General features: G+C 38.2%; 5 protein-coding genes across 6 annotated transcripts; 4 read left to right on the top strand and 1 right to left on the bottom strand.

The window, feature by feature from the left end:
• The first annotated feature begins 6,250 nt into the window (after window positions 1-6,250).
• Window positions 6,251-9,409, top strand: fgf3 (fibroblast growth factor 3). Its single transcript, XM_060865342.1, has 3 exons — window positions 6,251-6,744; window positions 8,127-8,230; window positions 8,975-9,409. The coding sequence occupies exons 1-3, from the start codon at window positions 6,480-6,482 to the stop codon at window positions 9,401-9,403; spliced, it is 798 nt and encodes a 265-aa protein (XP_060721325.1). The 5' UTR covers window positions 6,251-6,479; the 3' UTR covers window positions 9,404-9,409.
• A 7,347-nt stretch (window positions 9,410-16,756) lies between these two features.
• fgf4 (fibroblast growth factor 4) lies at window positions 16,757-23,066 on the top strand. 2 transcript variants are annotated; one of them, XR_009649445.1, is made up of 4 exons: window positions 16,757-17,408; window positions 18,673-18,776; window positions 19,712-21,895; window positions 22,520-23,066. XR_009649445.1 is itself a non-coding variant. In XM_060886279.1 (3 exons), exons 1-3 carry the CDS (start codon window positions 17,132-17,134, stop codon window positions 19,886-19,888), a joined length of 558 nt encoding a protein of 185 aa, XP_060742262.1. In that variant the 5' UTR covers window positions 16,757-17,131; the 3' UTR covers window positions 19,889-23,066. The 2 variants fall into 2 exon arrangements, 1 of the variants encoding a protein (XP_060742262.1); XM_060886279.1 differs by having other exon boundaries at window positions 19,712-23,066.
• A 9,047-nt stretch (window positions 23,067-32,113) lies between these two features.
• fgf19 (fibroblast growth factor 19) lies at window positions 32,114-34,369 on the top strand. Its single transcript, XM_060865332.1, has 3 exons — window positions 32,114-32,495; window positions 32,783-32,886; window positions 33,626-34,369. Exons 1-3 carry the CDS (start codon window positions 32,309-32,311, stop codon window positions 33,926-33,928), a joined length of 594 nt encoding a protein of 197 aa, XP_060721315.1. The 5' UTR covers window positions 32,114-32,308; the 3' UTR covers window positions 33,929-34,369.
• A 3,915-nt stretch (window positions 34,370-38,284) lies between these two features.
• On the top strand, window positions 38,285-40,899 carry lto1 (LTO1 maturation factor of ABCE1). The gene is made up of 5 exons (XM_060865319.1): window positions 38,285-38,462; window positions 39,367-39,472; window positions 39,543-39,613; window positions 39,736-39,853; window positions 40,354-40,899. Exons 1-5 carry the CDS (start codon window positions 38,398-38,400, stop codon window positions 40,423-40,425), a joined length of 432 nt encoding a protein of 143 aa, XP_060721302.1. The 5' UTR covers window positions 38,285-38,397; the 3' UTR covers window positions 40,426-40,899.
• Window positions 40,900-48,538: 7,639 nt separating this feature from the next.
• ccnd1 (cyclin D1) lies at window positions 48,539-56,173 on the bottom strand. The gene is made up of 5 exons (XM_060886270.1): window positions 55,624-56,173; window positions 54,030-54,245; window positions 53,485-53,644; window positions 51,965-52,113; window positions 48,539-51,866 (listed from the first exon to the last, which is right to left on the bottom strand). Exons 1-5 carry the CDS (start codon window positions 55,819-55,821, stop codon window positions 51,711-51,713), a joined length of 879 nt encoding a protein of 292 aa, XP_060742253.1. The 5' UTR covers window positions 55,822-56,173; the 3' UTR covers window positions 48,539-51,710.
• Between the last annotated feature and the right edge of the window lie 15,916 nt (window positions 56,174-72,089).

Here is a 72,089-nt window from a genome sequence, read left to right as displayed (position 1 = left end):
ATAAATTTCTCACCTCATATGAAACAGGCATGCTTAAGTGTGTGTGGTATGAAATCATGTGAAACCACCTGCCACATACTGTAACACAACATTGAGTTCAACATGCTCCACTCATCAGCTGCAGATCAAAAGGGAAGCTTTAACATAGCTGGGCCATGTTGGCTTTAAAACCCATGAAAGACATCAGTAAATGGCACCACAGTGATAAGTGCCTTCAGAACAGGCTTCCGTCAGCAGCACAATTTACCCTCCACGATTTAACTGTTTTTGTCCCACTCTCTTGCAAACCTCCATCTTCCAACCAGGCTGGCCACACAGGAGGCTTTAGGCCACTAAAGACTCCTCTATAAGGATGAAGTTTAGAAGATAACCAATTTTTAACAACTGTGTGTTTTGACCCATGAAGTTTATAATGTTGTTAGTTGATCTTGGCTATTGTAGGCTCTGTCATCACACCTGCTGGAAGGCTTACTAATGTCAACACTGCAAGTGGGCCATATTTGTATATACATATATACAGACATTTGACAAGTACAATTAAGTACAAAATATTCACTGGTGCATTTTCATTGTGTGTTAAATCTACAAATATATTTGAATGTTATGCAATATATTTCCATTTATTCCAAGCCCTGTAATATTCTTTAGTAGCAACTCTGACAGTAATTCTGACAGTAATTTAATCATAGTCATATATCATATGGACGCACTACATCATTTAAATCTGAAAATAAAACAGTTATGTATTTGTTGATAATTCAGTCAGTAAAAAAGTTTAAATTTACTTACCTTTTATGGAAGGAGACCCGAGTGTCAGAATTTAAGAGTCAGTTGGTTTTCTGTTGTGGGAGAAACGTCAGAATGTACGATTCCTCATTAATATGACAGCCTACATGTTTTCTTTTTTCTTTTTTTTTTTTGCATGTTCTTGTCATTGATCATTTTCCCATAAGAGCACACTTCATTGTGGTTGATCCTTTCATAACAAACCGTATCAATGCAAATTTCTTTGTAAATATTATATGTATTATAAGCACAAACGACCTCTGATAAAAATATATTTTTTAGCAAACTTCAGTCATGTCAATGAATGATAAATATATATATATATATATATATATATATATATATATATATATATATATATATATATAAGCTGTTGAAAACTTGGAGGTCATGAAGTCATGAAAATCTTAACTCCCAATAATAATACATATTTAATATATAACATTGCAATCCAATAAAAAATTATAATTGAAAATACAATACGCAATATAAATGAAAAGAAATCAATAAAACCATAGAAAATTTAACATTACTGTACTGTGAGTTTTTCCAAACTCTTACCCCCCACACCTTTGAAAAAACTAATCCCCCACCCCCTTAGTGTTGCATCAGCCGGCTGTGTTACACCTGTATGGGAAACTACAGCATCACTTTATTGTCCAGTCCAGTGCATTGAGCAATTCAGCTACTGCTAGTATGGAGGGTGTGTGCATGTGTGAGCATGTTCAGAGAGGCGCAGGGAAGACAAAGGGGATCTCACAGTAAAAGACCAGAGAGGGTCCGTATAAATGTCCATGCAATGTTTTCAAAAGGAGTCAGGGGAACAATTCAGCTTGCAGCAAACAGTCCTCAGTCATCCATCTTTTACACTATCAACATGTACCTTTCAAATGCAGCGGCTCCTGCTGGGGTCTCCATCCCCTGCGTCAATGCCCTTATATTAAAGGGAAATTAGGTGACATTGAGTTTCAAATGAGACACTGACAGCTGCTCCATCACTGTCAGGAGAGCAGTGACAGTGTGGCCCTCCTCCAGCACCCATCACCCAGAACTCTGCTGATAGGGGGTGATGAGGTGGAACCAAATGAAAAATTCACTGTATGATCACTGTACAAAGCTAATAAATACCACTGTATACCACTCTCTTTTCTAAACGAGATATTACAAAATATTTTTTAATTGGATTTTATTCACTCAACACCTTCATTTAACCTTCACACTATTCACCGTTTGCAATTATTTTGTTTTGAACCAATGCACTCAGTCCATCTGTTAGAACATTTGCTGGTATTGACTGCTCTTGCTGTCCTATAGCCACTTTTCATTCCTTAGCACAACTCCCCTGTGCACCCTGAGCATTCAGTGTGTCAGCCATTGATGGCTTATACAGTTACAGGCCACCACAATCATTTTACTGTTGGAAGGTGCAGAGCACTCCACTGTCCTCCCAAAAGGTATTTGAGACCTGCAGGAAAGAATCAAAGGGTTGCACAGGTATAAGAAAACCCTATCTGGTTTCAAGAAGTGTGGGAGAGAGAGAGAGAGAGAGAGAGAGAGAGAGAGAGAGAGAGAGAGAGAAAGAGAAAGAGAGAGAGAGAGGTGAGTTTAACTTGTTGAAATGCTGCTGGCCGACCCAGACGGATCACACACTGATCTGTCATTAAGATTTATGAAACGTGTGTGTCATGAGTGAGATGATCTGTCTCAGGGGCTCTAAAATCTGTTAAGGGTGTTGTATCTGAATTGGTTCAAAGCAAATAAAAAGTGTCCTTTGGCATGTTCGACCACAGAGAAATTGGGCGTGACCTTACCACAAATGGAAAATGAATCCAGCACGTTTGACATCACAGGCTACAAAGTGGAAAAGGGGCAATGAGGCAGTGAGGCCAACGTTTAGGATTCTCTTTAACATCATTAACACCTTTCTGCTAAAATGGTCATGTTAATGGGGCTGATATGGTGATGAGTGTACTTTGGCAATGCAAAAATGGGAAAATATTTAAAAATGTTACAATATACAAAATATGTAGCTTATATGCTCATTTGCACAAAATTTGATAGATAGATAGATAGATAGATAGATAGATAGATAGATAGATAGATAGATAGATAGATAGATAGATAGATAGATCACATTAAGAGTTTGCATACATGGTTTGGCCAAAAGGGGTTAACATCTCTCCTAGTTCAACCTGGACTAATGAGGCCAGTCTGCAGGAATAGAGTGCTTGGCCAATTTGTTTGCAGTGCGTTCCAACTGTACTCCGTTTTTCCCCTCTCGCGCGCTGACAGGCAGGTGAGATCAAAGCACCCACCGAACAAAAGAGCCTCAGCGGCGATTTGTCGCACGGACAAGAGTCAGGGGAGTCTGGGAAAGTGGGAGCAGCTCAAGCCCTCTCCCTCACATCACCAAAAGCAAGAAATCATACCATAGAAAAAGGTACAACAGAAAGGTTTTGTAGGTCAGTTTAATTTTTGTTTGGATGATTAGATTATTGGTGCCTCCTATTCTGCTGGAACAAGAACTAGTGACTGTTGACCTTTCATATGAGGTCAATAGGAGTGCCTTTGTGTTCAAGATTTTGGAGAATTTGAAGGGCAATTAGGAATGGTTCTGAAGAGCTAACTTTTATGAGGACTTGTATGACTGTTGCAAGCAAAAATGTTTTTCCAAATTATTCAATAGTAAATTACTTTATACTTCATTAACAATATTCTCTCTCTCTCTCTCTCTCTCTCTCTCTCTCTCTCTCTCTCTCTCTCTCTCTCTCTCTCTCTCTCTTTGACAGTATTGTTTTTGGAACTGGAGCATTTAAAAAAATACAAATATTAAATACCAAAAATATGACCATTTGATGAACAAAACAGAATCAATAGACTTTATTAAATAATGTTCACATCATTAATGTTTGCTACAAAAAAGACAACAGTAAATTGTGTGAATGACTATTTGACTAAAAACAAATTTGTGTGCTCTATCTTTTGTAAAGTATGCTAATGTGCAGACAGACATAGATAGATAGATAGATAGATAGATAGATAGATAGATAGATAGATAGATAGATAGATAGATAGATAGATAGATGACATGAAAAAAAATTTCTGAGATCATATAGGCATACACACTGCTTTACTGAGAAAAAAGTCGGTTTAGCTTGGCTGAGTTTATTCAACAAATACTATTTTATAAATTGAATTACTCCACAGGGAATAAAAGATTGTAAAATAGATCCAGTAAAGCAAAAAAAAAAAAAAGAAGAAGAAGCAAATCTGCAATTAGTCATCGTTTAAGTGGGCCACAGAGATAAACTGAATTTTGAGTCAGTGAAGACCATCTAATTGGGAGGAAATGCGCACTTAACCTTATCGCATCTCTTGTCCTCTTCAGTGACAATTCAGGGACTGAATACGCATTCAGGCACCAGTGTAGACCCATAGCAGTTGGTTCTGTTCTACATATTGACTTAAAGTGTGAAAGAGAAACCCTGACAATATGATTTGCTCATAGAATCGTTATTAATGCTATAAAAAAAATCCGCGACGTCTTAAAGTTCTCTCTGCAATGCCTGCGCAAAATCAGACAGCTCCTACTGATTATTACTGCGAGACTTGGTGGGCGGCTGTGGGCTCGTAATTAAAATGCTTCTAGAAAGAAACAGGCCGACCACATCTGAAGTCCCGCCTTCTGTCAGGATTAAACCACATCACAGCAGCGTCTCTCTTTCACACACACACACACACACACACACACACACACACACACACACACACACACACACACACACACACACACACACACGCACGGCCATGTACCCTGGTGGGTCGATACCCGGCTGTGTGTGTCTAGCTGTGCGTTATAAGCACTCACAACCAACTAGTGTTTTTTATTTAAAAATAATCGTGTGTCCAAACAGTGATGTATGGACAAGGAAAGACCAATTAAGAGCACACTCCCTGGAGGTTTTAAAGCATTCGTGTTCTCTATAGCAAACGCCGGTGTTACGCCAAAGGGCAAGCACATTTGTAGATGATGGTGCTAATTACGAGAATGGCAACCATAATGTGACCAAGATGGAAGCAATTTAGGCAGGAGCCATTTGTGCGTCGCGCTTCCACCCACTTTTGCAGCTTCAACCTTCAGTGCTAACAGCTGAAGTTTCATGGTCGTATTCATGCAATATTGCATTCGAATATGATGGTAGTGTAGCCAGAAAACAAAATAGGGAGGAATTTCTATAAACAGCAGAATAAAGAGGTGCGTTCGTGGGGATTGGTGTTTCATCAGTTGGTGGTATTATAGACAGCAAGTCTGGACTAAACTGCCGGATGTTCTTTCCTCACATGGCAAGGATACCCGCCTGCTCTTTGCTCTGATCCTCTCTGGACTGTCATGAAGGACAAAAAAGGTCTCGATCGGTCGATTCTCTCCAGTAAAAGCATCCTATACCCCCCTTCCCTCCTGGGCCTTTTATGTGTAAGAATATCCGACACGATGCTCAACGAAGGAATGCATTTTTTTTTTTTTTTTTTGCTTTAGTGTGTCATTGCAAAAGGAGGTGAACTCGGAAATCGTGACCAAAACATGCTACTAGACCTGATTGAACGATTACGAGCCGTTATTTCTGTGTGGGAGTGAAACAAAGTTGCTCTTGTACACAGTTATATTATTTTAAAAAGAATATGATTAGTGTCCACCTGAAATGCATTTTACAACATGCAAATATAACAAAAACAAGATTAAATTATATTAAGCCATCATAAACTTTTACTTGTATAGAACTAAAATATTTCAAACTAATTTCTCACGCATCTGTTTCAAATATGGAGCCCTGGAAGCCACATGTATACGTGTGTGCATGGGCACGTGACTGTTCATTGGAGCTAAGAGTGGTGAAATTGATTTCTGATAGTGGTTGCCGCCTGAGGATGATACGTATGCCTGTTATGACCACAACGCCTTATTTAAGGATGCAGCTGTAATTCTTGGCTCTTTCTAAAAGACAAAAATTGGCTCAATTCGTGTGATGTGTGTTTCTTTTTTCTTTCTTTTTTTTGCCCTGTGTGTAATGCTGTGTAACTTTATCCTTTACGCTGCAAACCCTCTCGGTTCACACAAGACTGATACCTTTGCCTCCCCTTTTTCTTTGTATCAATTGGTCGGGCCTCGGGCTATTGTTGCGGTGAGTTCCCTTTATTTCTGTGCGCGCGCGCACACACACACACACACACACACACACACACACACCGTCGATCAGTGGAAATCTCACGATAGGCCTCCCTATGAAATCCACTGCCTCTTTTTTCCTCCTCCTCCTCCTCCTCCTCGTCTACCAGATTAGCTCCAACAGCCTGCCTGAAGAGAGATAGAGTGAGAGATAGAGAGAGAGAGAGAGAGAGAGAGAGAGCGGGAGAGGGAGAGGATAGGAAGGACCTATGACCACCGCGGAGAGGAGCCCACGCTGCTGTCACCACGCCGGCTCTAATAAATGGCCACGGCCATTCCAAGGCCAGATTACGGCAGATTAAAGAGGATACGGTGGCACGCGTAAACTTTTCGCGTGTTTCCGCGGAGCGGCTAGCTGCGCTTTGGCCGTCGCGGCGCGGACAAATCATGATGCTTCATCTTTGATGGGACCCCGAGTGAAGGCTCTCTGCTATCCTGCGAGGTTTTGCCCTTGTCCTACAATGCCACAATGCTTATAATTCAACTCGTGGTGTTGCTCAGCGTGTTGTTGTTGGGCGGCGCGCGGGGCTCGACGGGTTCGAGGGCGCAGCCGTGTGCCGGGAGGCAACCGTGTGACCCGCGACACCGGCGCGACGCCGGAGGACGCGGTGGCGTTTACGAGCACCTCGGAGGCGCACCGCGGCACAGGAAACTCTACTGCGCTACTAAATATCACCTACAGATACATCCGAACGGGAGAGTAGACGGATCTCTGGAAGAGGACAATCCTCTGAGTACGTACATAACCTTTAATATATTTTAGCGAAATCAAGAACGGGTGTAATTGTAAAACACGTGTTGTCATGTGTTATGCGAAATGTACAGTGACAGTATTGAAATCTTCGATCAGTTCAAAAACCTACAGTAATTAAAGATTTCCAGGAGTAAAGTAGAAAACAAATTCTCTTAATTCTAGGAGTAAAGTAGAAAACAAATTCATTATCAACAAACATGAAGTATTAATGTAAAAGCAGAAATATTTCTGTACGAATACTGAGCAATATTGGCGATTTAAATAAATTCATAATGATAATCAGTCAAGAGCAGAGACATTTAATTTGATGGGTATACTCAATTATGCATATCTATCTATCTATCTATCTATCTATCTATCTATCTATCTATCTATCTATCTATCTATCTATCTATCTATCTATCCATCTATTTGTTCGTTTATTCTCCACATGTATAATTTACACATTTTATCTAGTGTTCAGGGATAATTCAGTCACATGTTGAGTCTTGCGGCTGTTTTAATTCTTCATTTATTTGTTCTCCAACTATGTGTTCGGTGTTTTGTTTTGGTTATCCCCAACTCAGCGGTCATTTGTCAGACGCGGGTCTCTCAATTAGCCGAACGCAAACACGGAATGGACGCACATTTCCATATGAAAATGGGATTTAGCAGACAGTTTCACATAATGACAGAGAGCGGATGTGTTTATCCAGTAAATGGGATGATTATTCAGTGGGCCTGGAATGAAGAGGAGCCATTAATCACTGAATAAACATGCACTTAAATCGGCTCTCCGTGTCTGGCTATCTAATCTGTCAGCGTGTTTGTCACTGGATTGGTTTTGTCCGGAGTTGCTCTGTGGGTTGTAACTCAATCAGCGCGGCTAGTATGCACAAAAAATAAACAGATGCGTCTGTGATCATGGCTAAACACGCAAAGCTTTTAATTGAGAAAGAAAAAAAATTAAAAAAGATTGGCTTAGGTCGGGGAAAAGGTGCTCATAGTTTAGGGACTGTTGAGGGGAAATGTAGATCAAAATCACATTTTTGTTTCTTTTTTTTCCTGTTAATAAATTGAGCCATTTTCAGGCTTTAAAAAAAGACATTATGTAAAGTGCTCATAATATAATGAGTCATTTGAAGTTCTATAGTCCCTTAAACAAGAGAGGCAGGGAGGGAGGGACAAAGAGAAGGAGGGTCACCAACAGGAAAATACTATATCATATTTCAGTAATTTTTCATCAATATATGCACTGACTGTAAATTGCTATTATGCCTTTAATTCGACACGTTTCATGGTATTAGGCAAATTAAATGAACATTTCTGACCAATTTAAATAGTGATTGAATGTAAAAACATATTTCTGTTATATGTTTTCAGGTATATTAGAGATCACAGCAGTGGATGTTGGAGTGGTAGCCATCAAGGGCCTTTTCTCTGGAAGATATTTAGCCATGAATGAGAAAGGTCGCCTATATGCTTCGGTAAGGGTTACACCACACACACACATATACAAAAAAAAAAAAAAAGAAAAGAAAAAACAAAGATACAGATCTGGAGATGCAAAGCTACTCATAGGCTCAGATGACACGTAAGCAATTTGATTCCATCGCCACATGGTGGTGTTTTCATGGATAACCAGCATGCCCACATGTTATCCTATTAAGATGAATATAACACATTTTACAACTTCAAAATGGAAAGGAATTAGGTGAATGAAGCTGCCATAGTCAGTGTTAGCAGGTTATTCAGAATGTGAGAAGCAATTCTGATTACAGAATGTAAGAAGAATTCTGATTTGTGATCTTTAACATTATCTATTGTAAAGAATATAGGACAAGCTTTGTAGTTTAGTGAAAATATTAGGCAGGTCCCCAACATCTCGTCACTTGTACAATGGTGTAACTCATTAAAAGCCACTTTATAACCACTTAATAAAATGAAATGAAAATTTGCTTAGTTTAGATACATTATATATGGCTGACATTCATTCCATGAAATTAATGAAAAGAAGGTCCATATACTGAAAAAAATTTAAATCCCATAAAAGTGGTTATTGTATATGTCATTCTGTTACACTGTGGAGCTTCAGTAACTAAAACAAATTCCTCGCATTTGAAAACATGCCTGGCAATAAAGCTTTCTGATTCTGATTCTTTCTGATCATCAGACCTTAATTTTATGCCCTTTCTAAAAGTCTAACAAATATTTATTACATGGCCTTTCAGGAAGTCTTTAACAAGGAGTGTGAATTTCTGGAGCGCATTCACGAGTTAGGCTACAATACTTACGCTTCACGGCACCACTCCACCACTCAGCACCCAGGATCCACTGGACGGGGCAACAAGCATAGGGCTTTTGTCAAAAAGCAGTGGTATGTGTCTATTAATGGAAAAGGTCGGCCCAGGAGGGGCTTTAAGACGAAGAGCACGGACAAAGCTTCCCTCTTCCTGCCCCGTGTTTTGGGCAACAAGGACCATGAGATGGTCTCACGTCTACTGGAGAGCAGACAAGATGAGACAAGCCATCAAAGATCCCGCATGGGTCGTGCTGAACGAAGGAGTCGAAGGCACAAGGAGCCCAAACGCCATGGCAGAAGGGGCAACAGGCGCAAATCTGGCCACAAAAAAGAGACTTCAGATGGACAGTTGGAATAGACAATTTCTAGCAGGACCTTTCATGGCAATATGCTATCATTTTAAATCTAAAGATTTTTTTCCTTATATTAAGAGAAGCATTTTCTCCTTTATATTTTATTTCTTAAAAAAACTTGCATTTGATATTTAAGGACAGTCCAAATGTGTAAATATATGACCAAAACTGAAATACTGCTGGATGATTTCAGAGATGTGCATTGTGACATATGTATTGTAGAAAGATGTATAGTCACTTTCAACATTTTTTTCCATTCTTAAACAATTTTTTAAAAGATAAAATTAGGGAATCTGGATAAAAGTGCCGAAGATGTGTTATATTGTTGGACTTAAAGACTGTATAGATAAGGTGTCCAGAAAAGCACTTTTCATCACATTAACCTGTATAGTAGGTGACAAAGGTACATACAAAACAGAGGGGTTTTTACAAAATGTACATGTGATAGTCTACTGTCCTTAAACTGCAATGAGAAGTACTATGTATATTACTAATGTTATGCATATTTATTTTGTCCATGTGTTAAGTTATTGATGACATAGTTTCTACAGCTCAATAATAGCCTAATCATTGTCATAACCATTAGAAGAAAATCATGTTGTTTTGTGCTCAGATGAGCAAAAGAGTGAACGTGGATTCTCTGTGTTGATATCCAAAAATACTTTTCATTTTTCTACAACTGAGAAGTTAATATATCATTGGTCACTTGTAAAGTCGTGACTGATTTTTCTAATGAATCAAACACTGTAATATGTGGCAGTGTATAGTAAAGATATGCTGTTCAACACTGAAAGCTAGACATGTGGGAGGAAAGTCACCAATAAATTATATGGAAATATAGATACATAAACATGATGCATTTAAGGTTTTTAATTAAAAAAAAAAAAAAATCTATCCATTGCAAAGAAAATGCAATTTGTGCAGCTAGAACTAATCAGAAACATTACATTTTTGGCAAACAATGGTTTCAAATAGTGACATAAGTTCTTAAAATCTGTTCATTCATCTTAAACTGAATGTTTACAGCCTACTAATGTATTCCTGAACGAGCCAATAGATTTTGATTCTATAAAACAATTAAACTTTCATACAACATATAATTGATTCTCAACAATACTTATCCTAATGAATAACACATTTATTTTTTGGGGAAGCAGTTTATTCTTGCTCAGTTCACCTGTAAAAGTGATCACATGGGTACAGATACATTAAACGAGCCCTCTAAAAGGGATTCTCTCTTGGGATGGCCTCCTTTCTACTCATTCTGCAGTAAGAAACCTCATGTGAAAGGTTGTTTTTTATTAAAAAGATCAAATTTTCTGTACAACTTTATAACCTGCAAATCAAATTGTACTATTTGATCGATTAAAGGCAGACGTGGGTTGAAGAGGCTCAAGAGAATTGCAGCTTTTGAAATCTGTACGAGAAAAGTGAAATGTTATCCTATACTTTTGAAAGCTTTCTGCTGGTTCACAATAGCCTATCTCAGGGGGAACCTGGGAAGCTGCACTGTCTGAGACATTCTTTAGACGTTTTTCAAAACAGCTAAAGCCGGCAACGTGGAAAACAAGACAGATCTCTAGAGAATGTGAAAATTGTTCCATAGAAATGGTTACACTTTGTTATAGTTTGGTGAGAATGCTAAATTCTAATATTACCTAAAAGGCATGCAGGAAAATGTCTGGATTAAAACTCTCTATAATGTGCAAGCTGCACCTTTGCAAACACACACACACACACACACACACACACACACATATATCTATATCTATCTCTATCTCTCTCTCTCTCTCTCTCTCTCTCTCTCTCTCTCTCTCTCTCTCTCTCTCTCTCTCTCTATATATATATAAATATATATATATATATATATATATTTTTAAATATATATATATATAGTTTTATTTTCACTTATTTGTATTGTATCTGTTATTTGTATTTGACATCAACATTTTTTCTCTTATTTAACCATATAATATTAATAATTTTAATACACGAAGATATTTAAATTATGCAGCAATGCATTGGTTCAGATTTTGCTATTTATATGTTTCATTTTCTAGATCATTTTAAACAAACGAAGATTGTTTATGGCAAACAATATAATTAATAATTATTATTATTATATAAAGAATCAATGTGTTATTTATGATGCATGGTTGCAAAATAAATAATATTAAAAACATTTCAAATAAATGGCAAATTTTAAATTTCTAAAATTGTTTAAAATTCTAAAAATATTAACAAACAAACACACACACACACGCACAAAAATGTTCTCGGGTGCTCACTGGTGCTTACTCTTCGTATCTATTCAGGCACACTTTGCTATTGAGTGTTATTAGTTCAGTGGCAGACAGGGCTAAGCTGAGGTCCAGAGGTGACGCCTTCAGCTGACCTGAGCTCAGTAATAACGGCTCTGCCGCCATGTTAAACTGCGAGCGAGACGCTCATTAACGCGGCTGCGGGGATAGAAACAAAATCCAACTCGCGCCACTTCCACCCGAGCTCGAGTGTGCATCCTTCGACCAGAAATACATAAACAAATAAGAAAATAAACAAGAAAAAATAATAATTGAGGAAATGTGTTGAGCCCAGTAGTACTGAATTTTGCACATGCACCCAGAAGCAGGTTGATATGCAAAGTTGCAGAATTGTGTTATTTCGAGTTCTGTACGTATGACATTTGTTAAGGCAACTTGTACCGGAAGAATGAATGAATTCTTCAATGAAGTGAAAAAACCTTTATCTGTCGATTAAAATCTTTTCGTACTTAGGGTTTTGCTTTTTTCCCGCATTTCTTTTATCGTCTATATTACATTTCAGGTATACATATTTTTACACTTAATGGGTGGCTCTTAGATAATAGAGATGTAGAGCAGTGTATCTGTAATAAATAATAAATTCAATTTTCAATGTCAGAACCAAACAGAGACTTAAGAGGATTTAAGCGTTTTTAGGGACTGAATATCTTAAAATGTTGACTGAATTGACCAGAAAATTCATGTTTATATCCTGTCGAGATGATGCACTATTATTTTTTCTCTGAACAGCCCATAGCTCTCTATCCAACCACATGCACAAAACACAAAATTGGCAGACGCTAATGGTCAAGTCTAAACATTATGTTTAACATTTGTTCACACTTAAGTCGATCACTCAACCCAATGTTTTCACAAATTACCAGAAGCGCAAGGTTCAGGGTAGTGGAAACTGGTTCAATTAAAATCAGGGCTATTCAGGCCCCTTCCCCCGTGGCCCGAGGGTTTCAGAGCGCCGGTCCTCGTGCCTGGCTAATTGGTGTGTTCGGGAATTCTTTGCTATTGACCCACTAGGCTCTGGAGGGGGAGAATTGGTTGGTGCAGACAGGCCTCCTACCGGCCATGTGTGTGGAGCTCGGAGTTCAAATGACCTCTGCTTAACAGGGAGCATTCCACCTTCTCTATGGGGTACCGATTGCTTCCCTGTCAATCTCTAAACTCTTAGTACGGGACATTAGTAAGAGTAATGCGGAGACAAACTGTGCCAAAATCCCTCATGAAGAAATAACACCAACTCTGGGGACTTTTCTGTGATGAGATAAATGACTTGCATCAGGGCAAAAGTCAATTCCATTTGTTTGATTTTTCATATGGCAAACCGACTATTCCGACTTTATATATATTTTTGAAAGAGCAAAATAAGCAAAGCCTCTCGATTACAAATCTTAAAATCCTTCAGGTTTTGTTGTTTTCACTTTGGATTTTGTTCCGGTGAAAAAGGAAACGAAAGAAAAGTTCAAGTAACAGGTGTCTTGTGCTTGCGATAAAAAAATTGCTCCTCTTTTGTCGTTAATTATTAAACACGATAAGCAAAAAATATTTGCGACATCATTAGTTATGCGAATAATTTGATAATAAAAATATTGGAAGCAGTTCCAGTTCAATTCTATTTATTTGGAAAGCATTTTTCGATGTAGTTTGTTATATCGTTGTCAATCGCACTTTGGGTCTTAGCAGTGTCTGATTTATTATTATCTATAGGCATAGTGCTATTTTTATTTATGTAAAGATATTTGTGAACATTTTAATGTATATTCTTGTTTTATAATATGTTTAGAAGCGTTTACTAAGCGCAAGCGTTTAGTACAACTTATTATAATAAATAAAATGGAATATGGGTGTCAGTTATTACGGCTACAGGAAGAAGCAGCACTGTAATTTCTGTAAATGTCCTATAGAGGGCAGCACTGCTTATCAGCTCTATGTAGAAGTGTGCCGCTCAACTACGTTAAAAACGTGGACTGCCATTTCTCTACAGCCAAACAGCAGGATCACAGGGGCAATAAGCTCCAGCTGTCTTTGCAAAAGATCAAGAGGCAACGGGATGGGATACAACGTCTATGTTTTCTCTTTTTTAGGGATCAATGGTGCAGTCATAAGAAGGGCAATATAACAGAGACTTGTTGATTGCCATGGGCTATAATCATGCTCTAGAAAGGGTGAGGAAGACAGAGACAGGGAGTCCTAGTCCACTTTCTCAACAAGTTCAAACGTAAAATCAAAAAATAATAATATAATAATCTGTTAATTCATTTGACTTCGGATAAATATTGATCACTGGATCCGTTGATTGAATGGTTTAGTGATTATTAGAGGCAACGCCTATTACTATTTCGCTTTAATACCTCAACCATTCTTATGGAAGCATGCTACAAGAATTTAAAAAGAGATATAAAATCGAATACATTCATTTTTTTAGGTTAATAACAAAGTTGATTCAGTTGCTATAGACGTCGAAAAATAATTGATTTCTTGTATGGATTCCAATATTTTTTAATTATAACATTTCAATGTGATCTCTGGATTTTAAATTTTAATGACAGCGACAAGGAATAACAAATTTCCTATGATATCAATGAAGAAATTTCCTCCAACGTGGAATTTATTTTCCGAATGCACTCGGGCTGCAGCACCATGGAGAGCGGCCGCGCGCAGTCGTTATTATTATGATTATTAAACGTGAGCTAGGGACACAGACAAAAATAACCTAAAGAAAAAAGTCCTATCAATTCTATTTAAGAGTATAAATTTAATCTTCACATGTACAATGACACAGCAAAATCCAGTCATCATAATACAGATACTGATAGATCGCAAAAATATTAATAGAAACATAACCATTCAAAAGGTCACATACAACACAAAGCCAATTTTTTTTTATAAATGTAATATATAAGAGATAATATTCTCACATCAAAACGAATCAACGGGCATAGCAACGACACGCCTATTCAATTGGCATTATATTAAAATCTGCCCCCCAACAATGGAGCGTTTTTTGATCAATGTCTGAGTGCACAACGTCATACAAGAGTCCCAAACTAGGCACACACGCACAAAGATCAAACGACGGTTTTCTGTGTGCAAGAGACCTCCATCAGCGGGTAGCATTAGTGAACCACCCAACCTTGGACTGGAGGTTGAACAAACTCGGGCAACAGTTTGAAATCTAGAAGCATTTGGGACATTTCAGTTTGATGTCTTGGAATAAAGAAAATGGGTCCTTTCAATAGACAATGAGGTGTAGCCAGACGTGAACGTGAGAAAACGTGCCATCAAGAACAACGGCAGGAAAAAAATGTGAATGCTGAATTAACCTGCTTCTAAACCTCACAAAAAACAAAGGTTCAAAACTTGTACGCTCCCTTGTCCCTTGTCGTTCTTCTGGTACCATTATTCCGGCATGTTGTGTATAATTTCAATTTGGAAATATATAATATTTAACAATATACCTTTAGAATATGGCTTTAAGGACGAATGAAAAGACAAATTAATGCACCACACGCATTTTACTTGCAAACTTCCACTCTGTACTCAAGTACAGCGACTGGTTTGTACCATCAAGATTAACGACTAATGTGCTAACAGCTTGGCACATTTATTCATTAATTACATTTTTAAACTGAAATAGTCAAGGGAATATGATTATGGCAGACAGACAAAAGTAATATCTTGATGTCAAATATTCTTGAGTAAATAATTTATTTTTTTAATAGAATGCATCTTTCACCTGGATATAGCCTAAAATTAAGATTTAAGGCATATAACGACCTTTGGAACTTTTATTTTAAAAGTTAATTAAAGGTACACCACATGCATATTTCTAGTTTAAATATGTACATCTAAAGATATAACCTTTAAATGGTACAAAAGTAGCGTACAGTTTGGTTATGAGCATGAAGAGTGAGTACGCAAAGCGACACGACAAGGCTTTTAATGACTCCTGTGGTTTTTGGGTTTACGTTGCTGCATCAGTAGGGAGCTTGCATTAGAGGTCCACACCGGCCTGGGGCCACACACAACAGAAAGCTTGACTCATAGTGTTGATGTTTAAGCGGCTTCCATTTTTGTGTCCCCCACGCTGCTGCAATGACGCACAACGTTTTACAACATGACCACTTGACTTGACAAACGGTCAATCTGAGTGATCTCCGTGCTCTGAGCATGTCAGTGGGAACAACCCCTTTTTATGCCTGCAATCAACATCAGACAATAGACCACACAACACTGCGCTGTTTCTTTGCGGAGAAGTTAACCACAGCTAAAACATGTACACTTGTTCTCTCAGAGCAAAATGTTACTAATCTGGACCCTATGGACACCCATGTCATACCTTTTATATAAATCATTCGCCTGGAAATATAGATACAGTGTACTTTAAACATTGATTTAATGTGAATAATTATATAGTGAAGGTTTAACGACACAGTTCGTGCAAGTAACATATACGTACTTGATGGTACCACAACAGTAACGAGGAAAGGTACGCTTTGCTTTTTTTCTAAGAGTGCATTGTTCTCAGAGAGAACATGAGTCAGTTTCCTTTTAGAAACCAGTCTTTAATTAGCATTTGCAATGAAGTAAACCTGACTTTTGTTTTTTCCTATTATTGTTCATTTATGAAACTGCCTCTTGGCTGAAACAGTGATTTATTATCTTGGCGAATTCCGATTTCTACATCCTCTGAAACATCAATAAATTATGTAATCTTACTTGGAGAGCTGAAACCGATGTAACTATAACTACATGCTTCTAAGTAGCGCGACAACTGGATTATTTCCACTCACTTTATAACGCGCCATAAAACTTTCATTACCTTTAAAGCACTGTTATGACGGTTTTGGTGAATGAGAGTATGCACTGAAGCTCGCACAAGCACAAGCACACACACACCCACACACAAACACACACACACACACACACACACACACACACACACACACACGGTTGAGCTTGACCAATCGCACGCACGCGCGCTGCCTCCTCGCTAAACCCCACTGCTCATATGTGAGCGTTATAAGGACTCGGTCCGCTGTCAGTGGTTCATGTCTCCCCTGTGATGCGGCGCTTGACGCGTGATGTAATTTCTCTGTACGCATAAATATAGTCGTTGGGGCTAAAAAAGCACGGCATGGCCGAGTTTTGTCTCTGAGCGGTGGTAAAGTCACTCAGGACCTGCACGCTTGGACTCCAGTGTGATTTTAGGGCACTTGCGGTATCACATCGAGCGCGACTTCATGTCGCTCAACAGCTCGAGCCGCGGCTTCGCCTGTGAGTAAGCGCTTTTGCTCTGTGGAATCTTTATTTGGGGGGCGGCGAGGGGGGACCGTGAACACAAAAATAGACAAAGAGCTTATTTTTAGCGTATTTGAACTGCTACAGACAGTGACGCGTGCCTCCGTGTTGGTCAGGAGGATGAGTGTTCATTCGGCCCTTTTACCGTTATTGGTGTTGGGACTTGTGGCGAGCTCGGTGCGTTGCGCTCCCCTGCCCGTGGAGCGACGCTGGGAGACTCTTTACTCGCGCTCTTTGGCCCGGATTCCCGGGGAGAAGCGAGAAGTTAACAGGGACAGTGAATATCTCACGGGCATTAAGAGACTGCGGCGCCTCTACTGCAACGTGGGCATTGGATTTCATCTCCAAGTATTACCCGATGGTAGGATTACTGGGGTGCACAACGAAAACCGTTACAGTAAGTTTCATCATGTAGGCCTATTTTGAGCTGAGTGCTTAGGACATATTAGGATACTTTAATTCTTTCAGTACTAGATGATCGAAATAAAATCTGTGCCGTATGATGTCAATATTAGTATTACTAACAAAAAGAAAAAATATATGTATTTTGAAATATATTGGCTGATGTGCCCACTGTAAAATGCTTTCGGCTGCTTTATTTTGTCTTATTGTAAATCAAAACACATGTGGAGGTCAGTCAGCATCTGGGTCCATGAATGATTTCCGCACCCTGATAATACAACACAGCTCTTAACATGAGAGGTGTCTGAACCGGGCCAACATGTAAAGTTGCTCCAAAGATGGGTCTGTCAAAAAAAAACAAACAATCTGTCAAGGAAGATTAATCACAAGTTCTTCTGTATGAGTCTAATTAATGGCCAACGCAGATTCAGGTGTTTAACGACAACAGACGGAGGGTATAATAAGCATATGTCTGTTATTACTACACATGTTATAGCAGTTGTTCAGCAGTCAAAGAGCAGGTCGCCAGGCATTTGTGTATCCAGTATCGATATTGGGATTTGTTTTGTGTCCATATGGACTATTTTAAGGCATGACATAAAACTGAACGGGGATACATTACATATACATTTTCATTACATACGCAGGAGCCTCACAGCACCTCTATAAAGGGTAGCAGGCAACAGATAAGTAGGACGCACACATTTAGCCTATATTAAAAAGAAATGAAGTAAAGCTTGTTTGCCAAATGTTAAGAAAGGTCTCGAACACAACACATCACATCTGTCTTAACTTAAAATATATACTTTATTTACTTCGTAGTCCCTTGAGAAAGTCTAATAAGCCACAAAACTCTAATAAGCCAGCTAATAAAAGTGCGTAACCATGGATGAAGAATAAATATCTCTCTATATTGAAACAAATGTGATGGAGATATGTGTATAGAGTTCGAGGTCGTTTATAGTTTTTAGATGTTTAATATAGTCTTCATAAAACAGCATGAAGCTAAAAGTCAGGGATCACAAAAGTGTAAAAGGCTGAGGAATCGAAAAGATCGCAAGTATAGAGGAAGGTTAATTATCTAAACACAGTATGATAATAGGTGCAGTTCCACAGGCGGAAAGTGCCATTTCCTTCAAGAAGGATGCTGTAGAGTCCTAAAATGTAAACAATCTTAACACTTTACAAATGCAACGGCCCGATATGGCTACAGATATGAGTCACCCAAGGTCATGTATGTATTTTGTTGTTATTCGCAGGTCTTCTTGAGATATCTCCGGTCGAGCGCGGAGTCGTGACACTGTACGGCGTCCGGAGCGAGCTATTCGTGGCCATGAACAGCAAGGGGAAGCTCTACGGATCTGTGAGTGTATGAAATGATTTACGGCTGGTTTCCGACTGTAGATTTGCTTATCGGTGCTCGATGGCACGTCACCCTTTTCAAGAGTTATAACCCCCACCCCAACCTCCTCTCTTGTCTACCCTGAGATTTCTCACAGTCGTGTTTTGGTTGTGGGCCCGGATAAACCTGGGAGCGCAGTACATCACTTAGACGTGTGCATTCCATTCTTAGCATTGCGGCCAGGAGCGCACACTTACTGTCCTGCTCCAGAGTAAAGTTGAACAGGCCAAAGAGACAGGACCACCCAGACTGGGTGTGTAACCAACACACACACACACCCCAACCGACCAATCCCAAATCCACCCAAAATACTGACTAGCAGTCTCAGATTCACTTGACCTACACACAAAATATGTAGTCTGTAGTAAAATCCTTTATAGCCGCAAAATGATTCAACAATTATTTGGACTAATATTTGAATTAGTTATCTCTTTTGGATGAAGGCTATGCTTAGGCTACTGACCTTGAATATCAGAGGTTGGTCAAGACGCTCATTATGTGCAGTATGCAAAACAAGTGGGATCCAAGGAATTTATATTGTGTAGGCATTCTCAATAAAAAAAACAACAACCAACCAACCCAACCAAACAAATAAATAAATAAATAAACACTACTAATGAGTATCTTTCCTAGTCGCACTAACTTTAGTATCTAGTACATAGAAAGCACTTAGCATTTGGAAATGTGCATGTACCTTTAAACTTTAAATGTAGTTTTATTTTATGAAAGTTTTACTTTTTTAAAAAGAAGCGCTATTTTTGCGTCATTTAAACGTTTGTTATACATATTATTTTACTTCTCTCTCTTACAGATTACAGAATGATGTTTTGGTTATGTTATACACGGAATAAGATTTATATGATTTCAACTTTCCCCATCCCTTTATTCTGTCTCAGGCGCAGTACACCGACGAGTGCAAATTTAGAGAGACGCTCCTGGCAAACAACTACAACGCGTACGAGTCTATGGCATACCCGGGCATGTACATCGGACTGAGCAGAACAGGCAAAACAAAAAAAGGAAACCGAGTGTCAACAGCAATGACGGTGACACATTTCTTGCCGAGAATCTAAACGAACACGGGAAAAAAGCACAACACATGCAGCCAATGCGGGGGGAAGCCCGTATGATGCACTTTCTACAAATATTACACACGAGGTCAAGTGTATCGCATTATTACTATCATCATCATCATCATCATCATCATCATCATCATCATATATATTAGCCTATTTATAATCGTTCGTTTTATATTTCTTTTTAAACAGCCTCTTTCTATGGGTGGAAAAACACTTAATTTATTTGTTTATTTATCCTTTCTGCTGCTATTAAGTGTTTAATAACTGAAATTCCTACAATTAACTACAATATGGATTTTTTGCACTGTTTTTTTTTTGTCAGTTTGTTTATCTCTTTTTAAAACTTTTAAGGAGATGAGTGGTGGATGTTTTGTTCCTCAAAACAAATGCTTAAATTTGCCACCATGCCACACCTGCGCATGCGTGAAAATTGACGCACTCAAGCTACTATTTTGACCTACAGTTTAGTATGCGTTTTGGGCATAGCCTCATGGTGAAGTGCATGGCCTGTCGAAAATGAGAAGAGTTACAATTTATGACCACGGAGGAAGTCGTCAGTATGACTTATTTTTAAAATTACAATTGGCTATGAATTGTGATGTTGCGGCTAGGTGTAGTCTTATTAATGATTTTTTCAGTGAAGACTTGGGGAGATGCAAAGACAAAGCAAATCATTGTGGTGAAACCTTACAGCAGCCACTGTTTCAGAAATAAATGTACCAAACTATACTTATCCTTGTCGCATTTGTACCTTTAGTATGTATCTTTTACCTGGGAAGGTGCACAAGGTTTACCTTTAATTATTCTTCAAAGGAAAGATACATCACTCCGTAAAGTCCAAGTATGTACCTTAAAACATGCTTAAAGGCATAGCAATACATATTGGTACCACTCCAGTGACAAGCAAAAGATCAGTTTGGTCTCATTGTTTCTGAGATTATATTTTATATTTCGGTCAGCTCGTAGATAATTTCATATAAGTTACTTGAACATGCTCCAAGTCATATTCCTGACTTCCAAAGTGGCATATGTGAATTGCAGGATTAGCATGAACACAGGATTAGTTCAAGTTTCTTGACTTGTGATATTGTACCAACCCCAGTGGTATTACGCACTGAAGCCATTGTCCAATGTCCGGGCTTTGGGGGTCTAACTGAAACAGTATCAGCTTACTCTCGGCCACTGAAAGTGGGCTGTTGAAGTCCTACACCCCTCAAATCTGTTTTTAGCTCTGCTCCAGTGGGGTGGGGTGTAGGCGTCTTGTAGGATGGGGGTTATCTGAACTCTGAACTTATCTGCTGTCAATCTTTGTCAGATCTATAGAGGAAGATATCTTCAAGTAAAATCCAGACCACTTCATTCAAATGAAATTTACTTCAGTTTTCCCTGTGGTACAAATGGGCCATGGTGGTGTTCAGGGATGCATTATAAATGAAAAAAACTGCAACTCAGTGTTCATATATACTGATAAAAGAACATGAAATGCATAGAAAATTGGCCATTGATTTGAACACTTAATCTTTAAAACGCAATCTTCATAGACCCCTAGACAGACAGGTTGCTTGGTCCGACCACTCAGCTCACTTGTACCACTTATTCAGAGTTCTTGATTTCTTGGTAGAGGTGTGTTCAGGTCTGGGATAAAGCACAAATACAGGAATAGTCAGGTTGAGAAACACTATTCATATTCATCTTTTTTCATTTGTTTGTTTTTGTGGTTTATTGATTTATTTATTATTTTATATGTTTAAAGGAGACATATGTCCCTTTCAGTCATCCTCTACCTCATAACGTTGTTGACTGACAGACTCCTCTTCCCAGTTTTGCTGACAGCAAATGTTCTTCCTGTTGCTGCATCTCCCCTCGGCTGAAGTCCTGGAAGGCCACTAGCTGCGCCTTGTCACGTTTGAGCTATCTTTAACCTGTGATTTACTTTTAGAAATGATAATCATGGTGGAAATATCTGAAGACAGCTGTGAGACTGCACTATATGCTTGACCGGTAACCCTATATTTTACTGTATATACATTTTTTGTTAAATAGAAAATTGCTTAATTGGTGAAATGCCGAGTGGCTGCTTTTTAAGTTGGGTGTTTCAGGAGAAGTACGCTTACTGCTATAAACAGAAAAAGGGTTAATCAAATCCATTTAGGACTGACAGAAATGATCTCAAGTGAAGCATTCCTTTTTAATATTTTTGTTTGTTATAGGTACAAAATTAAATTAGCATGAAAATGATTTGAGATTGTTCTTTAATTAATCAAAGTCACATGTTTTGTGTTATATAGTGAATATGGATAGGGATATGTAGATGAGTGGATTGATAGGGGTGGATGTGATTGATAAATAGGTTCAAATGTCAGTGAAAATCTCTTGCTAGACTGCCTCAAGAACAAAAGTCTGTATCAGATATCACAGCCATATTGAGAAATCTTGATGAAGAAGCAGCGAAATCTGTATTACAGTATTTGTTAAAATCCACTGCATTGTATAATTAATTCCTCTGCATTACTAATGGTCATGTTTATATTCTTCCTAACTCTGTAGAATTATTCATTTTATATGATTTACCTGACATGTTGCGTCAGAGGAGCCATTTCCCTCTCCTTACTTCTTCTTTCCTAGAGCCGTGTCAAACCTCTTTCCAAATGGAGCTGTTTTGCATCATTGTGGATATTGTTTACAATTGGCTGGATGCTCAGTGAAGGCAAATAGCTTCTCTGACCCTCATCATGATCTGGAACAGATACAAATCAACCGGACTAAATTTGCTTAACCAAAAGCGTGCAGTATCAACAAGCACAGTCGTGAACTCCGACAATGCATGAACAGAAATGCATCATTGCCTAATTTAATCAGCCACTCCACAACCACCTCTAGTAGCCTAATGTCCATTTTTATGATTTGTACTAAAAAAAAATATGAACAGTACAAACATAAACTATTCATTTATTTTTGACAATTCCTTTATGGCCATTTCTCCGCATCTCTGGTGAAGCTGTTAGACAGTCTGTCTGAGTCCCGTGGTGGTGTGCTCTGAACTCTGTTGTAACATTTACCAAATATTGTCTGTAGTTTTATACAGTTCCTGTTCAACATTGTGATGTATGTGCTGTGCACATGACAATACCCTAACTTAAGTGGAAGTTAATAAAGCTCAAAACAAAAAAGAGCTGTGTGCTTTTAATGCCTCCCTTTTAAAGAAAAAGCAGGGCTGAACAGAAGCAGGGTTTGACCCGTGTCCACAAACCACATCCACAGCTGGCATGCTGTAGCATCATCTTAACCAGGCATCAATAGACCATAGTCACATAAAACACTAGTAAGAATAGGTCACTTTGGAGTTTAAGTATAGAAAAAAAGGTTTGCTGGTGAGCCTAAAAATATGCTTACAGACACTGCTAGACTATGCGTGGGCAGCATTTCTGCAGGGACAGCAATGCCAAGTCACTGTCTTGCCTTTGTTTACTTCGTCCAGGGCCTGGTTTGCAGATTGGGTGGCTTTTAAAGGCCGAACGGTTACTCCCAAGAGTGTAATCCTCCCCCTTTAGTTCAGTAAGCTTCATGCAGTAGACGCCTGGGAGGGTGCAGGAGGGAAAGAGACTCTGCCCTTCCAGGCATGCACTTCCCTGAAAGCAGAGCTGGAGAAGGCCCTTCCTTATTCCTTATTCTGAGTGTTGACTAATGAAGGTTTTTTCTAGTCTTTTACAGCAAATTTACTTAAAACGCTCAGTTTATCACAAAACACCACCCGCTAAGTCCAAGACAGTTTACTAAGCACAATGCAGATGACATTTACAAATCAATTCTCTCCCTGATTAAAGTCATTTTGGCACGGGAGCGTATAATCTGGCAGGCTAGTCTCTATTTACAAAGATCAGCATATAGAAATCCCTGCAAAGCTCCAAAGTCTTGCTGTCATTTTAATGTTAGCACTTGCTACTAAATGGACAACAGAAATAGATGTTTGTTCAACAGAACTCTGATATTGGACTTGAATGTCTACAGAAGCTTGAAAACCATTTGACTGTTTAAATCTGAAATAATTGAGGTCATAGTGGAAGTGTAGTTAATAAGGCACATGTTAATATAAAAGTAGATCATGGCTGCTGATTTCTAAGAAAAAAGCACATCGCTGATTCATTAACATTTTCATCATCCATGTCTAGCAACAGAAATGACTTTTAAAAGTTTCTTTTGATAGTGTCGGCGAATCCACAGCATCCGCAAACTTCTATTCAAATAAACATCATGCCACAACAAAAGAGCAGGCAAACAGAGACAGGTGTGGTCACTTAATACACAACACAAGTATTCCTGGCCATGAGCTGGAGCTAAATGGAGCTCTGTCATTGCCTGAAAGAATGACAGCTTTCTGCTCCAATAAACGGAATGTATGAGGGTTGTAAAGGCCCCCCTTAAAATAGCTGCCCTATTCCACCTACCTGCGTCAGCTTCATCGTCTGTCAACCAAATAAACATTCAACCGCCTCTCAAGTGCCTCTTCTCCACTAAACAGTTTGGCCCTGAAACTGCCTTTATATCACAACAAGCCTTTCAAGTTCCCCAGCACAAAGACTTCACAGGGTACCCCAATGGCCGAAACAGCTCACAACGATGCGTTTGCTAACAGGAAGTACATTGGTTGCTAATTGACCGATCAGTGACTGGTACTCCAGGAGACTTGACAGATGTTTGGGAAATGGAGCTGCTAGTGCTAAGCTAACTTGAATATACACAGCATCTACTGTAACAAAATATGGCACATATTCTTATGGGGATAGTAATATTAGATTATAAATTAGATATTTGAAAGTATTTAGTCAGAGCACTAGTAGAAGTTTTTCAGCCTTTATATCAAGAAAAAAAAAGTGTTATAAATAAGCCGTTGATTTGTTGACTCCATAGTAAAATCAGTGCATACTATTAGAACTGAACATTCAAATTTCTTTTAACCAATGAATCAGATGATCTTTGTTTTAGGTTTTAATTTTTATTTAGCCATCAGGAAACAAAAGAGGCTTTTTTATTGGTTGTTTATTTATTTGTACAAAACTGTCATATGATCTTTAATTGTAGCTGTGAAATTAAACATTTTTAATGATATATGGTATGTCTGTGTATAATTCTGTTTCCTGCCTAAAACCATTTTGTGCCGTTGAAATGAAATGTAATGATGGGGGCTTCTCATGTAGGTTTCAGTCTCCACCTGTAGGATTAATCTGTGGGTTAATTACTGGACCGGTTTCCCATTCTGCATCATTTCCGATGTTAAGATAAAAATAGGGAGGATATGAATGCAGAAGAAACAGCCATTGTCAAAGTCAGAAATACAGAGATGAGTCTATCTATCTATCTATCTATCTATCTATCTATCTATCTATCTATCTATCTATCTATCTATCTATCTATCTATCTATCTATCTATCTATCTATCTATCTAGCTATCTATCTATCTATCTAACTAAGAAAAGAAACAACCCTAAGAAAATCCTAAGCATATCATCCAGATATTATTAATTCATTAACAGTTAAAATGATTTAAAATGTTTTTAGAGCTCTGTAACCTTTTTAAAGCTGACTTTTTAAGCCAAATTATTAAAGTTAAGTTTCAATTAAATTCAAGCAAGAGGGTATTGAAGACTGTAATGCAGTATATATTACTGTCTTTGAAAGGATTTACCTGAAACTAAACTTTAAATAAAAAAAGAGAAAAAAACTGCTATATAGAACATATATTTGTGTGTTCATTTTTTAAATTATAGTATATACATTTATAATGAACAACTAATGTTGTTTAGGATCACTGATTTATATAATAGAATAATGGCAGAAACTGGAATTGGAAAATCGTTTCCAGTGACATAAAATAGCAGTAAGAATGTTGAAAAAATTAACATAACTGGGGGATGGGTTGAGCTCAACTGAAGCAAATCAGCCTCATGCATGAATTCAAATTCCCACACCTGGTCTGGGCCACAAGTAACCACCACCAAGCACCTGCTCCACCCTTAAAAGCCATCACTTGTGCTGCACTTAATCCGATACCTAACTCCTTAACACACTCTTACACAGACTGCCACTTTAAAAAAACCTCAAAAACAATATACAGCAAGTAATCACAGCAGATTTAATAAGCGACTGAATGTAATACAAAAGCACACAAAGCAAACAAAGAAACAACCAGACAATTAAAAAAATGTTTAACAAACGAATAAGACAAATAGCCATCGATTGTTTATATGCAAGTTGCACAAATTCACTAGATGTTAAATATATGCATTGTGTTGGGTACTGAAAACTCGAACTCTTGGCTGATGGTGAATTTCATTGATTCCTGTTTTATGTTTCATTTGTACGTCTTGTTAAATGTTTTAAAAACGTTATCTCGGTTACAGCTCTGTTACCTCCGCTTAATTTTGACTAGCTGCTCATTCATGCAATTATACAAATAACCAATCATGTGACAGCAAAACAATGAGTTAAAATATGCAGATACAGGTCAAGAGTTTGAGTTAATAGTCATAGATTCATCAAAACTGAACAGTTCAAAAAAGACCAAGTGACAAGCCTGTTCTGGGTTGAATGGATTAAAATCTTCTCGTGTTAGATGTTCTGAGATGAGCATGTTTCTTCACACTACAGTTGATAAGAGTAATTATGAGCTACTTTAGACTTCCTGTCAGCTTCACAAAGCTTCTCCTCTGATCTCTCAGATCTCGCAGTTTTATTTTTGTTTGCTTTTTCACCATTTCCTGTAATCTCTTCTAGGTTTCAGTGTTATTATCTAAAGCTCTGAACCTGCATCTGCATTATTCGCTGATTATATAACTGTATAAATGAAGGCGTGAACTGTATGAATGAACTGTATCAGATGTGCAAGTGGATGTACATTGGAATAACAGGAAACTATTACAATGTGAATTGAAATAAATCTATAGTTAATGTGATGGTATACTGGATAATTTAGAAAATTGTGTCAAAAAAAGCAATATTTTTATTTCTAGATTTTATAATAGCAAAATATCAGGAACAGGAACAACTTTTCTTCCCGAAAATGCCTGCTTAGCCATTTCCCTAAGCAAATTATTTCATTCTTGAACCGTGAATGGTTGGTAGTACGGTTTTTGAACCATGAATTTTTCATAAGAACCCTAGTTTGCACATATGCAGTGTGGTGTTGTTCAGACTGTTGTTCACATTGAGGTGTGTTTTTGCATGTTGATGCATACGCAGAGATGTGGGATACCGATGCCTCTGGCAGCACGGCCCAAGGGCTGTATTTACAGTGTTTTTACCCTGCACTCTCTTTGTAGGTTCCAGCTGCAAGGTGTCTGTTTGGGACACTCCAGATGTTGGCTCATAAAGACAAGGTACTTCAAATAGCTGTGAACATCCTAAGCAGCTCATTCACCGTGAACCCTGCTTAGAGCTGTACACTGGGGCATTAGGACAGGGGAAACAACATAGGCATTTTCCCTGTAATCATGCAGCTGGCTGTCGAAGAGGTTGGAGCAGGCCTGCCAGTCGCTTTCCACATGACATCTCCAGGCAAGGAGGCAGAGCTCTGAAACTCCCAAATAGCTTCAATGGCATAGCTTTCCCTTGGGAACTTGAACTTGAACTCAGCAGTGACCTGGTCAACAAAAGCACAGCCAGTGATATAACTACAAAGCTTTGACCTCTTTATTAAAAGCTAATAATAAGATAGAACATACATACAACATTTCATTGCAAGTTTCCTTTTCAGTTTTGATTTGGAACACTAAAAAAGGAGCACAGAAAAGGGAGTGGTTTTAGCTGAACACTAGAAAGTAAGTGCAAAAACATGAGTGAATGCAAGACATTAAAGAAGCTAGAAGAGCAAATAAAGCACCATGAATTTGGCAGTAATCCTGACAGCCATTAGCCTGGGCACTTTAAAGAGTGAGAGCCAGCCTTTCACGTGGTTTTAATCAAAGTAGCACCAACAAAGTCGATCACAGCACAACGAAGAACAAGAGACATCATAGTCAAAACATGGTTTTGAGCTTCAAAGTGAATGCTGAGTGCCTGCATACACAGCCCTGATGAGACATTGGCGGGGAAACAGGCAAGCAAATCAGAGGCTTAATCAGTCCCTTAACAGCCTGCACAGACAGTCTGCTGAGTGTGCATGTGGGTCTAGTCAATGAGCACAATGAGATGTACAGCAGGATGAATAAGTGTGTATGAAATAGAAGAAACACTATTATACCTGGGGTTTTTTTGATCAGTGGATATGAGGTTATATGCCACTGTGATCTGACTGAGATTTCCACAAGAGGGCAACAGATGGACATTTGTTTGCTTTCAAGGTGGCCTTAAAGGTATAAAACCTCTTGAACTCCTGAACTTCTTAGACCTACATTAAGTGACTTAACAGTTCAGTTAACAATATGTCACAGCTTATATGAAAAATAGGACAACATACCAACAAACAAACTTATATTAAGCAGCATCAGCATAGCTCTACTGCCTGCTGGCCTGTTTCCTTTACATTTTTAAAATCTCATAATGCTATTGCACCATCATACATCTCTGACTGTCTGATAAACAATGTTCTGAATTAAAGTTCATGATCATGGAGTACTGAAAAGTGTGGACAATCTGCCATTTTGTTTTTATGCACCAAAGGTTTCGAACATATTACCAGTAAACATTTGACATTTGTCCGACTCCATTTATCACTGATTAAAAAACAAAATAAAATGATTGGGCTACTAAATTTCTGTATTTTTTACACTATTTAATAATGGGATGAAGGGATGTGGTAGCCTAGTGATTAAGGTGCTGGACTACCAATCGGAAGGTTGTGAGTTTAATTCCCACATCCATCAGGCTGCCGCTGCTGAGCAAGGCCCTTAACCCTCAATTGCTCAGTTATATTATACAATATATTATTGTGATTATTTGTTCTTCTTATTATCAATTTTTACCTTAAATTTAAAATTAAATTAATTTAATTTAGAATCTACTTTTTAAATAATAATAATAATAATAATAATAATAATAATAATAATAATAATAATAATAATAAGATTTTTTACTGACAATCAGTGACAACCAATGAAACTACTGAAATCCCAAGTGTTATATATAAAAAATATATATAAAATATATATAAAACATCTGGTCTGGTTTAAGAGGTGTTTACCCTGAGTAAAAAGCAATTTCTAAAAAAAAAAAAAACAGAGAACTGTTGTCCCCAAAGTAAGTAAGCACCCTGCATACAGTATACTCTTATGCACTGCTCTGCTTCATGATTTTTTTTTGACATTGCTTTTTACACAGGATCAACACCTTTGAAGACAGACAGACTTTTTCCATATAAAAGACTGGGTATTTCAGCAGCCCCATTAGTTGGCAACACATCCAATGTATGTATCTCAGCAGATATGAATCCCATACAATACTGAGCAACTTGGCATAAATCGAGTGTGCTCTTATTTGCCATTTGGCATTATGGTTGATTTTGACGCAACAGAGACAGGAAATACACCCAACATAACCTTTAATCTAACAGAACATTATTGCACAAGGGATTGCAAATAGACGGATTGTCCGCCAAGGCCCCTGTGTGACTGAAGAGAGCTAACATTTTTCATGAATGGACTGAGATCATGAGAAAGAAGAGACTAAACAATGAAAGCAGTCCATATAAATGCATGAATAAGTGCGCTGAACTGGCTTTGTCCACATTAGTAAAATTTTGCGATGACAGCATAGGTCAACAATGCGGCTAAGATAAGGTCAAAACACTTAGTATTTCAAACTATCAGCAAAAGTCAAGCTCCAAATAATGTATGATGTCACTGGTTGATGAAATAATCAGCAGTTTACAATGAAATTACATATTTCCAGCAAAGGAAATGACTCAGCCTAGGAAGCAAATACAATGAAAACCTTAGCAGTCAGAGAAATCTTTGTTTGAACATTTACCTATCTATTAATAACCTGTACACGGGATGCTTGTTTTGAGTTGGTAGACATTTTCTGGTTGCCTGTACCTTCTTCTATAATAAAATTGTTCAAAAGACTTTTTTGTTTCATTTCATATTCCAGTACACATGGACACTGAAGGGATAGTAATGGAACATTAAAAAAACAACACCCACTGGGCATTACCACATCAGGTCAGTGGGATCTGTTAGTCCTAATGTTGGTCCTACCCCAGGATTGGGGTAATAATCTGTTTTGGGAGGCAGAGTTTTGGCCTTGTTGATTTCATACACCAGGAAACTTGTTGCTCTAAACCAAGAAGTTTGTTTTCTTATGAACAGAGACACAATCTAAAAGGTAGGTTTCTGTAAAGCTGTACAGCTATTTCTGTACATTTGCTTTGTGACAAGGTCAATTTTAAAAGCATTGTACATATAAAACTGAATTGAATTGAAATAAAGAACAAGTGCTCCTACTCAATATACGTTTATGTTCAAAACAATAATGGTGATTTTCATCTAATTCATCTCAAGCAGGTGCCAGCAGTATTAGTTCACATAAATCTTTGAAATTTCGATCGTTCCAGAACACAAGTACTTTAAAAGGTTGTATACCAAGGGCTTCAAACATTAGTACCAGTTTCTGGTACGGAACTACAAGCTTTTCATAGTGGGTTATTGCAGCTGGTCCCAAAGATCCAGAAACTGAAATGAAATGATAAATATATCATTGTGTCAGCAAGCGTGTCCCAGAGTGTAATGTGGCTTTTTTTATTTAAAAAAAAAGGGGTGATTTTGGGAGCTCTGCATTTTCAGAGTAGGATAAATTATCATGAATGATTTCAATGATCTCACCAAAGTGTGCAGAGTTTCTGTGAATGTTCTGCTCATATCTGTGTGCCATCCTCTTTGGGTTCTTCAGTTTTCAAACACCTCTCAAAACATATAAATATATTAAGATATATTCCGATATATTATATTAGATGCAAATGATTGGACAGACTGACATACCATACAGGAATTATTCCTACATTTACATTTACATTTACAACATTTGACAGACGCCCTTATCCATAACGACATACATAAGTGCTTAAATCTCTTAAAGGCTGGTTCACTAGGTTGCATTCCTGCATCATGTCCAGTGGTTGAGAGAGTCCAGATCCACCATGACCCTGATCAGGATAAAGCAGTTATAAAATTGAGAAAATGGTCCTGAAGGTCCAATAACAAATCTTAAACAATAAATAAATAAGGTGCACTTACATTTGCATTTGGAAAATACATAAAACTGTATGTATGTACACTGTATGTACTCTTTATGGTACCACCATAGCTTCAAGGAATACTACTGTTTGGCTAAACAGTAACCTAACATTATTATAGAGCGCCATCTACCGACTCTGACCTAAAATAACTGGAGAGTATTAATGCTGCTGAACAGAATGGTATGTTTGGCTTTATACATATAAACTAATAGAAACTAAGTATAGAACTGATATCATCATCATCATCATCATTACATAAAAGCCGACAAAGTAAACGGTCCAGAATATGTTTCAGCACTAGCAAAATCTGAGAAAATAGACTGTAAGCCTGAACGGTTTGGTCAGGAGGAATTTTAATGAATGGGAAAAGTTTGGTAAGAGCTGGCTACTGTTTAACCTTGTGTAAACTAAACTCGCCGCACTACTGGTCCCGATTCATTAAAAGAAGAGCAAGGAGCGGGGTAAACAGAAGAGGGGAAAAGGGCGCTCTATCTGTTTAACATGACCTGCTCTGGCTGAGTCTCCCCCAGATCCCATCCTCTCACACACAGGACATGCACATGTACCGCATGGGGAGCTTTTGCTTCACGTTTGTATGCAATGTTCATTGTAAATCCTTTTACCTTTATAAAAGCAGCCCATTTACCTATACAAATGATTTCATTTTCTTTCAAATATATTCCAGGATTTTAAATCACAAAAATAAAAAAATCCCTTATTTATGTAGATAATGCATAAATGTTCTGCATCAGACGTTTTCTTACAAGGATATCAAACAAGCATTTGTGCATGTGTGTGTAGGAGGGGGGGAGAGGGAGAGAGAGAGAGAGAGAGAGAGAGAGAGAGAGAGAGAGAGAGAGAGAAACAGAGAGAGAGAGAGAGAGAGAGAGAGAGAGAGAGAGAGAGAGAGAGAGAGAGAGAGAGAGAAAGTGCAGCCCCAAACCCCACCATCTGTTGGATGTCCAGAAGGTGTGTTATGATCCCGTTCGCAGAAATTGGCCAAAGGGGGAAACGGCGGCTTATCGATTGAACTGATAAAGAGAAGCATTTAAGAGGGCAGATGTGTGAGGTCAAAACAAAACAAAACAAAAAAAGCAACACATGACTAGCTACCACCAGAGAACAATCGCGCGCATCAACTACCAGTCCCCGCGCATTGGACCGCTCATTAACAGGAATACCAAGACATGCTGCTTGTCGTTTTTCTCGGTGTGTACTGGATCGGCGTCGCATTGGCCGACACCGGACCACACCTGGCCAATGACTGGGGTGAAGCTGTCCGCCTGAGGCACCTGTACTCGGCGAGACCCGGTCTGCATCTGCAGATCAGCAAAGACGGGAAGATCGGAGGATCGCACGTGCAGAGTTCGTACAGTGAGTACCAGACTTTGGACCAAGAACAAAATAGACACTTTAGTCTATTTATTTATTATTTTTGGACCATAGTGTATACATATAGCCATGGTACAGAAAATTCCCATCCGTGTGCTCCAGGGCATATAATAAACATGTCAGGAATTATATGGGGGGAAATATTCATCTATACCGATCATCTATTATCTTGTGGACTTATATATATAATAATAATAATTTTAATACTACTTTGCAAGTAATTCATTCCCACGTGCATCAATAAACATTTTTTTATATTCTTTATACAGGTTTGGTGGAGATTCGCACCATTGACACGGGCTATGTGGTTATTAAAGGTGTCGCCAGTTCACTGTATCTCTGCATGGAAGCCAACGGCAAGCTATATGGCTCAGTAAGTCATTTATACCACTTATACACGCTGATTTATGAGTTGATTTACTAGATACACGTATTGCTAACTGTTACAGCTGTAAATAGTGAATTGAATGCATGCACTACTTTTTTTTTTTTTTTTTTGGAGCGTTTCAATCAACATTTACTTTCCAACAGTTCATTCCTTCCACGAAATCCCTGGATCACCATGTAGATAGAAAGATTAGATACGATTAGTATCCATAGATATACAGGACTATATGGAAAATGAGGGTTCTTTATATGTTATTGGATAATATAAAACAATAACTATACACTATTATACACTATACACTACACACTGTTATTATTATTATAAACTATTAACAAACAAAATCCTATTCAATTAAGATCCAAAACAAATTATTATCACATCAGCAATTGAACCCAATGCTTTGTGACCTTAATTTAATAATTTATGTGAACATGTAACTGTAAGAATATAGTTTGCAGAAGAGTTCAAATTTCTAAAGATGATGTTACAAAATTGACCAAACATACCTCGTGACGTCGTTTTTGTGAACTTTGTCTCTTGTGCTAGGTTTGCAAAGCTAAAAAGTGAATGAAACAGGACAGGAAAGTGACCTTGGACTGTGTATGTGAATAGAAAACAGCATTCGAAGAACTTAAAGTGAACACGATTGATACAAAGTGAAATGCGTTTTTTTTTGTACATGAACCTTACTTATTTTATTGTTTTGTTTTCTTTAATCACATAGCACATTTATACAAAGGAGGACTGCTCTTTTCTTGAACAAATTATGCCAGATGGCTACAACATCTACTTCTCAGGGAAATACGGGACACTTGTGAGCTTGGGTGGTGGGAAGAACCGCCGTCAAAACGCTCTTTCACAGTTCCTGCCCTTGCTCAATACTCTGCCACAGGAGCCTACAGAGTACAACGCGAGAAAAGTGCATTCTCCAATTGACCCAGAACAGGATCTACAAGCGGACAGCATGGAATCCTTTGGGAGGATCTCCCAGATTTTCATTCAAAGCCCAAGTTTCAACAAAAGATGAACAGAGTTCAAAGTCTCCAAAGTTGTGACTAGGTTCAACCTCTTATGCAGAGGCAAGAGGCTGAACGGAACCAGCCGGGTCTGAAAGCAGAGCCCAGATGAACAGACAGAGATTACAAACTTGGGGAAGAGAAGGATCAAGTTTCCGGAAGATCAACCTTTACCCCAAGTTGCATGGGCGGATACACAAAATACGCTTCAAAGTATTTAGTAGTTCACAACTACTACACATTGTAGATCACTCCACTCTTGAGGCTCAGAGAAAAGTGTGAGCAGCTTATTAGGTTTATTTATTTCTGAAGATTATTTTCTTCACTGTCATGCCAAGTCTCTGTATTGTATAGTAAATGCTGCTTTTTTGTGCACTTGTACCATCTAAACTGTAATCCTTACAGCTCAGATTTTATATTTGTTATATTTATAGTAACCTGTACTTTATGATCTACTTTTTTAGACCCATGTGTGTGTTTCTGAAGAAGTCTGGTGTCATTATGAAACTTAAATGATTTTTCTTTGGGGTGGGGGGGTGTTGTTTTTTCAGGTTTGTTATTCAGTTTTTTCAAAACTGACCATTAAAAACATTGTAATGACAGAAATTTGAGATGCTTACTGGTTTTGTTTTCAAAGACACATTTAAAAAAATTATTAAATTGTAATTTTGTAACACACACACACACACACACACACACACACACACACACACACATGCTCGCTCGCCTTGCTCGTTCGCTTACTCAGTAACTCAATCACTCACTCAAACAGACACAGTTTTCCTAACCCAAGCTTTTTGTTTAGAGTTAAGTAACACAGGATTTGACTTTCACCTTTCAAACTCAGTGGAAAGTAGCGCAGGTGATATCAGTCCACAAAATCAGACCCAAAAGGTTACCGGCCTTCTCACTGTTTAGTATCATTAGTAAGATAATGGAATCGTGTGTGTATGACCAGCTACAGAAGCACCTTGTTCTCTTGAAAATAACTTGAACTCTTACTGAATTCTGATTGCTTCTTTTTCCTAACATACTTCATTAATCCTGACACCCAAACCTGGTTGGAGTCTTGTCCCCTTATGTGCACTCTGCTGGGGATATTGCTGCATGGACAGCCCATGACTCATAGGATTGGTGTGGATGGGGAGACTGGTGACTTTCATGCCGTCTTTAAACTACTGTGGCGTCTATACAGTACAGTAGGTTGGGTCTTTTTCAGTGAACATTTGAAGACTTTCGTGTAAGAAGGAATACGTGTTAGGTCTGTGGTGAAGTCTGAAATTATGCTGACCTGTTAGTCCCTTAGGAGCTCTTGCTTGCATAATTCCACTCAACTACAAACTGTTGTAGAAAGGACATTATTTACATTTACAGTCCAGTGTCACCCAAATGCGGATGGATCCTTTCTGAGTCTCGTTCCTCTCATAACATCTCAGCGAGTTTTTCTTTGCCACCATATTTGCAGGAGTATTCATTAGGGATAGATCTTAAAGATATATAGTAACTTAATTTTAAATGTTCTACTTTTAGACTTTTAAGTTCTTATTTGGTTTCTGCTTATGTAAAGCTGATTTGAGTAAGATAATGTAAATTGTTAAAAGAGCTATAAAAATAAATTGAAAAAAATTCATTACAGGCAGTAGATTTAGATTCCGACCAGAACACAGCATGTCTGACCTCCTAAATATCTTCTACCAGAAGTGAAACCAACACCATTACAATGGAATAGAGGTAGTTGTAATTGCCCTTGACATCAAAGGAGCCTTTGACAAAGTGGGGTATAATGGCTTGCTATCCAAACTCAAGGCAAAGCAGATACAAACAAAGCTCCTCACCTGGATCAACAGCTAGTTCTCTGGAACATCTATTTCTGTAGCACTTTCAGGACAGAGTTCATAACGCTACATCAATTATAGCTTCTGTCCCCCAAGGCTCTATCCTAGGCTGTCTGCTATTGGTTTTTATTGATGACTTGTTAAAGGGTGTGCATAATCCCATATGCTGATGATTATACCCTGTTTGCACACCTCACATCTGCTAAAGACCTACAGCAGGTACAGACAAGTCTGAATACTGACTTAGAGAGAATGAAAGACTGGGCTGAAAAATGGAAGGTAACATTTGATCCAAGCAAGTGCAAAGCCATGGTTGAGTCTTGAGAAGAGATGCTTCCTTGGAACATGTTGATTCTCTGGATATCCTGGGATCTACATTTAATAGCAAGCTACTAATAAATAAGCACATTTAAAATATTTGAACCATTTGATTGTCCTCCTGTGACTTATATTAATGAGCCTTTTCGCCTACAGCAGCATTAATATAATTAACATTAAAATCACCAAAGACAATAATAATAATAATAATAATAATAATAATAATAATAATAATAATAATAATAATAATAATAATTCGCCTCACACCTCCAGGGTTGGGGTTCGATTCCCGCCTCCACCTTGTGTGTGTGAAGTTTGCATGTTCTCCCCGTGCCTCGGGGGTTTCCTCCGGGTACTCCGGTTTCCTCCCCCGGTCCAAAGACATGCATGGTAGGTTGATTGGCATCTCTGGAAAATTGTCCCTAGTGTGTGAGTGCGTGAGTGAATGAGAGTGTGTGTGTGTGTGCCCTGCGATGGGTTGGCACTCCGTCCAGGGTGTATCCTGCCTTGATGCCCGATGACGCCTGAGATAGGCACAGGCTCGGTAGTTCGGAAAAGCGGTAGAAGATGAATGAATGAATGAATGAATGAATAATAACTTCGCATTTAAATGTGGACTATACAGACACTGCTTCAAACCTGTTACTAATGAACTAGGCAATATTTCACGTCATTTGGTTGTGTTATGGCTCCCTCTTGTGGAAACATAGTATAACTACTGCCATGCCACATAATTTAAAAATAGGGTCTTATAGTGAGATTTTAAATTTCTCTGTAAAGGCTGAACAAAAAAATGAAATTAACATTGTGGTATGCCGCAAAACTGCAATTTATTGTTTGTTTTTACAGTTTCATGGGGTTAACACAGCCCTGTGTCATCTGTGGAGTCCTTTAAGTTTCTGGGCACTACCATTTCCAAAGACCTGAAATGGGAGTGCAACATAAACTCCATCATCAAAAAGGCCCAGCAGAGGATATACGTCAATTTGTACGTCAATTAAGGACGTAAGGTCTGCCACAGGAGCTGTTGATGCAGTTCTACTCTGCAGTCATTGAATCTGTCCTGTTCACATCCATCACCATCTGGTTTGGAGCAGCAACAAAACAGGACAGGTACAGACTGCAACACACAGTAAAAACAGCAGGAAATATAACTGGTGCCCCTCTGCCCACCCCACAGGACTTGTACCATACAAGAACCAGAAACTGTGCAGGAAAAATCACTACTGACCCTTCACACTCTGGACACAACCTCTTTCAGCTCCTCCCTTCTACAGAGCTTTGTTTATCAAAACTGCCAGACACAGGAACAGTTTCCTTCCCCAATCACCCTGATTAACAACTCACCATAATTATTTTCCCCGCTTCATATCTATAAGTACTGCATTATCAGGACTGTCAATCACATCATCAGTATATGTTACACACACTACTGCTGCTGTATATTGTACAAAAGCATAATATTACACAATGTTGTTATTTGCACTACCATGCACTTCTCACACTTTATGTACATAACTGATCAGTCATATATTCAGTATTCGTATTTAATACTCTTACTGTTTATATTGTATTACATCTGCAGTCTTGTACAGTCTGTATTATCTTGTATTGTATAGTTTAGTGTTATTTATGTCTATTATATTGTCTTGTAAGGTATAGTGTTATTTATGTCTGTATTGTCCTGTACAGTCTGTATTATCTTGTCTTGTATAGTATAATGTTATTTGTGTCTGTATTTTTGAGAGTCACAAACAGCTAGAACCAAATTCATTGTATGTGTCAACACACTTGGTCAATAAACCGGATTCTGATTCTGATTCTGAAAAGAACTCGTTCACTTTTAATGAATTCATATAAAGTTTTTCATTTAATATTCCCTGAACTAAAGTAGTAACATCTAAAGTAAATAAATATGCTTAATATTGTTCCCTGTACTAAACAACACATCATTTATGTCGTTTGGTAACTTTTCAAGAAAAAAGTCTAGCCTATTTTTTTCAAGGAATCAACTCTTGGAATCAACTCCACCCGTATCAACTTGAGTCGCATGAGTCGCAGTCGATTCGGAGTCGACTCCAAAATTTCAGGCGCTAAACAAGCCTAAAGTATTCATTGCAGTGCAATTTAAAATGATTGACTCGGTCGCAACTTTAATTTACACTAAAAACAATTTAATTCAGAGATGTTGCTCCGTTCCACAAGGTGGCGATAATCGCTAACAGTTTTGAACAAGTCGTTCTTCCAGAAGCCAGTAGCTTGTTTAGTTTATATATCAGTTTAACTGTTATATATCTGAATATCTGCTGAACCTCAGTTCTATTAAAATGGCAGGTGTTTCTCATCACGTCACAGACGATTTGTTTGACTCAATTCTAATGGCAGACGACAGGTAAAAAAGATTTTATTACAATGCTAGCAAGCTAATATTATTTACAATTCAGTACCTTATCATTTTAGCTCAGCTAGCTGTGTGGAAGATGTGCCTAAAGCTGGAAAGAAATGCCATCTTTGTTCTTTGTACTAAATTTAATGCTGTTATTTAAACATCCTTTAAATAACCTACTGAGGCATTTGGCTTATTAGACACACTTGAGCTGATTTAAACACCCGAATCAAATTAGCCGCTAAAACTTTAGCCACATTATGCTAATGATTCACTACTTTCCTTAATAATTTCATGTCAATGTCATGAAAGTTTTATTATGGCTATTCTTTACCCTCATAAAAAATAAAGGTTATTATGGTCATAAGTAAGTGTTTTTTTTTTTAAAAAAAAAATCAAACAAACAAAAAAAAACCTCAATATAGCTTAATGTAGACTTATTTCTATGTGTCATTAGTTTATCTGAATGAAGAGATGGAACACACACTCTGGAATTGATGCCAGTCTCAGAGCATCATGCACACACACACACACACACACACACACACACACACACGTATTTCCACACTCATTCATGCACAGGTCACACACTACGTCTGTAGACAGGTTTTTGGGAGTTTGGAGGAAACTAGAGAACTGAAGGAAACCCACGTGGAGAGAAACTCCACACAAGCAGTAACCTGAGCTTAGGATGAAACCATTAAGCCCTGAACTGTGAGATGGCTATGTGACCCACTACACCACAAAAATATTTAAAGCTTGTATCATCTCTAATCATTTTTTGTGATTCACAGTAAAATTCTACATGTTTAGGACTCAGAAGAAGGTTAAATCACATTGATTAAACCCTGGTTAATACAGAAACTCCTCTCCAAGAGGTGCATATAATTTTTTTTCCTGATGGCTACAGGTTCCACATAGATGGGTACCGTGAAGGATTTGAGGAAGGATCACAGCAGGGAATGATCGAGGGCCGAAACCATGGTATGCTTCATGGTGCTAAGCTCTCAGCTGAGGTATGCATAATTACATCATACGCCATAACTTGTGCGTTTCCTTTTTTTAAACTGATGTCTATAATTCTAGGTTTCCTTTTATCACGGCTTTGCACTCACTTGGCAATGTCTCCTACGAAACACTGAAGATGTTAAAACAAGGTGGGAGGTTTGGGATTTGCATGGATATATCATTCTGTCCATCTTTATTCTATTTAGTCTAGGTCAGATAACTATGTGTCCTGTATGGATGTAGAGTAAAGACAGTCTGATTGTTTTTCCAGAAAACGACTGAAAGCTGTCGAGTCTTTGGGTGCGATGATCCAGAAGTTTCCATATGATGACCCACAGAATGAGAGCCTCCAGGAACACATGGAAAGAGTGAGGTCCAAGTTTAGACAGGTAGAGCTGTTTCACTTCTTTTTTTTTTATTTTTTTTATTTGATGCAAATTTGCATATCAGACAACATATCTGGATAAGTTTTTCATTCACATTTGGCATTATATTTGAGAGAACATACCTACAGTTACATCGGTAGTTTTTCTTGTAATTCACTAAATATTTCCACTTAACTTTCCAAGTGAAAGCCTTTTATTTAAAAAATGGGGGAAATGTGTGACTTTGTCTTCAGCTAGACCTTTCATCACCAGATAAAATAATCAGGATAGCGGAAACAGTCTGTGGCTACACACAATCACACCTCACAGAGATTCAGTTTTTCCACACACTTTATATTCGGCATATTTTTTGGTTAATTTGTGTTTTATATTCTATTTAAATGCTTCTTTGACTTTATGCCTTGACTCTAGCTGTTGATGTTGTCCACCCCTAGATGAAGTTGAACTAAACACAATACAGAATATGTACATCTGCACAATTAATAAATTCCTCTGTGTCATAGGTGTGTTCTTTACTCAGCGTGGCTGCAGACTTCCAAGAGTATATGTCCAGATCAGAAGGAATGTCATTCTGAAAGACTGCAGAGCCAAATCCTGCTCCTCGTACGGTGTGGTTCGAGAGACAGCTCCGACTCCCAGCAAGCCACGAGCACAAGCGAGACACGGTGCAGTTGTGTATTATACACAGAGACGAGGCTTGGGAACGTTTTTGGTAAATTAATGGTGGTCAATGCTTTCTTGTGACACGCAGTAAAATACCAAGAAATAATTCAGGTGATTCGGATTTTGGGAAGGTAAATTTGTGCTGATCTGGGATCAGTTGCTGGTTGACTTTGGCTTCCTGCTTGCATTTTCCTGCGTGTGACCGCCATCTGGTGGTGAGGTTGAAGAAAACGGATGTTAACAGATGCATGTCTCCATCTGCTGGAACAAATCAGAACTAGAATATTACCCATTTATTCTTGATTACTGAAATTAACATCTATTATACAATATTTCAACAATATTTCCTTCAGAATTTGAGAAATTAAAAATTTAGTAAACAGAAATGTTTGTAAAAAATGTATGTGTGTTGCTTCTCATTAACTAACTAACTAACTAACTGCCTAAATAAATAGAGTTGTGGGATATACAAAAATGAATTTGAGGTAAGATTCATTTTTAATATCTGCATAAGAAAGGCATAACACATGTCATGTTGACCATCCTGAAGAATTTTATTATTGTTAAAGAAAACTGACTGCCATGATTGGCACCAAATGATTGCCAATAGTCAAAATATTGTATTTATTACAGATCGTCATACTTTTTCTTTATAAATTTAAATGTACCGTAAATGTTGTGGAATGCCCATGAAACAAGTTAGCTCATGTTATCACTTAGATAATAAAACTTTCTAAAATTGTAAACTGAAGATCATCTCCTGTTGAAAAACCTTGAGCTTTCAGTGATGGTTACAAAGCACTGAAACTAGAGACTTCTTACTGAAATCTTTAACATTTCAACAATTTGAATTCAATTGATTTTCATAGTATTTTTAACAATTATCATAACATATTCTCTCAAAGCAGCTTTACATAAGCATAGAAACAGAAAAAAGTTTAAAAGTGTAAAGTTTAAAATTAAATCATTTGTCTCTAATGAACAAGCCTAAGGTGATGCTGGCAAAGGAAAACTCCCTGAGATGATATGAGGAAGAAACCTTGAGAGGAACCAGACTCAGAATAATGAAAATAATGTCATTTCTACAAAAGTTTGTAGTTGAGTGGAATTAAGCAACCAAGAGCTTCTGAGGAACTAATAGGTCAGTGTAAGTTCACCACAGGCACAACACTTACACAGTTACATGCACTTCCAAGACCCTGTTTGAGCTATTACTATATAAATAATAAACATGATATAGAAATGATAACCAGAACAAGGTAAATGTCTAAAAAACTACTGTCTCAGCTGCTGTTATAGGAAATTAATCAACACCTTTTTCTGAGTGTGATTTGAGTATTCAGCAGTGCTGTGGAGAACTGTATTATACTGATAACTTTATAACATCAGTGTTAATTTTTATACACATCTTTATTTGGAATGAATCCAGGTTTGAACATCAGGTAAATCCATTGTACAAAATCTTTTACTTTCTGTAGTCTTGGGCTTTGTGAGGTTTTGCAATAAAGAGCTGAACCTTATATACTTTAGAATAATAATTTTAATTTCTTTGAGAATTTGCCTTCTCTCCTCAGCCTTTGTTGAAGCATACAGCCATAAAAGCTTCAAAGGTGTCTTGAATTTCAGTAGAAGTGCCGCCATGCTGGATCATTAGTTACCTCCTTTCTCCCCAGAGAACGAGTGTGATTTTTATCATGCGAATGCTTACACCTGCTCTTGGCCTAAATCCCGGTTACCTTTTGTTAGTTTTGGTTAACCAACCCCGGGCCCCATGAAATTCCTCCGCTGGGTCTCTCAATGCCGTTTCACGGGTGGTCAGCAAAAGTCTGCTGACAGATAGCGGTCGGCTGCAACAATGCCACGCTGGGGCCGGCACATGAGGGCAGGGGCCGGGCAACGCACTGCCGTTCTTTTTTGTTCTACTCTGCTGGCGCTTTGAGGCGGAGGTGCAGCTCTGAATTCAGCCGGGTTGGCAGAGAATGAGAGGGTGGTGCTGAAAGTGGCAGCTGGTCTGCGCTCTGTGCAGCAGCAGGTGAACACGGGGCCCGATGGCGGCACCTTCAGAGCAATGACAGATAAAACCGCACTCTTCCCTAAAGGCCTCCAATCACAACTCGCTCCAGTGTGACCTGCCTTTGTCTGGATGGAATATAGAGATTTATGTGATGGCCTTCTGTAAACAGATGTGCTTTAAGAAGTGTGTGTGCAGCAGTTTTAGAAATTGGCTCAAAATAATAGATGTTTATTCAAACTAAAAACTGGACCTTTTCATTACGATGCTCATGTTAAACATTATATATAGATCTGTACTAGAAGTTTCTATGTGTCTGACTCATTCTGAATGCAGCACAGTAGAACATGAAGATGGGGAGGGGGGCTGGTGAACGAAGGCTAAAAGAAAGCTTGAGGAACGATGTTTCTTTGGTTTCTTTCAGCTGGCCAAGCAGAGTGGCTGGGGCCAGCGAAAGGGAGCAAGGCCGAGCAAATGAAGGAGGACGCTGGAAGGTTTCAGAAAATGTTCAGGAATTTCAGGAGCAGGTGGCGAGTGGTGACATGAAAGGAGGACGTGACAAATGCAACCGGCGGGCACTCTAGAAAAAAAGGCCCCTGGCTGAATGGTGGCATAGTATCTCCCCTTTTTTTTTCTTCTCAGTGCCTCATACCCCCCACCCTTGCGCGCACACACACATACACACACACACACACACACACACATAGACACACGCGCAAGCTCCAATCTCAGCATTAAGCCACTTGCTTGCCTGCATAGTTCATGATGTGGACGATAAAATGTGCAATTCCTATTCACAGCACAGAAAAAAGTTCTAGGTAGGTACGTAATTCATGTACGAAATGCAGTTGGTCAACTCTTGGTTTAATTATTTTTTTTGAGCTTTAAATAGTTGCTTATTAATGATTACCCATCATTAAATGACACATCCACTCTGAAATTCATGAATGTGCTTATATTGAATATTTTTGATCTCTCAGGTTGCTCCTAAAAGTAAAAGAACAGCTGTTTTTCTCACCCATTATTTACCAGCTATATTCAATGTTATATTAATGAGAAATCCAACTGAGAGATGTTTGTGCAAACATTGGGCTCAAAGTCCCAAAATGCAATGCAGCAAAATGACTCAGTTGTGAGTTACTGCAGATATTCGGCTTGGCTAGTTAGCGATCTCAGAGATGACAGGAGCAAAAGCAGTGATTGTGGTATTAGCATAAAATTTAAAGCTATGGAAGCACATCTGTTTAAGCAGACTGTACAGATTAGGAACTGCGTCTTTTGAAGCTGAACAGATTAAAAGACTAAAGTGCCGCTGCATCGTTGACCTTACGTGGAGATGGTTAAAGCAACGAGTAATTCTTATTGAAAGTTTAAAGTATCGAAAGTTTCAAATTAAGCTACTATTAATCTCTAACATTTATCACTAATGCGCAAGCGTGAAGTAACGGTGGCAAGGAAACACTTTCTGAGATGATATGAGGAAGAAACCTTGAGAGGAGCAGGCTACCTTTCTACAACCGTTTGTATTCAAGTGGAATTGTGCAACCAAGAGCTCCTGGGAAACTAATAGGTCAATGCAATTTGAAAGTTCATCACAGACTTAATACTAATTCTTCTCTGGCCGAAGTCTTCAAATGTTTACCGATGAAGACCCGAGCACAAAGCTGAATGACGTAATGGCAAGTCATGTATGATTGTATCCAAGTCGTTCTACCCACAGCAATCCCATGGGGCATGGGCTATCCATTCAGATCTATCCCCAGCAGAGTGCACCACCAAGTGATGGGGTAGGGGTAGGGCATCAGGATGGACCAGGTAGGTCTGGAAAGAAGCAGCGGTCACTCTGGGAACTCAGATCACTGTGAGTGGCATGTATAGCAGTGAGAGAGAAAAATATTACGTATGCTTTTAACCATGTGATGTTAAAGACAATGTACATTATGTGCTCTTGCAAAACTAGTCTTGACAGCATAACGAAAAGGGGAGTCAGAAGGTAACACGGACATGGGGGCTTCAGCAAACCTGAGAGACTTGCGAGTGTGGTAAGGCGACAGCATCCAAACATCCCATTTCACCAAACACTTTGCCCTTGAACCCTCCAGGTCTGCTCCTTTACCTAAGGAAAACTATTCATAAAAAGATAGACTAAACAAATGTGTTTTCAACCTGGACTTAAACACTGAGACTGTTTCTGAGTCCTGAACACTAATTGGAAGGCTGTCCCATAACTATGGGGCTCTGTGAAGCGCTGCCTCCTGCTGTGGCCTGCACTACTTGATGCACTACCAAAAACCAGCCTGCATCTTTTGATCAAAGTAGGCATGGTGGATCATAAAAATAAAACAAAAGATCACTCAGGTACTGTGGTGCAAGACCATTCAGTAATAGTCAGTAATAGTATTTTATAATCAATGTGAAATTTGTCTGGGAGCTGATGTAGTGTGGATAAGATAGGGGTGATGTCTGTATATCTTCTGGTTCTACTTATGCCTTTAGTTAGCTGCTGTTTTCTGGACTAATTGGTGCTTGTTTGTGCTCCTACTGGAACATCCAGACAGTAAAGTGTTACAGTAATCCAACCTGGAGAGCATGAACTAGTGTTTCTGTATCATGCAGTGATATCATTTTTCTTATCTTAGCAATCTTTCTAAGAGGGCACATAATGAAACAGAAAGACCATCCAGAGTTACTCTGTAAACATAAAGCTTACTTCTGGATGCTTGTGGTCCTAGCTTGAAGACCTACTTATTCAGGAAACACTTCAACTAGCACTTCTTTCATTATCTTTTGCATTTAAAAAAAAAAAAAAAAAAACACACCTTTGACACTTTCATTGTAACTTTGAACAAATGTTTTAAACTCATGGTATCTTAAGTATGTAACTTAGTGAGCCAGCATTAATGTATTCAATGTTAGAGATTTAAGCACTTATGTACGTCGCTCTGGATAAGGGCGTCTGCCAAATGCTGTAAATGTAAATGTAAATGTACAAGGACTTCTGAGTTAAGCAGGATAAAGTTAGTAAGCATCCACTCTCTAATGTCCTTTATACATTCTTCAACCTTAATAATCTGGTGTGTCTAATCTGACTTACCTAAAATATATAGTGTCATCAGCATAACAGTGAAAGCTAATACCATGTTTACAATAGTTCCACCAAGGGGTAGCTTATGTAAAGAGAAAAACAATTGGCCTTGTGAACACCGAACATAAACTCAGTATGCTTAAATATCTACAAACCGATAGAGATCAGTCAAAAAAGACCCGAGCCAGTAGAGGGCTGTCCCCTTAACATCAACAACCTATTAAGTAGAATAGCATGGTCAATGGTGTCAAAAGCTGCAGTAAGATCAAGTAAAACCAGCATGGAGGCACAGCAGTGGTCATGCCAGTGGCAGGTCATTTACCACTTTAACCAGTGCTATCTCTGTGCTATTATGAGGCCTAAGTCTGATACATTTCATGAATGTTATTCCTATGTACATATGAGCATAACTACTGTGCTACAACCTGTTCTAGGATCTTGGACATAGCAGCTTGTTTAAAAGATTTAGGCACATAACCAATGCTAAGGGCATGAAGATGGGGAGGGGGACTGGTGAACGAAGGCTAAAAGAAAGCACATAAGTGCTGACTGAAGTTCTGATCAGTAATCAATTCATTTACAAGTGCTTTAGATGCAAGACATCTTATATGTAACAGTCCTAGCTGCGTTTCAAAGGTGCTGGCTGTGCATTCACTGTGATCAAATTTATTCTAATATGGATAATACGTTTATTCATTTATGTTTAGCTCGGGAAACAGACAAAGTTTCTATATTGTGAACCCTGGGTGATGACTCATTGCAGCTAGCAGACAATCTGATTAGCGTGCTTGTCTTCTCCCTGACTATGGCTCTTGATTGTCACCTAACAACTAGGCCTGTTATTAAAATGTGCTACTGTATGCTGCAAGAAATGAGAGCAGCACCTTCCAGAGGCGTACAGTATAACCTATGCTTTCCTAGGACCGTAAGATTACCTGCTACAGTATGTCCGGTGCCCTAGCTTCTGGAAAACACCTTAGGAAATCCTGCTCCATAAATTTCTCCAACAGATTACAGTACATGATTCAATCCAAGTCCATAGAAACTACTAATCATCCTCCATCTATTGTTGCTCTGTGGAATAGATCTTATATGGATTATTTTTTTATTATTACTCTGGCCTTTCTCAGCACAGGTAAACCACATCACTGAAGATGGATGCTTTGTTGTGACTGCTCGGGTTGAAGTCAAATCTACAGGCGCCAGGCTGGAAGATGTACAGTCACTCGTGCTGTGGAAGTCACACGTTCGGGCAAGCCTTTCGCTACGCCTTTGCTAGAGTGTGGGAAGAAATGTTGCTCTATCTTCCAAAAACCGCAAACACAAGGATGCCAAGTGCCAAAGACACAGCATTATCACAGTCCTTAGTCAGAAGGAAGAGTGTGTGAAATAGTCAGAGTTGTTCTCCTTTGATATTTTTTTTTTCAGTAAATCAAGGACACGGGCTAAACAATAGACGTTGTTTAGTGCCGTGAATGGACAAATATCTGAGCTCCTCTTTATGTACATGTAGGGTTTATGAACGTGTACTTTTGATAGTCATTTATTGGTAGTAATCAAGAGCAATTTGAGGTTCTGAGAAAGAGTGGATCAGAACTTTCTATATGGACTTGGACCTTTATAGCTCATGTCCAAAATGGGTTAATATCCTAGAAAATATTAAAACATTGAATAGAATGGTAATGGAAGATACAATTTATTATTGAACTTGGCTGATGAAGGTATATGTCATAAATCAGAGGATATAAATGATCTGTTGCATTTCAATTAAAAATACTTTTAATTGTATAATATAGAGTGGGCACGGTGGCTTAGTGGTTAGCACGTTCGCCTCACACCTCCAGGGTTGGAGGTTCGATTCCCGCCTCCGCCTTGTGTGTGTGGAGTTTGCATGTTCTCCCCGTGCCTCAGGGGTTTCCTCCGGGTACTCCGGTTTCCTCCCCCGGTCCAAAGACATGCATGGTAGGTTGATTGGCATCTCTGGAAAATTGTCCGTAGTGTGTGATTGCGTGAGTGAATGAGTGTGTGCCCTGCGATGGGTTGGCACTCCGTCCAGGGTGTATCCTGCCTTGATGCCCGATGACGCCTGAGATAGGCACAGGCTCCCCGAGGTAGTTCGGATAAGCGGTAGAAAATGAGTGAGTGAGTGTATAATATAGATCCCTGCTCCCAAAGTAAAACAATGTTCAGGTTTTCTTTAAAAGGCTGGTGTTCAACTAGTAACTCTTTTCCGATAGGGACATATTGTAACGTACTATTGTAACATATTGTAACGCTATCATAACGTACGTAATATTTTTTCTGGCATTCTGAAAATCTCTTAAAAGATACAAATATTTAGAGCACAGTGTTGTTAAATTCGTGACACTGTTTGGACAGAAGTTTGGGTAATGTTTATGAAAGGAGTCTCCAGTGTCAGTGCCTTGTAACAGTCAGAGGTAAGGTTAAAGTTTTCAACATGGTAAAGTCTTTACTCTTTCCAGCTCCTTGGTTAATATCAGATTTAATAGTTATTTTATCTCAAACTAACATCAAATGAGAGAAGAGATTCATGGAATTACTGTTTATTACTGCTGTAATGTTTAAGTGGTAGCAGAAACTTTTTTAATTTATATAATAGTTAAACATAACCACTGTGTTTCCTTTAGTGGCAAATTGCTGAGGTCTAAGAGGAATAAAACCTTCAGGACATGATGTCATTGGAAAAATAACCAATGTATTTGTATCAGGCAACATCACACCACCTTGCAGTTTTTCCCTATTATTGAATAGATAATACAAGTAGTAAAAGTACTTCTTGGCTGCTGCTAAGGAGAGAAAACAGACAGTTGGTTTCGAAGCTTTAATTCTAGCTAACATAATGTCTAGAACGGTTCTGCAAGTAAAGATTGTGCATTTCGGACCAGCAAAGAAAGAAAAGAAAACAAAGTTTGATGAAGTGACATTTTATTTCTGGTTCATCACCACATCTACTAGAGTGTTCCTTGATTAACACCATTCAAGACTACAAAAGCTAAAAAGAGCATCTGCTCTCATTTACAAGACACAAAGCCAAGCTTTTCAGGGTTTTGGGGAAAGACGGATGTGATAACTTCTCTGACGTTGTCTGAGTCGCTATCTCTCCGTGCACATTCAAAAGAAAAACATGGGTGCATGCCTCCACACCAGCTCATCTTTTATTTTACAATTATTTATTCATTTAAAAATCTTTATGTCTTGGCTTGCAGAACACACAGCTCATTATACTTTTTTGTCTTGAGGTAACAAACATTCCTGATACTATACAGAGGATAGTGTGTGGTTTTGTCCCCCTGGGTCCTGGGTTAGCCAGTAGCTGACCCTATAACTCCAAGCTGCACCTCTTTATATATAAAAGAATTATCTCCAGTCACAATGCAGAACTCATAGCAGCACCATGTCTATGGCTAAAAGGGAAATCAATGGGGGAAAAGGGGGGAAGCAAAAATCAATGCCTGATGTTTAAAACAAAAGCATTTTACAATTTTGGAAATATCCCATGAAAGAAATGTGAAAAAGGATGAGAAGTACTGCTGGTTGCATCTACATGCCATTTATTGTGATATTGACATATGTGATGTTAACATGCCAAGCTTCCTGTGTTCAAAGCAACATATCCAGCTTCTGACCTGGGAGCCATGTTAAATTACTACAATACTATGGCTTTGTAAAATTCACAAATTCATATCTGCTTTCAATTTGAACAAAAGCTTCATAAATACATTTAGACCGGGCCACAAGTGGCCTAAAAGCAGGGGCATACAAGTCTCTTTTAATGAAACAGTTAAAAACTTTATGGCACCAATTTCATTTAATGCGCTCTCTCTCTCTCTCTCTCTCTCACTCTTTTTTTTTTTTTTGCTTATATCAGGACCCAGAAGGAGAATGTAATGTATAATGGGTGTCCAATTACCGGACCAGCAGACATTGAATAATGAAGTAAAACAAAACACAGAACTGAGGAAAAAAAAAAAAATCATCATTACTAAATCATGACTGGTTGAGGTATTGTGGGTAAAACAGGAACATTTGTCTTTTTTTTCTTTTTTCCTCATTTTTTTTTTGGAATAGCGCAGAAATCACATTAATAAAAACTGATCACATAAAAAACTACCAAAAGAAACAGATGTCAATATCATAATTTTCTATGAGAAAATTAAAAACCTATGGCAGTATATTGACATTATACATAGACAAAACCAAAAATAGCAGCAAAACAAGACAAGAGAACAAAGCATGTCTTTTCCTTTTTTTTTTCTTTTTTTTTCGTTCAGAGTTTCATACTTGCCGGAAATCCCACCATAGCAGCTAAATATGAGGAGTGTGTTCTCCCGTGTTCTCTTCTTTTCTCATTGTACAAACACCTTAGTTTAGTTCTGCAGTTACTTTCTGATGTCCAGGCGTCACCCCCTTTTTAACGTCTTGCTCTTCCACCTCTAACATCTGTCTTTGTCCCTGTTTTCTCCTCCACAGAGATTTAAGAGTGGACATTACATTTTGGGGTTTGTGCAAAATCTTGTAGAGGCCACAGCACTTTGTTTTCTCTTGTAATTCTGTTTTTTTTTCCTCTCGCTCATCCAGAGTTTGTTGGCTCTGAACAATAACTATGGCGCTTCTCTGATCTTCCAAAAAAAAACAACATTTCACACAAGGTAGCAAACATTCGTGCGTTGAGCACACTTCAAAACTCGGGCATCCTGTTGTCATGTTCCATACTGGCCTTATACGAGGTGGGGATAGAACAAAATAAATAGTTCTGAATCTTTGTAAAAAGCTTTGTTTTTTCTACTTTAGTGTTTTATGCATCAATGGGCCTGGTGCTGAATGGTGGCAGGCTTGCGTGGGTTGTTCATTGAGATTGCACCTCAATGTTCTCCAGCATCCATCTCAGCCAGTAGGATGGTGACGTTGCTGTAATGTTCCTCTACTATTCTGAGAATCCATTTATTTTCCAACTCTCAGTTTCTCTCTCTTTCTCTAGCCTATAACACAATAAAGAGACCTGCTCCATGCTGCAGACAGGAAAAAAATCCTGCCATCAAATCCTACTCCATTCCATGTTTTTTTTTTCAGTTTTGTTTTACAAATGTGGGTTTTTTCATAAGTCAGCCTTACAAGACGGACTGAAAGTGCTTTTTTTTATGGAATGGTTTTAGATAATAATACCTAAATCTAAACAGAAAGTAGACTGTGGATTGCACTGCGAATGTAACATAGGAAGCGGGTAGGAGAGAAGCTTATTGTGTCACAACCAGTGATGGCATTGGCAGTGAGGACAATCACACAAACAAACAAAAATGGGGTGGGGGTGGAGGAAATGGTTTTGTCTGGTGTTAAGTTAAAGCCTTAGCTTTGGCAATCCACAGGCCTCTAAATCATAACATAGAATAGCACATGCTTAACAAAATATACTAGGGTTACACAAGCCATTTTGAAAGAAAAAGAAACATGTTAGGGATTTTAAAAGTCTAGACAATAGAATAAAGTGACTAAACGCATAAGCAAGCAGGGATACATACACATGCCTAGACTGCAAAAAAAAATGTCTTGGGTGACTGTTAGCATGTGTGACATTATACTAGCTAAAAGAAAGAGATAAAAAGAAACAAAAATAATGCCTCTTCTCTTTCAAATAATGGTTACTGATACACTTGAAATAAAATTACCAACCTATTTCCTTGTCTGTGCATTAGACAAGTACCAACTACATAAATAATATATGCAGCTGTTGCAATTTAAAAAATCCTAGATTAGCTATACATTTTTGTCTTTTTTTGACAAATTATTTGAAGAGGGTTTGAAAAAGAGAGAAATAAGCAACTCGGAAGGGATGATCAAGGTTTATATCCTTCCCATGTCCTCTTCTGGTGGTCCTGGCCAGCAACAGCCCAATCGTGTAGGCCACTGGGAGTGCCACTGTTGGGGCAACAGTGAAGGCACTCTGAGGGGCTGATTAGATTGGGTGAGGTGTCAGTGTGGGCTTTAATGGTGCGGGGGCTGTGTGCCCTCTAGTCCCATGAAGACACTGGTCAAAGCCCATTACCCCAATGAAAAAACAAGACTCTAGATGAAGGCTGACACCCTCAGATGTTAATGTCCCTGACATCTGTAGGAGTGCATGAGAGATCCACGTCCTCCTCCACGCGTTTGCTTTCTGTGGAGATGCTTTGCTGCTGTGCTTGCCTTAAACTGGACTCCAGCAGAGATTCGATCTGCTCTTGGCACGATCGAAGACAGTCCTGTAGAAGGAACAAGAAGAATTTTTTCAGTATTAGTTTGAAACTTGGTACAGATACATTTTGTTTGTGAAAAAGCAGCAAGGATGTGTGGGACTTACAGGGTCACTCCTGATAACTTGGGACAGGTAGTTGGTGAGGTTCTGAGAGGATAAAGAACTGTCTGCACCTTTCAAGTAGAGTCCCTGCACGGCTGCAGCGACGCTTCCTGCTGCGATCATTGAGGGAGGGCTGGCGATGAAATTGACATCTGCAGATCACATAAATAACACCATTTTGTAAGGGTGATAAGACTCAAATGTTGTTGTTGTTTGTTGTTTTTTTGGGGGGTGGGGGTTGGGGTAGGTAGGGTTGGGTACTTTGCTGTAGGTCTTAGGATAGTTCCCAAACCCATATTCTAACTCTGTTACCATCAAACAGAAACTCTCCAGTAAAACCAAGCCATTACCACATACACACAAATATATCTTGGTGCAACACACCCAGAGCTTATAGACCTATATATTCAAGTTCAGTTTGGTTCCCAAGAAAACGACTCCCCTTCTACTTAAAGTGGCTGTAATGTGAGTGCTTGCTCAGTGGTAACTCGTCTTCCCACACCGCCTGCATGAGAGGGAAGACATTATAAATCAAAGTAGGGACTTTTCCCCCTCTCTCTCCTTCTCTCACTCACTCACTCACTATGGGTTCTGCCCACACATGGAGAGTGCAGCAGCACAGCACAACGGCCCCTCTCATAGGTAGCAGTCTACCATTGCTAGCCCAGTGAGGAGAGGGCAACTGTTAAGACAAATTGAACATAAAGGCACAGGAGCCATCAGCAAAATCTATTCATGACCATGGCTAGCCCCCTTCCTCACTACCCACCCAAGCACAATCTTCCTGGCTGCTATCCCAGGCCACTTCCCAAAAGAAATTGAGGTCATAAACATAAAAGGGGTGTGAGCTGCAGTGATACCCACCATGTCAAAAGAAGGACAAAGAAAGAATGAAAGGCCTAAAGCGGAGAGATTCCTTCCTGAGACACTAAAGGCTATTTCAGACAGACGATAAACTGACCATGAGCTGAATGCAATAGATTACATAACAATAGAGACTGATGGGGTTCCGCATGTCACAAACAAAAAAAAAGATCTTTTAGGGGAAGAGTTACACCCTAATGCAAAAAGCAGATGCATGCTCCACTCACTTCTACAACATAACTCAGCTCCACAGCATGTTGTATATCTCCTGTAATTCACAAAGAAGTACCAGATAGCTTCCTCTTTTTTTTTTGTCAAATGTTCAGAGACTGTGCATTAGCAAGCTGCTGCTGAGAAGCTCTTGGGCCTCTGCAGAGGCATGGTGCAGACACAGCAATCACCACAAAAGGAAACAGACATCCTCTCACTCGCAGACGCTCACGTCAGTTTATAATACCTCTGCATGAGGAATTAGGGCAGTTCTTTCCATCCCAATAAAAATGCTTTCTGATTGCAAATTGAACAGGAAAACCGAAACAATGTCTCTAAACACCCCATGTACATTCTTGCAAGTGTTTTGTAATAAAGAATAGACTTCTTGGTCATGTCAAAACACCACAAATCTAAACAGATCAAAAGGAAAGTAATAAGGTGCATACCTGTTGCGCAGAGAGCAACAAATGTCTGTGCGTGTTTGCGCAGAATCTGCTTGGTGCTCTGGTGAATGGGCAGTTTGGTGAGAAAATGTTCAATGAAGTCATGTGGCGTCACAGAGGCTAGATCCCACTTCAGCTTATTCAGTACAAGTAGCTCCATTTGCTGTGAGGAAGACAGGAAAGCGTGTGGTTTTTGAGATAAAGTGTCTCAAATGTTTCTAGAAAAGTACTTATTTTTATATATATATACATATAGAATACTATCATTGGCCTCTAGATGGTGTCCTTCCTCAAATGGCTTTATCTGTTCTTGACTCAAGCTACTCAGTTTAGGGCCAATTGCAAAGTACAACGATTTGCTTTGTAGGTGTCAAAGAAAAGTGTTAAGCACCAAAATGAAGAATGACATGCAATGTCTGCATGGACTGAATTACTTGTCCTTCTTGCAAACTAAGTCATTACAGACACAATCTGCACACAATTACAAAGTGATCCAAACTGACAGACGACCGAATTACCTGATCAACAATACATTAATAGGTAATTACCAATAGTTCGCAGGGGCGTATGGAGTTATCCGTGTATATGCAAAGCTTCTCAGCTGTTAATGGCACCGTTTCCTTCATTTTGGAGGCCAAGAACATGCAGGCGGCTCCCAGCAGCTGCAGTCGCGTCTTTTTAGTGTGTTCGACAGACAGAAACCTGTCCAAGTAATTCATGGCCAAAGGGAAAACCTCCTCTTCACATTTCTGTTCTTCACACACCTGGTAAGAAACGTATTATAAGAATACGGTACTTGAAGCATACGAGAGAACAGACTGTATAGCAGCTAAATAAATGTTATTTTCAACTTGAAAAGAGCCGGAAATATATCAAGATCAACAACTTTTTTCATGCATTCAGCCTAAACTGAAAAAAAAAATCGAGTTATGTCTCTTTTTGAATATGATGTGAAGCAGTGTATGCTTGTTAAATAAATGCAATCAAATGATTGATTAACAAACGTAATATGGTGCAAAGTATTTATTAAATCGATCGATCTGTTCAGTGTTTACAGTGACAGTACATAAGTTGAAGTTAGCAATAGATGCTAGCGGTCGTTGCTTCCTAATGCACAAAGGTGGCGTCCGGCTCCAGGCTCGCGGAAGCAATTTCTAGTTCGTCATCTTTTCAAAAAATATTTAAAAATATAATAAAATTGTTTCGGCGCTTTTAAGTTACACGACAATGTCCAGCTACATATATTCTATCGGCTACAGCAATAATATGTTGAATTTGGTAACGAAAAGTAAGTGAAATTAATTTAATTTCGCAAGGTGTCCGCAATGATGCGGAGCATACCGCATTTACACCCCGCACACATTTCAAAAATTAATATAAATTATTCTAGTGGGCAAAATCACACATAAAGCACATGTAAATCCAGGATAACCGATGAGGATCATAATCCGAATATTTATATCAAGATTTTTTCGTCAGAAACAAAATAAATATCTTATTTATTTATCCGACCTTCAGGGACGTTGTGCATGAGGCATTGAGAAATGAAACAAAAGTTTTAACGTATAATTATAAAGACTACTTCCAGGAACCGACACTAACTTATACATATGACTTAAAGGTCTCAGGATGAACAACAATATGTGAGAAATGTCAAAGTTTAGGCTTTTTCTGTATTTTTAAGGTATTAAAACAACTTCTCCACACGACAGCAAAGATGGCGCATAATAGGCTACTGGCACGAGTGGGATTGCATACGTGTACATTGATATTAAATTGAAATAAATTCGTGTAAACTACATTTCACCTTACTTTGGTTTAAAACCAAACGAACCGAACAAAGTTAAAGGAATTCTATACAATTCAGTGGTTATGTTTAAAGGGACACGACATCAATCCCCTGTAGTGAGAGGAATAATACTTTCGTAAGGCAGATTTTTTTTTTTAAAAAAGCAAAACATTCAAGAATGCACACAGCGTTGAAATCGAATAGTGGGAAGATGATTAGAGAGAATGTTTTTTTTAAAAAAAATAATATCCCTGTTACTAATGGGCCTGCATTAGGAGATCGGGTCCAAAGAGCATAAGGGACAATCATCTTGAGACAAAGTTGTGTAATATTAAATGTCGGGCTATACAAACCTCTAGCATCCATGTGGCGACGATTTTCCTCATTTTGGGTACAATTTCTTTCTGCACGCATTTGAAATAATTGGGCGAGGGGAGGTAGTTTTCCTCCGCTTTGAGCATTGTCTGTAAAACTCGATCATTCAACAAGTTGGCGTCGTGGTAAGCTCTTCTTATGGTATCCACCTCGCAGCAGAACAGCTGGTGCTCCATGGCTTCGGCGCTGACTTTGGCACGGAGGAAGAAAAAGTTGAGTAAAGAGGTGGAAAAAGTCGTCTTTTTTTTCGGCAAGGATGGAGGTTTGTGCTGATGCCGCTCTCGCCCTCTCTGCTGCTTGCAAGCCACTGAACAAGTCTCGCGCCGCGTTCCGCCTGACAAAACTCCCTTTCTGTGCGATGCAGCCTTGTGACGTGCACTGTTGTTAAGGGAAGATCAAAGCGACAGCAGCGGGCTGTGTGAGTGAGAGAGAGAGAGAGAGAGAGAGGGAGAGAGAGAGAGAGTGGCTGTCTGCTTGAGCGTAGAAAAGATAATTCTTAAATGACTTTTTCTGCGGCTCTTCCTATTGCTGCCAGTCTGGAAATGGGAGGTCCTTTACCCCCGGGTGGCGAACGGCTGTGGGGGTGAAAACGGGGGGTAGGCAACAGAGGAGGAGCGAGGGGGCTTTTTCCTAAATGATGTGGGTAAAAAGCCTGTTTAGTGGTGTGAACATGTGCATTGGTAAAGAATTGGTAGGGGGCGGTATAGAAGACTAAATCGGTATATTCGTCCTCTGTCTCATTAAGCGACACACAGCTCACTAACTCATGCGAGCCAAGTTTCATTTACTTTGCGTCTAAAGTTTTTAGTTTCTATCAGTCAGAATACCCAAATAAATAAATAAATAATAAATAATAATAAAAACAAATCTATCCTCTTAAATAGGTCTTCTATACCTGCTTTGGTGCAAAAAAAAAAACAACTTTTAAAACTCTTGAATCCTTTTGTGTCCCACACTAAGAAAGAGGAGGAAACAGAAATGAGTGTAAACCAATGAGGGGAAAGTTCAGTTGCCAGGCAGAACTTCGCTTGTTTTTACATTACAGCAATGACAAAAAGAAAAACAACAAAAAAAAACAAAAAAACAACCTCTCACATTAACTTCAGACATCATTTAATGTTTATGTTGATTATTTCTGTGAAAAGAAGCAGAACAAAATGCTGTTGTTGGCAGCCATAACTTCTCACCTGTCCTATAACCTGCTATGTTTCTAAACAGCTTAAATACCATCTCTGCTTTCCACCTCTAAAAAAAAAGTTTATTAAATTATCTGCTTTAAAGCGATTAACGTGACATTTTTTTGCTTAGAAACGAAGCGAGTTAAAACTTGTCTGGTGTTAATAGGTTTGCTCAAATAGGGGCGCTCTCACTTTAAAGACCTCACTGCTCTTGCTTCAGGATGAATTGGAGCCTTTCAAATTCCTCACATTCCTCACATAGTACCGTATAACCACATAGTAACGTACACTAAACCCCTCAAAAGTATAATGTATAAACCTTTCGCTTTGTACATTGACATCTCTTTCTAATTAAAAACAAAACTTATAAAGTTAGAGTACGTTTAAATCGATTGAAAATTTTTTCTTATGGTCAAATATCAATACCAATGTCAATCATTAAAAATAATTTTGTTTAAAAATCAATATTTTTATAATGTAACAAAAGGTAAAAAAAAAAAATTCTACACTTGCTTCAATCAAAAAGTTACACAAATGTACATTTTTTTCTTTGTTGCCTGTCTAATAAACTTTAGAGTTTTAGTCAGATTCTTCTAAGCTATCATAGTTTATTATTTATTTATTTATTTATTTATTTGTTTATTTGTTATCCGAAACTGCCTATAAACTCTGGGCACAGTTTATTCAATATATTTAGCTTTCTAAGTACTCTAAATACCTCTATTTTTTATGAGTCATAATCAGATATTAATTAAACAAAACAGACATATATTCATAGATAGATAGATAAACGTAAAATTACAAATGATATATATATATATATATATATATATATATATATATATATATATATATATATATATTATGTGTGTATGCAACTACATATTACAAATAAACTTTCTTTTAAATGCCATTTTTCTTTTATTCAGCACGCACACTTTTTAATCTGCAAAAGTTTTCCCATTGCTATAACTACTTCAACACAGAATCATTCAGGGCTTTGTTGAGTGTATGACCATGTGAGTTTTCGCATTCACTCCTTTTCTAGGCATTACGGTAAAAACGGATAGGAAGTTTAAAGGCCATGCACATGCTCCTTTCATCACACACTCTCTAAGAGTCTTAATTCAGTATTTTTCAGTCAGTAAGTTGTCCAAACGTTGAAGGAGCTTAAATAATAAAATAGCAAAATATAATTTATAGTTTTATTTAGACAGCTTATAACAATAATTATGCCCAGTTCATAGCTGACAGCAGTTTTCTATTTATTTGTGAGAAAAAAAAAAGTTTTGAGCATTGTTTTAATTTAGAAGTTGAATTTCAGTGTCATCTTATGTTATGTATTTATTCCATGATTAGTACTAATCATACTAATCCAGGTAATACAGCCAGTGTGATGTGTGTTTATTAGTTGGCAAAGCCTTTTTTTTTAATCACTGGGTTGTGGTAAGGTTATAAAAACTTAATGTACTCTGATTATAAAATAGTAAAATGAGTAATTGTGTAGTTATATATCTATGAATAAGTTGGTGCAACTCAACATTATAACTGGTTACAATGATAGGTATTGCAACTTCTTGGTTTTGAAACTGTTTTTATTAGGATTTCTTTTTTTCTTCAGGAAAGCAGTAAAAATTGTTGAAGGCTATAACAAAGGCGTGAGGTATGGAGAACCCAGCATTAAACGCCAGATAACCCTGAGGTGGAGGCTCGGATATACTCTCCACAGCAGGCATGCATATCTGTACTTAAACGTGAGGGTAAGTCATAATAAATAACTCTCTCTGGATACCTAAGGGCAAGCAGCAGTCGTCAAACCTGGAGAGAGCAGAAGATTAGGAAACAAAAGGACAAAAGATGGTCCTTGTTCGAATTTTCAAACAGGGTGCCGGTCTAATTGCTGCTCGGTGCTCAGCACCCCTCTCCAACACCTTACAGCCCCATCTTATGCCTTTCAGCCCCAATTCAGAACCCATTGTTCACACTGCAATCTCCATGTAAATGAAATGATTTGTTCGTAAAGACACAAGACGCAGGTTACTGTACACAACACAAGGAGTTGAACTGAAATATTTTTCTTTGTCTTTACCTCTTCAGAGGTTCCTTACAGAATGTATTTTTAAAAATGGGAAATAAAACTACTTCCTCTTTGACAAAAGGCTGAAGTGTCGGTGTAGATTTTTTTTTTATATAGATACGATGAGAAATATCTAAATGACACAGCGGTATCACTGGAACAGAAATCGCCTGACGTTCGGCTAATGTGTGAAATTCAGCAGCCAGTGAGAACATTTTCAGTGAACTTCTAAATCTGTATCTATACATAAATAAAGATAATCCTTTGCACAGAATGTTGTCTTCACAATCTTTGCTTTTAAAACAAAACAGGTAGAGTCAGTTATATAATGAGTTTCTTTTACATACCTTAGAGATATTTTCGTTAAATATGTACAAGAATTAATTTTAGAGATCCTGTGTTAGTGGTGGATAACAAGCACTGCAAGTCATATTTACTACATTAATGCTTGTTAAACCAGCATCACGGCACACCGCAGGACTATCATTGACCTAATGAGAGCATTAGAGCTTGTCAAGCACCTGGACTAATCCTTCCAGCCAGTGCAGTACCTGCAGGCTCTGCCGACCCTGCCTGCCACCTCCATTCTGCTCTAGTCTGTATTCCTTCTCGTTAAGCTCCTGCTGGTCCCGTTAAGCCCACCTCTATGGTTCAAAAGCATTAACCGGACCAATTGACACTAATTTCCACATACAGTTAAAACAGGATATTTCACATAATTGGATGAAGATACACATGTCTAACAAAACTGTGTGAAGTTTCACCTTAATATGTGTGTGATTATAAGGTTTGGATAGACATTTGTATTTTAATATAGGAAAGTAATGACCAATGATGATTATTGGATTGAGGTTCGTCAGGTAATCCAACAAAGGAAGGCCACCAGGGATGATCCTCAGTGCATAGAGCAAGCAGTGGGACGCCATCACCTCAGTGGTCTCTATTGAATAACGTCTGAACTGTGATGGCCCAGAAATCATAAATCGTGTGCCCTGGAAATGGGCCCCAAAACCCCCTGAATGCTACGATAAATCATGGCTATATAATGCAGAACCAACTATAGAGGGCGTGGTAAAGCGCTGTGTAACAGGTATCATAGATTTATGGATGTCTACATGGTATTTTGGCCAACAACTTTGCCTGGTACATTTACGGGTTTATGCATTCTGGATAATAGCCAGGGGCCTCATCGTATAGCTAAAACTTTGCATGCAGTCCATAAATCATTTCCTAATGCACCAAGACCAGAATGTAAATGTAAGATCATAGGCATGTAAATGGGTTGTGTAGGTGCTACCCCATATCTATACAAGCCTATTTTGTTTATTCTTGAACTCGTATGAATATAAATAGCCTTATAATTTGTACATGATTTCTTTATTAACGAAGAAATGCTTTCCAGCGCTGACTCCAATTAATTCAGAACTCATTTCCAACGGGATGCCCCTCAGGATCCCGTTTCTAGAACAGAATATGCTCATGAAATGGGTTTCAGGAAATAATCATCTATGGGCTGGTGTGACGCAACAACAAAGATAACACAAGGAGGAGTCACTGGTATCAGCAGAAGTGGATTATGTTTCCGATAATGTCATGTCCTGTAGTCCTCTAATCCCACAGTGGTTTTTCAGTTATTTATATCTTTTTCATTTATTAATGAAAAACATGTTTAACTATTTATTATGTGGAACATCTATGATACAAGTCGGTTCCTGACATTCCCTCACCAGCCCTTACAGTCTGTTTTTCTCTTTCTTGAAAAGAAAGAAAGAAAGAAAAAACACCACTGGTTAGTACACTGATAAACTGGAAAACACAAACTCTGACCTAATTCTCTCCTAAGACTCTCCAGTGGCAGAAAACTTACTGACTGTTTAAACACATTGACACTGGAGACTACTCACATAAAATGTTAAATAAACATCTCTTATAAAAATCTATATAGACTTTATAACCGATTTTTCATTTTAAATAACTGCAATCAATTTATTATTGACTATACAAGTCCATATGAATGATTTTTTTGCTGTTAGTATAGAAATGACTAGTGCATTAATAATAAGAAGAAAATATGCAAAAACCTGCAGCTTACACCATTGTCAGAGTTCTGTTGTAACAAACCTTCTAACTGGCACCTTCTCACCAATCAGAATCTTCATATAACAATTAATCATAGGGATATGTAATCTTTAGTGTCATCTCACCACCTAGTATTGTCATGCCCAATTTTTTCTTTCAGTCTTTCCTTTTAGAGAACTGAACAAATGCAAGTGAACTTTCATCTCACATCCTTTTATGATGAATCCATAGTGGACTCTTTGAGACCCTTTGCCCCCAATGCTTCATTGTGAGGGGATCAATCCTTTCCAAAGACCATCATTCTTCCCCTATAGTCACCTTTTATTCCACTAACTGCGATGAAGATAAATGTGGTGCCAAATAAAAGCAAATGGACCCCATCTCACTTCCAACAGAGACAAATGCATATGAGGAAGTTTTCGAGTTTTCATCCTCGGCTTTCATGTGTTGTACTTTTGTCTTTCTTTTCACTGACATTTGCTGACATTTTGTAATCCATAACTGACTCCAGAACTACAGCTCAGAAATACTATGGCAAGGGGGAAATATCGAATGGTTACGAGGAAACAGTTTGATGTCGCAGGAGCCATCAAGGAAGTCTCTATTCAGTGCTTAGGACATCCATGCCTCCCAACAAAGGCATACTGTATGATATGAGCGAAGAGAAAAGGTTACCCGCTGTCTCTCTGGAGCTGTATCAATTAGCACACATAGAGGCAGCATTATCCTATGGCCATTATTCGACACTGCAACTATCCAGTGGTTCAAGGGCCAGAAATTGCACTCATGAAGTTCATACATGCCCAGTATTAGACATATTATATGCCCTGACATATTGAGGAATGTGTTGGTATGCATGCATAATTGTGTCAGTAGAGTGTATAGTTTGTTGTGTGCGTGCTCCAAGCCACCCTCCAACACCAGCATCCTGGTTCCTTTAAGACCCAATTATACACAATGCGTCTCCTGGTCTAAATGCTTGGATATGAGATTAGGATTTAAAGGCCTCTTCAAAGGGATCTTTGTTTCGCCGAAGCAGCCTTTTGCTTCGGGCCATTTACCCCCAATCCTTTACATTATAGAATGCTAATACATGTGTATTTAAAAAGCAAATACACAAGAAGTAAATACGTCTGAGTTCTGCCTTAGAGCACATTGTCAGAGAACACGTGTAAACATTCCACGCCTTGTAACTGTTAATTATATCGTTAGAACGTGCAGATATGTGACATAGCAAATCAAAACAGTTACAGTTACGCCGTATAGTGCTAATTTACAAAGCAGCTAGGTGATTATGGAACCTGTGAGATCATGAGCTAGATTGTGGAAAATTACTCTATATTTAAAAAGAAATAAAAAAGATGTGGTCCCTAAACCATCTCAAATTGTAATAAGTGAACTCATGAAATCAGTCTTTTTCCCTTTTCTTCAAAAAGCCTTATGTATTACAAATAAAATGAACAGCATTTAGCCAAAGACAACTTAATATTTATAATACTTTTGATAAAATAATTCTTATTTGCTTAATTTGGGGTTGTAAGGAGTGATGTGGATGTTATCAACAAGCAATGGAGCTAATACTACATCTAGATTTTCACTATATTTTGTTCCTGGAATTGTTTTTTGTGATGTTTACTACCCTGGAAATCAATTTTTTTCTGATTGTGGTGTGGAGTAATGGCGATGTTTCTCAAAATGGTCCATCCTGTGGAGATTTAGTCAGTGGTACATATTACAATGTTATATGTAATGACTGTAATTTCATCCAAATGGCATTATCAGCATTTTTACCAACACATTCAATGAAAATATTGATATTCCAGTTCTATACATATAGACATATAGATATTGATATTCTAAAAAAAACTTGTTGGAAAGTTGTTTAGCTAATACATTCAAATGTCATCCATATTTCCCAGTTGCGTAGCAAGAGTGCTTTCATGATTTTAGTAATCAACAGTGAGTGTACCACATTTTCACCTTACCACACAAGACATTTCCATTTAATTAATGAACAAAATTAATATGACTTAATATTAATGACTTTCTCGTTTCAGTCCTTTTGGGATTGTTGGATTAGCAATACTAATGTTAATACATATTTCCCAGTTGCCTAGAAACAGTGCTTTTATAATATTCCCAATTTGTACTTTATTGTATGTTGACCTTCCCACAGGTTAGAACGTGTTATAATTAATGCCTCATAGTTATCATAATACGAGGTTTCGCTGAAATATCCACCCATATTTTGTGTAACTGCTTAACCACAGCGTCATCATTTTTTGTATTTTGTGTTTTTTCCCCCTCCTCCATTTAACCCTGTTGCCTTATTTGGGGGGGGGGAACCATTCTTTCCACTAAGTCCATCTCTAGCTTTGAAGTTCTGACTCCTCTTCATATCCTTGATATGTGCTTAAAAAGGGTGCAGGGGGGCTTGCAATAATGGACACAGATTTTAGGAGGGGTGTCCTTTCATGCCATCAAAATTCTCCCCTCCTGCCCCCAAGAAATCGTATCCAAAATAAAAAGGAGAGGAAAGAGCGAGTGAGAGAGAGCGAGAAAAAGTTCACCCACTGAAAGAGACTCTTTTCTCAAGACAGGGTGGGCACCACAATGGGCCATGAAAAGATGGATAGAGTGATTGTCCTGTTTAGTGATCCGCAAACGGGGAGAGCTGGGGTTCCTCTGCGGTGCAGGGGTGGCCTGCGTTGGCCCTTCACTCACTCTGCTTAAGGAACAGAGGGGGTGCGCAGAGGGTCCAAGGGCATTGAGAAGAGGAAAAGACCCCTGGGACAATGGAGGTCCATGAAAGAGACAGCAGATCACCAGGGGCCCTAAATGCAGCAAGACTCTGGCTTGCTAAGGGCCAACCACAAGGGAGTCAAACTGAGTGTTGGGGGGAGACATTACATCCGCCAAGAATTTATAGAGTTTGATCTTGTTTTTGTAAGAGTATATAATGGTGGGAGATTGGGTGACTTCACATGGATAAAAATCATCACTGTATTAAGTTCTCTCTCTCTCGCTCTCTCTCTCTCTCTCTCTCTCTCTCTCTCTCTCTCTCTCTCTCTCTCTCTCTCTCCCACACACACACACAGCCCATATTTACACATGTGCTAAAGGAGCTCTGTGCTGTCTGATTGATCAGGCAGTCCCATTCTTTTAGCCAGCATTGGCACCGTTCGTGTTCCTCCAGGAATGTTGTTTACGTTGTCAACACAGAAAGGGGCAGATGGAGAATTAAAACATTCAAAGCCAATTAGAATGGAGGAATGCCATCATCCATCTTGTTTTCCAGTCACCCTTACAATACCATGGTGGGCTTAAATGGGAATCACATTTGCATGTAGCATTTTAAATGTATTACAATTTGTAATCGCAAATGTAATTGGCACACCGAAAATGAACACCTGACACGATGTCAAAATCACGTGACCTACAACACATGGCTCAGCTTGGCTGGAAGAAGTATGACGTTTTCGTGAGTGAATGAACTAAATGTTAGCACTGGTTTACTGGTTTAATATAATAGGAATAAAACATATAGGAAGGAATCTGCTGTAACAGTAATACTATATTTGTCATATATATGTATTCTTATACAGTATGTATTCTTTTATATATCAATTAAATTGAACATTTAATTCTGTAAGCGTTGAGGATCTAATCTTACATTAACCCCAGACAAGTCAAGAAGCTTTTATTGGCATTTCAACCATATAAAGCTGACGCAGTACACAGTGAAATGAAACAACGTTTCTTCCTAACGGTCTAAACGCCATGTTACCTAAAAAACTTTGAAAAATACCGGCCTATTATTCTGGAAATCCTTGAATTCTCATCATATTAATGATTTTTTTCAGATTTATTTCGTACCATACATCATCTGTCATTATGAGTCTCTTCACTAAGTAATGATGGCTTCTTACTGTCGATGCTTTCTAAACGAACTGTCAAATCCGTCATGCCTGATGGGGAATATGTGATACACAGCTCAGTGAACAATAGCACGTTATACATATTTATCTCCTCAGATGGCACAGTTGACCTACAGCCGTTCTGGCTGCCTCTACTCTGGCTGTAGCGTCTTGCACCCCTCGGAGGCCTTTTCTCACAGACTTTCTATCTCCAAGCTGCCGGTCCCCTGCTCATTTGCCTCTGAATGCCCTTCTAACCCTCCTTTCCTCTATGTGGAGGTACACACTTACAAAGAGACCTCACTTTCTGACACACACACTCTCACTGTATGAGCATGCTGGCGAATGGGTGTGTGTGTGTGGTGTGATGGGGGTGGAGGAGTTAGGGACTGTTGCACTGTTATCACCTGCTCCTTTTCCCTACAGTTATTTATATGTGCTGCTCAAAGGGCTGTCAGCATGGCCCCAGGTGACCTGATAAGTCTTTACAACTCTCTCTGCCTTCCCCCTCTCTCATATATCTCGAGTGTCTTTCAGTCTCCACACTGTATTTGCATACATAATTTTGCTGTCAGCTTCAAGGAGGAAAAAAAAAGAAAAAGAAAGAAAGAAAAAAAAAAAAACATGCACTGCTCATTTTGATATATAACCCAAGATCTTTACATAAATTAACATTATTATTCATTCTAATCATTATTATACAATATTAAAATTTTTTTGCTACTATTATATAATATTAACAGTTATACCACTGATATGGTGTGTTAAAGTACAACATCTTGTACGTTTTAACCAATACACTCTTAGAATACAGCTCATTCACAGGAACATGTCTAAAAAATGCTCTACCTAAAAATCGTTGATGTGATGCGAGAAGATGTTTATTAATTATATACGGAGTCTTCATTGTCAGAAACGTGAAGCTTTTAAGACAAAGAATGAAACCTTCCAGATAGAGGAGTTTCTGGTGTCTCTACAGTATGACAAGCTGGGTTATCTTTTGTTTTGGTAACTTGAAAAGGAAGACAAAAGAGAGGCAGGTGAAAGAACGATGCAGATGTTTACACCTGCTACAACATAAGTGATAACAGGAACTAAATCGTTTCACTGACATGCCTCAAAAAAAAAAAAAAAAAAAAAAAAAAGGTTGACGTGGTTCTTTGCTTAATTTAAAAGCATGGTATGACATAAAAATAAAACGCTTCAGGATTTGCTCTTATAGCAAAAGAAATTATAATAATAATATTAAAAGCTGCTCTGGTTTATTTGTTACTTTTTATTAAATAGTATAAAAGTACATTCAGTTGAATGAGCTTGAAGTAATTTATTGAAACCAGTTGCACATCATTACTGTAGCAAGGGAAAGTTGGCAGCTGGGAAGAGGCTGTCCTATATGTCCACCAAACCCTCATTCTCTTTTATTAATATTCAGCGGGAAGACAGCTTTTGTGTCATGTGCGTCAGGAAAACCAATCCAGCCTCAGGCCCAACGAGCTCTGATGAGCGAACGAGTCTATATGCTTAATGCGTGGCTTTTGTTTGACCTTTCATAAAAATGTTGACGTGGTTGTGGCACGCTCCGGACTGATCATTTGAATAACTTTGCATGAGTTTTGCCTTGGCAGCATAAAAAGACAGCAGCTTGTTCCTTCTCTAGACGACAAGTGTTTACATGATTAACCATGTGAAAATGCCTGAAAAGTCCCCTCTCTGGGAGACGCCACAGATAAGATCAGTTAGTGTTGTCCCATAAACATATTACAAATATTTGAATTTTGGCACGTTAATCATTTTTCTTTTTTCTTTCTATCTTTTTTTTTAATGCCTGCAGGCAAAACCCTATTGTCACGGCAGCCTAATGACATATTGAAGAGTGTCACCCAAATAAAGCAACACAGTTTAATTAGAATAATATGTAAATGAAATGAGAAAGATATTACCGGGCAGACAGGAGGTGAGCAGTGGGACGTCTTTAAGAACAGTGACATGCGTGAGATAGTACAGTACGTTAATAAACACACCAACCCCACGCAATTCCCCCCCCCATAAAAAAATTTCCACTCGACATAATAAGTAATTAAGTGTTAACTGTTTTGTTTGGTTTTCTGTTTACACTGACATTAGTCATATGAGGCTTACAGGTGGAAGAGATAATGGCGAGGTATATCCTATATGCATTATGAGTCATCTTCCTGCTTTTTATTTGCTTTGATTTTTTTCTTTTAAATAAATAGAGTAGAATAGTGAATAGGTTTGGGTTTAATTAATGTAATGGTTGCTTAGAAAAGAACAAACTGGTTGCTAAGAAACTGTAAACTGTTTGCTTGGAAAGTAACAAACTGAAATTTTCTTTCTTTCTTTCTTTATTTCCTTTTTTAAATGTATTTTTCACTTTCTTTTACTATATTTTTCACTAACGATCTATATTATGCCTTATAAAGGAATCTTCTTCTTCTTCTTTCGGCTTTTCTCTTCAGGGTTCGCGACAGCGAATCATCTCTCTCCACCAACCCCTTCTTCTGCATCCTCAGCACTTGCACCCACTAGCTTCATACCTCCTCTTAAGGAATATAATGTATTATTGATAAGTAGTGTTCAAAAGACATTATAACAAGGAAACCATGCTTTGCATAACGCATCACAGGATTTATTACAGTATTTTATTGAGATTATCAGGGAATCATACAACAAACTTTACCACCAACCTGTTGATGTGTCTACGGCTAAACATAAAGCAATCTTTGTATAATGGACAGCCGAGTCTCTGGCTATTTTCAAACAGCGGTTGAAGACCTACTTATACACGAAACACTTCAACTAGTACTTCTTTCCCTATCTTTTGCATTTATAAAAAAAAAAAAAAAAAAAACTTTTTAAAACTTTTTCATTGTAACTTTGAACAATGTTTTAAACTGATAGTATCTTAAGTATGTAACCTAGTGAACCAGTATTAATGTATCCAATAATGGAGATTTAAGCACTTATGTACGTCGCTCTGGATAAGGGCATCTGCCAAATGCTGTAAATGTAAATGTAAATGCAGTGTTGTATAAAGTACTAGAAAGCAATACTTAAGTAAAAGTACAAGTATCGTACTAGAAAAAGTTACCTTTTAGAATATTACTCAAGTAAAAGTCTTAAAGTATCTGATATTTACTGTACTTAAGTATCAAAAGTCATTTTCTGATATTTAATGTACTTAAGTATTTGAAGTAAAAGTAAAAAGTAAAATTTCAGTGATTTTCGGTAGGCATAAGAGCAGGAGCGGTTCTAGGATTTCATCTTTAGGGGGTTTTAGCCCTCAGTGAGAATTTAAAACAAGAAGAGTTTTATATTATATATTATATGACTACATAGTAAGCCAAAAGTTATTGTATTATTAAATGGCAAAAGTGGACACCAAAATTTTATGCATGATGTAATGATGCCAGTCTTGAATCAGATCAGTTCATGTATGTGTGCATTCTCTACAAACAGTGTGTCCAATGAATGCAGTCATTAATATAAAAAATTCACAAGACAAAGACCAAATCAATAAATGTTATTTTTATTTAGTATTGAATGGATTGTTTGCATTAATATTTTGTTTGTGCTATCAACTCTGGTAATAAGAATAGTGACATTTCACTGCTTTTGGTTGCCGTCTTTGCGACTTTCCGCCGATTAACGTTATAGATAAACGCCTCCAGCTCTGACTGCGTGTGCACGCTGCGCGTTCCTGTGCTTCTCTGTAGAGCGTGCGGAGCTGCGTAATGCAATCTAGGAGCAGTGATTCGCCAAACCTCCCTTATTGCAATCGCACACATTTCTTCTGATTTTATTTTGTAGTAACGAGTAACGAAGATGCTCAGTGGAAATATAACGGAGTAAAAGTATACATTTTATCTAGGAAATGTAGTGGAGTAAAAGTGAAAGTTGACATAAATTTAAATAGCGAAGTAAAGTACAGATACGTGAAATTTCTACTTAAGTACAGTAACGAAGTATTTGTACTCCGTTACATTACAACACTGTGTAAATGTAAATATCAATGCACTTTGTATTGTTTTCCGCAATTATTATTCGTAATGTTTTTAATCATGCTAGGTAAAAGATAACTAAACGATTAGAAATACTTCTGTTAGCTAATTTTTGTCATACTTTGGATCTTTGATGAAAGAGGAAATCTGTGTGTGACCTGAAATTGACTTGAGGCAGATATCTTTTTATTTTTTTGGTACTTTCTTGCTTTCACACAACAGGAAAGCCTAATATTGTTACTTTTTCCAGACTATTTATTTAGAGGAGTATGGGGGTATTTTTACTACTTACGGCTGAGGCCGAACATTTGGTGTTTAGTGGTTCTTCTGTTGACACAGAAGGAAAATGCATTCTTTCAGTTTGTTCATCGATTGTATCATATTTCAAAAGAATGTATGCAATTAAAAAAAACAAAACAAAGCAAACCAAAAAAAAAAACAAACGTTCATTTCCAGGGAAGGGTGTGTGTTTGGGCCGACAGCAGAAAGACGAGAGCTTGTCAGCTAGAGGTGATGATGTGAGCATTGTTTGGCATGGGAATATGCATATTTATGTTCCCTCTTGGGCCTCATCTTCTCGCCATCTCAGACTATAACACACTCACTTGACATGCTCTTTATTAGCCATAACAAGCCATTAAGGTTTGATCTCTCTCTTTCTTCAACCAGGACTCTTTACTGAATCTGATGTGAATTTATTATGCCTTTCACTCAGTTTCTACAGATCAGTTTTCTCTCAGCCCTGTTGTCTTATCCAGCACATCTGAAGCACATTGGCCAGACTCATTATCCTGTCTGGTTGTGCGTTTGTGCGTCACGGTTGCCCTCCTACTCTTTCCCCTCTCTCTTTCTCTATCTCTCTCTCTTTCTCTGTTTCATTCTAACGTTCTCGCCTTTGCTGCCCCGATCGCTGCATGACTATTGAGGACGGCTCTGTTCACGGGGACGTAATCCCATTTGAACCCTCGCCTGGGTCAGGGACAAAAACGCAGCGCAAACACACAAAGCCAAAGAGCCATGTGTGCTGCTAATCAGGTTAGCAATGTTCACGCCAGCACGGACCGCAGGATGCTGGGACTGAGGCAGATGAGGGAGGAAGCTCAGCGGGGTTTCCATCATCCACAATCTCATCCTTCTTTATGGAACGTAATCATGCTCACAATGGGCCTCATTTATCAATCTTTTAGTAAGGTTGTGTAAAGTTTTCCAAAAGCCGAACTAAAAGCTTCAAACTAAACTTCCCACCATAAGTTAGTACCACTAATTTTAATAATAACAAGATTTTTGTTTATGTGTATTTTATAAACATGAATCACCTGTAAATTACCGAGCATGTTCACCAGACAGCTGACACACCATAACTCCTCCTCCTTGTATAGGGTGCCATTACTTTTGTCCTAATTGAATGGATAGCCTTATTTGTCTTAATTTATGTTTTTTTTTCTAGTGCTTTCTTTCAACTCATTAATATGGAACGAGTTCTATAAATTTGCGCATACAAACTTCACCAGTCCATATAAACAGTTACACAAAGAATAAGTGTAGTTAAGTAAAAATTTGCCACTGTGTCAAAATCTTAATTAAAAATGGAAGTACAGAGTCAAAACTTGAATTGAGTGAAAGTCAAAAAGCTTTTTTAATATATACTTTATATATTATAAATTTGTTCAAGTACATCTCAGACAAACTTAGACAATTTGTCCTGAAGAAAAAAGCCTGTCACATAATTACATCACAGCAAAATTGTTGCTGGTTACCTAAAGTTTCATAACATTATTGCAGATTTACATAGACGTTCATTACAAAAACAAACCAGCTAGCTAATTTAACCAGCTTATTTAGAAAACACAATAGAGCTACTTTGGCAAACAAGCTAATTTACAGGTAATTTACAGCTAATTTAAAGTAGCCACCTAAATAATTTAAGAAGTTAACTTACAAAACATCCCCTAGTTGTTTTAATATTTATTCAAATAAACTAGCTAGCCAGTTTATTAATTCACAATTTGTTAATTCACAAATCCGATCAAGCCTATATACCTACCCAAACATGCTAATTTACAAAAATTAACTATCTAGCTATTTTTGAAAGAAGTTATACATGTAAACTAGCTGGCTAAATTAACAAGCTAATTTACAAAATCTATTATATTGTAGCTCACTTATTGAAAAAAGCTAATTTACATGCATAGATATTTTAACAAATTACAAAAGTTGAATATTTACCTAGCCGAACAAACTAATGTACAAAACTCAAAAAGCTAGCTATTGAATAAACTAATGTACAACATTTAGATTTAGATTTACATTTACATTTATGGCATCTGACATATGTGGATAGGTTATCAATGTTTTTAGTATACATGTTACTCGATGAGCATTTTGTGCTCACATTAACTTACATTTACAGCATTTGGCAGATGCCCTCATCCAAAGAAGCATACAAAAGTGCTTTGAAGTCTCTATCAATGAAACAGTGTTAATGTATTCATATTAACATTGTTTCACTAGATTAAAGACTTATGACACCATCATATTTTTATTATAAATATACACAAGAAAAACAGGGAAAATAAGAGCTAGTTGAAGTGTTTTAGGAAGACGTAGGGCTTCATCCGTCGTTTGAAGATAGCCAGTGATACAGCTGTTCGGACAGCTAGGGGAAGTTCATTCCACCACCTCGGTGCCAGAACAGTAAAGAGTCTAGCTGTATACTTATCTCTTACCCTGAGAGACGGTGAAACCAGTTAAGTAGTGCTAGTAGCTCTGAGGAAGCAAAGTGCAATGTGAGAAGTGATAAGAGCTTTGAGGTAAAAAGGAGCTGGTAATTTTTTGGCTTTGTAGGCAAGCATCAGTGTTTTGAATCTGATGTGTGCAGCTAACGGAAGCCAGTGGAGGGAGCGCAGCAGTGGGGTGGTGTGTGGGAACTTAAGCAGGTTGAAAATAAGTTGTGCAGCTGCATTTTGGATCATTTGTAGAGGACGGATTGCGTACAGAACTGAGTTACAGTACTTCAGTCTTGAAATGACAAGAGAATGAAAAAGTATCTGAGCAGCCTGTGTTGATAAAAATTGCCGAATCCTTCTGATGTTGAAGAGAAGAAACCCTCATGAGCATGTCACATTAGCAACATGCGAGGAAAAGGACAGTTGATTGTCCATGGTTACTCTTAAG

The sequence above is a fragment of the Tachysurus vachellii genome, chromosome 1 (assembly GCF_030014155.1).
Source record: "Tachysurus vachellii isolate PV-2020 chromosome 1, HZAU_Pvac_v1, whole genome shotgun sequence".
Classification (NCBI taxonomy): Eukaryota; Metazoa; Chordata; class Actinopteri; order Siluriformes; family Bagridae; genus Tachysurus; species Tachysurus vachellii.
Note: the sequence above shows the minus strand (reverse complement) of the source record. Positions and strands in the feature narration are given on the sequence as shown.

Bases quoted from the DNA above. Each gene is read 5' to 3' on its own strand.
- fgf3 (XM_060865342.1), top strand. From the start codon at position 6,480: ATGCTTATAATTCAACTCGTGGTGTTGCTCAGCGTGTTGTTGTTGGGC. The intron at 6,745-8,126 runs GTACGTACATAA...ATATGTTTTCAG, and splicing joins GGAAGAGGACAATCCTCTGA to GTATATTAGAGATCACAGCA. The intron at 8,231-8,974 runs GTAAGGGTTACA...ATGGCCTTTCAG, and splicing joins AAGGTCGCCTATATGCTTCG to GAAGTCTTTAACAAGGAGTG.
- fgf4 (XM_060886279.1), top strand. From the start codon at position 17,132: ATGAGTGTTCATTCGGCCCTTTTACCGTTATTGGTGTTGGGACTTGTG. The intron at 17,409-18,672 runs GTAAGTTTCATC...TGTTATTCGCAG, and splicing joins GCACAACGAAAACCGTTACA to GTCTTCTTGAGATATCTCCG. The intron at 18,777-19,711 runs GTGAGTGTATGA...ATTCTGTCTCAG, and splicing joins AGGGGAAGCTCTACGGATCT to GCGCAGTACACCGACGAGTG.
- fgf19 (XM_060865332.1), top strand. From the start codon at position 32,309: ATGCTGCTTGTCGTTTTTCTCGGTGTGTACTGGATCGGCGTCGCATTG. The intron at 32,496-32,782 runs GTGAGTACCAGA...TTCTTTATACAG, and splicing joins GCACGTGCAGAGTTCGTACA to GTTTGGTGGAGATTCGCACC. The intron at 32,887-33,625 runs GTAAGTCATTTA...TTAATCACATAG, and splicing joins ACGGCAAGCTATATGGCTCA to CACATTTATACAAAGGAGGA.
- lto1 (XM_060865319.1), top strand. From the start codon at position 38,398: ATGGCAGGTGTTTCTCATCACGTCACAGACGATTTGTTTGACTCAATT. The intron at 39,614-39,735 runs GTGGGAGGTTTG...TTGTTTTTCCAG, and splicing joins ACTGAAGATGTTAAAACAAG to AAAACGACTGAAAGCTGTCG. The intron at 39,854-40,353 runs GTAGAGCTGTTT...TCTGTGTCATAG, and splicing joins TGAGGTCCAAGTTTAGACAG to GTGTGTTCTTTACTCAGCGT.
- ccnd1 (XM_060886270.1), bottom strand. From the start codon at position 55,821: ATGGAGCACCAGCTGTTCTGCTGCGAGGTGGATACCATAAGAAGAGCT. The intron at 53,645-54,029 runs GTAATTACCTAT...TCTTCCTCACAG, and splicing joins TACGCCCCTGCGAACTATTG to CAAATGGAGCTACTTGTACT. The intron at 51,867-51,964 runs GTAAGTCCCACA...TTCCTTCTACAG, and splicing joins AAGTTATCAGGAGTGACCCT to GACTGTCTTCGATCGTGCCA.